The sequence below is a fragment of the Ipomoea nil genome, unplaced genomic scaffold (assembly GCF_001879475.1).
Source record: "Ipomoea nil cultivar Tokyo-kokei standard unplaced genomic scaffold, Asagao_1.1 scaffold0900, whole genome shotgun sequence".
Classification (NCBI taxonomy): Eukaryota; Viridiplantae; Streptophyta; class Magnoliopsida; order Solanales; family Convolvulaceae; genus Ipomoea; species Ipomoea nil.
In genome coordinates, this window is record NW_017617328.1 from 2258354 (window position 1) to 2329317 (window position 70964).

At 38.1% G+C, this 70964-nt stretch overlaps 5 protein-coding genes and 1 long non-coding RNA gene across 6 annotated transcripts; 2 read left to right on the plus strand and 4 right to left on the minus strand.

The window, feature by feature from the left end:
* Nucleotides 1-5256: 5256 nt before the first annotated feature.
* Nucleotides 5257-5622, plus strand: LOC109179376. Its single transcript, XM_019328872.1, has one exon. It carries the CDS (start codon nucleotides 5257-5259, stop codon nucleotides 5620-5622), a length of 366 nt encoding a protein of 121 aa, XP_019184417.1.
* Nucleotides 5623-5657: 35 nt separating this feature from the next.
* Nucleotides 5658-6227, plus strand: LOC109179377 (uncharacterized mitochondrial protein AtMg00810-like). The gene has a single exon (XM_019328873.1). It carries the CDS (start codon nucleotides 5658-5660, stop codon nucleotides 6225-6227), a length of 570 nt encoding a protein of 189 aa, XP_019184418.1.
* A 10985-nt stretch (nucleotides 6228-17212) lies between these two features.
* On the minus strand, nucleotides 17213-20376 carry LOC109179378. The gene is made up of 7 exons (XM_019328874.1): nucleotides 20235-20376; nucleotides 19717-19802; nucleotides 18743-18971; nucleotides 18567-18653; nucleotides 18368-18439; nucleotides 17890-17982; nucleotides 17213-17315 (listed from the first exon to the last, which is right to left on the minus strand). Exons 2-7 carry the CDS (start codon nucleotides 19799-19801, stop codon nucleotides 17213-17215), a joined length of 669 nt encoding a protein of 222 aa, XP_019184419.1. The 5' UTR covers nucleotide 19802; nucleotides 20235-20376.
* Nucleotides 20377-22308: 1932 nt separating this feature from the next.
* LOC109179437 (wall-associated receptor kinase 2-like) lies at nucleotides 22309-27726 on the minus strand. The gene is made up of 4 exons (XM_019328940.1): nucleotides 26902-27726; nucleotides 26628-26738; nucleotides 23988-24197; nucleotides 22309-23800 (listed from the first exon to the last, which is right to left on the minus strand). The coding sequence occupies exons 1-4, from the start codon at nucleotides 27707-27709 to the stop codon at nucleotides 22593-22595; spliced, it is 2337 nt and encodes a 778-aa protein (XP_019184485.1). The 5' UTR covers nucleotides 27710-27726; the 3' UTR covers nucleotides 22309-22592.
* Nucleotides 27727-37514: 9788 nt separating this feature from the next.
* Nucleotides 37515-38524, minus strand: LOC109179440. Its single transcript, XR_002053901.1, has 4 exons — nucleotides 38477-38524; nucleotides 38288-38374; nucleotides 38089-38160; nucleotides 37515-37730 (listed from the first exon to the last, which is right to left on the minus strand). It is a non-coding gene; the product is annotated as an uncharacterized LOC109179440 (long non-coding RNA).
* Nucleotides 38525-41626: 3102 nt separating this feature from the next.
* LOC109179436 (wall-associated receptor kinase 2-like) lies at nucleotides 41627-49005 on the minus strand. The gene is made up of 4 exons (XM_019328939.1): nucleotides 48161-49005; nucleotides 46872-46982; nucleotides 43280-43489; nucleotides 41627-43111 (listed from the first exon to the last, which is right to left on the minus strand). Exons 1-4 carry the CDS (start codon nucleotides 48966-48968, stop codon nucleotides 41904-41906), a joined length of 2337 nt encoding a protein of 778 aa, XP_019184484.1. The 5' UTR covers nucleotides 48969-49005; the 3' UTR covers nucleotides 41627-41903.
* Nucleotides 49006-70964: the final 21959 nt, after the last annotated feature.

Consider the following 70964-nt stretch of genomic DNA (forward strand, 5'->3'; position numbering starts at 1 on the left):
GTGTCCTTCATTTATGAGTGGCTTTCAAGATGCACAACTTGCAATAATAATATCGTTTATAACACGACACAATTCAAGCATTAATGTGCTTTATTTGAAAATTATATTCCTTTAGTTCAGTTAGTTGGATTACAATATTGCCCACGACTTATTTCGTTGACAATAGAAATGTGTCATTTGGGGTCAATATGCATGGGATAAGTCACTCAAAAGACCCCATTATTTATTTATTTTTTTAATAGAAATTTTCAGTAGACAAATCTGTCAAATCATAATTGGCCAACTCAATGTAAATGGACTTGAAACTATATAACTATCAACCCTACTTATATACTAACTAGGCTAGAGTTGTTATGGTTTTTTCAATTTTATTTATATAAATATCGGTATAAATTTATATTGTACGTAGAAGGGTGCACTCATTTTCTTACAATTTTTTTTGTACTTTTGTGAATGTCGGTAGTAATTTTCTAACGTTAGAATAATAGCTAAACTAATATCTTAAAAAAAGTCTATGAGCTGTAAATATAATACTTCACAACAACAACAACGTTGGTCAACGTCATCTGAATATCTGATGATCTTTAACAATTATTACGCTAATTTTGCATGGTATATATACCAATAATATTATTTAGTCTCCGCCAAGTGCACAGCGCGTTAGATAAAGATCGACAAGACATGTTATGCTAATTAATTGGACTAATCGGACACAATTTAAAATGGAAAAGAGAATTTTTTTAATGAGAAAAATTAATCATCACTGTACGAGAAATCAAGAATATGCATTGAATAAATTTCACTTTTTACTTGTAAATCGCACAAAAATAAATAAATCACATTAAGAAGATCTTGTGCAACAAGTTCGACTGAGACAATGTTCGAAAAAAAAATCATACTTTTAATCTCTGAGAATTAAGGTGGACAAAAATGATTACATCAATCTATTAATTATAAGGGGTGAGATGGTAAATTGATGTCACACTTAATTATATATTAGGGTGACAATGACTTTGTGGTCTAGCGGCATGAAGTGGTTCTTTCCCAATTTGGAGGTCATGGTTCGATTCTTAGTGGGAGCAGTATTGGCTCTTTGTGCTTCGGTGATGTGAGGCTATTTGTACATGTTCTATGTGTTGGGTTTAAGTTCATGAAAATGTTGCTTTAATTGCATATTCCATTGTTGTCTTGTTAAGAATTGGTTTTACCCTTGTTTTGTGGTAGGAACAAGTGTACTTAGATTTTGATGATATCAATCTTGCTAGGATCATAGACCCCTCTTTTTATTTTCTTCATCTTGGATCTTTCGTGTTAAACGAAAGAACTAGCAACTCACCATGTGATTCGTAATGTGCAATACATCTACACGAATCTTAGTTGTATTTAGTACAATAAGTCTACGAGAAGAAATGAAGAAGAAGAGAAGACCGAGAGAACAACATAGACCGAAAGATGGAAGGGTCTAGCTCTCGTGTAAATATCAAATGATAAGGAAAATCATTTGATCAATAGAGATAACGAAAGATAAAGAGAATCTTTCGTCTGACAATGCCGAGACCATTAATTCTAAGTCAAACTTAAATAGACAACTTTAATACACGATCAAGAAGAATATTGTCTATGTCTTGCAGCTGGCAATCATCCTAGACAAAAGGAGTCCTAGGAATGATATACACCAAAACCAAGGAGCATTAAATGATTGGTACTTCATGTAAGTGAAAAAGGAAAAAAAGTCATGTTGTTTTTTGCCACCAACGACTACACAGTACAGCCGCAATAAATGCTCCATGCCCAGTGGACAATGCACGCTGGTTAATAGGTTTGAAATTTCATCTCCCTCCAACGGATGAATTTCTCATCACCTATAAATACCTCTCTTCACCACTAAAGAAGGGGCTGGTTGTTTAACTAATTTTATCCTAAGAGAAGCTCTTCAAACAAGTTCATCCAAAAAGCTTTTCTAAAACCAGTGTAACACCCCTAAAAACATGCTATAAAAAGCCTTAAAACATGCAGATAACAGAACTAAACAAATAACACAGCGGAAGTCTTAATGATAGATAGATAAGTAAAGTCTGAAACACAGGGTGTTATGCCACGTTCACCGTAAGGATGAACGCACAGGCAATATCTGCAATGTTTACAACTAGTCCCATAAGTTCAAAGTTCTAAGACTAAACAGGCTCACAGGTCATAACAAGAGAGGGGAAAACTATGCTAGCAAGCACTAGACCGCGCACTCACTTAGACATCACCTGAAAGAACACAATAAAACATGGGACGACGCCCGGTCAGCGAATAATGCTGGTAACCCACCAATACTTGTGAAATAACATACATAAGTAAGATATAAGTTGTAAAGCCATTTTCGAAACGGAATACATACATATATATATATATATATATATATATATATATATATATATATATATAAGTGTAAAACCAAGAGTAATAGCCAACATAAGACTCAACACTCTCAACAATAACATGGGAACACATCCCAAGACCACAAGGAACAACATGACTCACAAGAAGAGTCAAGGCATGATCTATCATCACACAATAGATCAAAACCCGACATGCACAACGCAAAGGAATAAGGCTCACCCAACAGCAACACATGCCTTTGTGACTACACACGTCACAAGAGAAGAACTCACAACAATGGCTACACGAGCCCTCGTAAGTCGTAACATCACCCGTCACGAGTTGATATGCCTTCCTTATGCCCGGTTCCAACCTTATGGCTACCCCCAACCTTATTTCTTCTTCCATCCATTACCTCCAGGACCCCTGTACAACCAAGTCCAACCTTATCCCTCCGAGGACCGTCGTCCCCATCTGCCAACGACCGCCAACGAGACCACCAATTTCATAGTACACGAGGGTACCGTACACACACATGGCAACACATGCCCTGGATAACACATGTTATCCCAGAAATAATCACGTGAACCTTACACAAAGGCCACAAACTCCATAATGACGTCACGGCCACCACGAGGACCGCTGCAATACCTTGGTGACTAGTGTCCCATACCACTAATCGTGCAATCCAGGTAAAGCCACACACACATCACACCTCAACGGGAATCAATCAATGGATCACAACGAAGGTATGAAACATACTCAATCAAGGAATGGGTCACAACCCAACAACAATGATGAATAACACAAGTTATCATCAACCAATCGGAAGGTACAAACAACACACACGCTAGCATTTAAACACCGAACTAGCATGCTCATCAAACGGGTAAACAAAAGGTAGTTCCGAAGAACACACAAGACTCATCACGGTTCAACGAAACACAATGTTGAACACTTGGCACGATTCAAGACACCAAAGACGTACACGGATACCTACCACATTGTTCTAGACATACGAAACATCAAGAAGACACTCAAATAGTTCCACAAAAGATCATCGGGAAGTCAAAAGACCAAATACCGAGTCAAAAGAATCACGGGGAACAAATCCGATCCCCAACATCATCATAACACGTACCCGCAGGTAGGCCCATGGGTAGGCCTCTACCCGCGGGTACAGGCTGCCCACATAGTGTACCCCGCGGGTGGGCGGCGGGTTGGATCCCTACCCGCCGTTCCGCCCGCGGGTACACCCCTGTACCACAACAAAACACTTCGCGGATTTTCATCTCCAAACTCAAATTCAAGTCCAAAACATGCCAAGATCACCCAATACAACAAAATGACTTGAATCATAGGAAATGCCAAGCAATGACACAAAAGAACCCTAAACACAAGCTCTAGATATGCATTTTCACAAGACAATGCATAAACACTCACATTTCATAACAAAAACACAAGTAGAATCCAAGAAATCACATATAGGTAAGCAAAATAGATTTTGTAGAGCATGGGTTACCTCTTGTAGACTAAAGACTTCACTTTACACCTTAATAAGCTCTTCTCAAGGCTCACCTTCCAAACCCACTTCAAGAACAAACCAAAAGATCATAAAGATCCTACCTTTAAGAAAAGACACCTAATATGAAACCAAAAACACAAGATGAACTTAGATCTTACCCTCCTAGATGCCCAAATATAAGAAAGGTTGAATCTTGGAAGCAACTCTTGAAGTCTTGGCAAGGCTCCAACTTGGCTTGGAAGAAAAGCTACTCACATTTTTAGAGAAAAGGTAGAGCTAGATTTTTAGAAAGTGTAAGGGATAGAATGAAGATGGTCTACTAGGTTAGGTTACAATACTAACACCATGTGAAAGGTCAAGAATGCCCTTACTAACATTAGGAAGTGTAAGGGACAAGGGAACTCCCTTCAAAGCTCAAGGTACAACTTTGACTTTGGGGTTGACTAGTCAATTACTAGTCCCCAAGTATTAAATTTTCAGGATTTAGGAATTAATTCACCAATTGAAATAGGATTAATTACTCAATTAATCCATTAATTGAATTTGGATTTTGGGGTGTCACAACCAGTGTCTATGATTGTGAAGTTTTCAAAGAAGCTCATCCAGATCATTCTCTTCACAATCCTCATAGAAGTCTTGCATCTTTACAAGAAGATTCATCCGATCATCAAGTCAAGACTTCAAGCTGTTGGAGAAACACATCAATTCCATCCAACACTCAACTCTGAAGAAGAAGTTGATAGAGGCGGAGTAAACTCTAGGAGTTGAAAAACCTTTCAAGTAGTTGTCCGGCTTAGTGATCAAGGAAGCTAGCTTGAGTAGTTTAATTTGTACTAGGAGTGATAATGCAAACCCTTTCACAAGTTTTGAAAGAAGAGTGGAGTAGGCTTTGTTAATAGCCGAACCACTATAAAAATACCTCTCTCCATCTCTCTTTGCTTTCGTATAACTATCTATCTGGCATTGCATGCACATTGACCATACCTTAAACTTTCATAACGAAATCGTGCAAAGTTCATCTTAAAACGTAGATACAATTTCCGATGTGCATAACCCTGAAAGGAGTTAATCTGAAAAATCGATTAGAGTGTATTCAACCCCCCTCCCCCCCCCCCTTTTCTAAACTCACTTTCGACCCTACCGGGACCAACAAGTGGTATCAGAGTGGTTACCTTGAACGGTAAATGTTTTGTTTTTACTGCCTAGTAGATCCCTTTTTGAAAATCCCTATAGAAAATTATCATTTTTCAACTTTGCACATATTTTTCTTGAAAGAAAAATGAAAAAAAAAAAAAAAAGATCATGTTAATCGCTCTAGGCCTCTTGCCTTTAATCTCTCTAAGTTTGAAAACTGGAAAGTCAGGATGCAGGCACACCTCTCGGCTATCCACGATGAGATGTGGGATGTTATAGAGGATGGACCCATTGTGATAATGACTGTGAACACACAAGCATCCGATCAGGGAGCATATCCTGAAGTAATGATCCCGAAACCTAAATCTCAACTTTCACCTGAAGAAAGGACGAGAACAAATCTCGACAACGTTGCACAAGACATCCTCTACAAATATTTAGACGACTCGTTGTTTCCAAAAGTGCGCAAATGCAAAACTGCAAAGGAGATTTGGGATACTCTCATGAGCTTAGGAGAGGGAGATGAGCAGGAGAACGACAACAATCTCAAAATGGCCATGAAGAAGTTCGAAGACTTCAAAATGCTACCAAGTTGAGTATTGCCTTGCAAAGTATGGGATTCAAGTAGTCCATGCCTGATAATTCACTGTTCATAAGAGGTAAAGGAAGTTTATTTGTTGCTTTACTAGTCTATGTTGATGACATAGAAGTAACCCGTTCTGATCTAGCCATTATAGAAGAAGTTAAGAAGCAGTTCAATACAAACTTTCAGATAAAGGACTTAGGGCCTTTGAAATATTTTCTTAGTTTTGAAATAGCTAGACAAAAGAAAGGGATTGGCATTTGTCAAAGAAAATATGGCATTGAATTTCTCAAAGATACAGGCTTTACAGATTCAGACAACACTCAGTACAGGAAGACAGTTGGAAAATTGCTATATCTAACTATAACTAGACCAGACATCAGCTTTGCTACTCAACAACTGTCACAATTTCTTGATAAGCCTACTAATTTGCATCTACAAGCTGCTCAAAGAGTACTAAGGTACATAAAGGCAGCTCCTGGACATGGTTTATTCTTCCCTTCCTCATCTGATTTGCTGCTGAAAGCTTTCTCTGACTCATATTGGGGAGCTTGCATTGACACAAGAAAGTCTGTTACTGGTTTTTGCATTTTTTTGGGGAATGCTCTTATATCATAGAAGTTGATAAGTGCATAATTGTTCATATTTATACCACATGTCTACCCCATATTTAGCCTTTTTTTGCTTATGCAGTGTCACAATCTTGTTCAAAATGATATTTATTTTGCTCATTTGATCCATTATGCACAATTCATTATCTTTGAGTATAAATGAAGGATTTTAGATCATTTTGGATGTATTTGGAGTCAAGGGGAGCCAAGGTGAAGCCAAAGAGTGATGTTTTCAATGGTGTTGATCATATGGACAAATTAAACCAATGCAAAAGTGGAACAAGTGTCAACAAGCTGAAATTCTCGCATGGATAGGCCACTGTTCTATTTTCGAGCCATATCTCAGTCTAGAAGTATCCAAATTAAGTTAATCTTGTTCCATTGGAAAGACAACTCAAAGGGCTACAACTCCTATTCAAACATCAAAGCCTAAAAAGGAAGCCAAAGTGGTCAAAATCATGCTTGAAGTTGAAATTCTGAACTTACAGATTTCGATCAAAACTGACCACTGTTCGGTAATTTGACCATATCTCAAACTAGGAATGTCCAAACGAAGTTATTCTTCCACAATTGGAAATAACACTCGAAGGGCTAACTCTTTCACGAAGACATCAAAGCCTAATTCTGAATAAAAAAGGGTCAAAATCAGCCTACAAAACGGAGTTTTGTTGCAGAGTAGAGCTCGACGCGTCGAGATTGGGCAGAAAGTCGTGATTTTCTTACTGTAAATGTTCGACCCATTGAAACCCTCCTTCTCTGCTCTATTTTAACTGAGTTTTGACTCATTTTTTGATGGCTTTGAACCCCATTCGAACCCTAACTATTTTCTACTCTTTCCTTTCTTATTTTAGTGTTAGATTAGGTATAGATTTAGGTTCTTTATCATATTTCAAGCTTGTATTGAAGGATCTACACTTGGATTTCAAAATTCTTCCACCATTTCAATAGATAATCTTCTTTTCCCCTTTTATCTCTTTATTTTGCAATGTTTATGCTTTTCACTTGTGCTTTTGTGTTTTTTATGCTATTTAATCATGAATAGTTAGTTTATGGACTTGAGTTAGGGTTGTATTTCATATCTTGATGCTTAGTTTGTGATTATTGTAAAAAAAAGGGGAAGAACACTACCTAGGGTTCATGTGTTTATGAAGGTGTTGTGTTTATATCTTGTTAATGTTTGATGTACACATTCATTATCTTGTTTTTGGAGGATTCCTTGCCTCAACGAGAGTTGGGTGATGAATCCAAGCCACCCATTGCATAGACCCGATTTCTTCCTACGAAAATAGGGGAAATTGGGGGCATTAGATGTTTTGTGTGCTTGATTCACCACGAAATTGAAGTTTGATTTTGATGAGCATAGTTTCTTAAACTTTGAAGTGGTGAAGGTGAGCTTAAGAGAATTTATTGATGGCTACCACTTGAAGTGCTTTTTGGAAGAAAAGGTCGATGGAAAGAAGGGGATCTTCATTCTCAAATCCTTTGATGGTTTACTTGAGAGGTTGAGTCGAGCCAGCGACGTTAAACATAGCGCTTCATGGGAGGCACCCCATGTTATCTTTAAAACTTTGCTTGGATGGCTCATGTGCATAATGTTTGGTAAATTGTCTTTCCTTGCTTGAAGTTGTGATTACTCCCTCTTTGTTGGTTGGTGGTTTGTTTTGGTGGAACTTGTTTCAATTCAACTTGTGATTGATGAGCCAAGGGGTAATACATGATTAATCTATTCTCTTGCCAATAGCCTTGTTAACCACTTAATAATTGAATAAATTCTTGATCTAGTGTGTTATGCATTGCTAGTGAAGGCTTATGTGAGATTCCGATCATGGTTGTTTTGCTAGAACTTGCCTCATTACCCCCTAAGTGAAATCTAAGATTTGCATGTTTAGAAATGATTTAGGCCATTTTTGTTTAGCTCGAGCCTTTCAAGCCTACCCTTTACACATGTGTTTACCACTAGTTGTCCCCGTTGATCCTTTTGTGTTTGTTTAATAAGTGCTAAGCTGTAACACCCCGTGTTACGACCCCTAAACCCAATTAATCATTTAATCAATTATCCAAAGAAAGAATTAAATTACAATAATTAATTTGGAAATGGCCCACCATAGTCCGTGGGCCCGCACCTCTAAAACCCAACCCCTAGCCCTAAAAGGAATAGAATTAGCAAGCCTATAGTATTTAGATCCTAATTAGGAATCCTAGGTATATAAATAGGGGACATAAGAGACACCTAGAACCCTCACCACAATAATCCCTCACCACACAAGAAGTTCCAAGAATTCCCTTAGGAGAAATCAAGAAAGAAGAAAACTTAAAGAAAGACCCTTCATAGCCAAGGAATTAATTAAGGCTAAGAGGTAACCCATGTCTCAACAAAACCTATTTTCTTAGCTATGATCCCTCTTTTAGGCATCCTCATATATTCTTGCGTCTTGATGAATTGTTATGATATTGATGATGAGATCTTAATAATTGGTGATATGGTTTTATCTTGATAATCTTGATGATGATAAGAGTTTCTTGATGATTGTGTGATATTCTTGAGGAATTCGGATTCTTGATGATTATGTGATATTCTTGATGAATTGTATTGATTTCTGGATATTAAACGATAGGTTACGTTCTTGATGATTTAATTGTGATTAGAGCCCTAGGATGTAACGTGAAACTCGTATGATGTTATTCTTAATATTTTGGGTGGGAATTCGCATGTTTGGGGTGTTAATTATGTTTAGAAAGCATGATAGGATATGTGCCATATGTTTCCCGCTTTTGATCCGTTAACTGCCTACGTGTTGTCATCAATTGCGTTTAAAAGTGTCTAAGCATGGTTTCGGGTTCCACAAAGATTCCTGGGGCGTTATTGGTGAAAAAGAGTCAGTGGGGGGTAGGGGACCCGCCACCTACCCGCGGCCAGGATGGACGTCACCGGCAGCGGGCAGGCGACTGCCCGCCGGGCACCCGCTACCCGGAAATTTGCCACCGGCGGGTGACCCTTCACCCACCGGCTACCCGCTGGAAATTACCCCAACTCGGGATCCCGGCTTCCCCGTTTGTTGTTCCCCCGACCCTCGTGGTGTCCCAACGGACTCCGTCTATCGTGCCTATGTCTAGTTTGATGTTCGGGTACCATTCGTAGGTGGAATAAGTCTTATATATTGCATGCTAGTTGAATTGGTATCCCGTTGGCCTAGGTGTAAGAAGTATGAACCCCTTAGGAATATTCTTAGTATGTGGATGATCACGCATAGGTTTCGTTATACGATTTCTCCCCCTTCCCAATGTGTCAATATGGGTTGCATGTACTTGTTATGTGTTATGTGTGCATGATACCCCAATTCGGTTGCGATCGAATTGGTTATTCCTGAGCTGCGGTTCAGAAGCTGGCTGCGGTCAGATTTACACTCTCGGGCTGCGGTCCACCGTTTGGTTGCGATCAAACGTTTTACATGAGCTGCGGTTCATATTCCTGGCTGCGGTCAGTTGACTACTCTTGGGCTGCGGTCCACTGTTTGGTTGCGATCAAACATTATGATGAGCTGCGGTTCATTGGTCGGTTGCGATCGACCCCTCCGTGTTGCGATACGGGGCAGGGTGCTGCCGGGCCGTGTCAGAGCTATATGCGCTGACCCTCATGTATGGGCATGCGATTGGTCCTGTGGCGCCATCAAAGTGTGCTATGTGATGAGATATGGATGGTTTGATGAGATGATTGTTATGAAAACGTGACCATAAGATACATGCTAGTAAACTGTATATGCTTGATTATGACTACTGGCTGTGCTTATCTCTATCTGTCGAATCTGTTCCCTACACTTGTGAATTGCGCATGCTTGATTATGACTGTTGGTTGTGCTTACCCCTATCTGTCGAGTCTATTCCCTGTTTTGAAAGCTAGAGTCTCCCAGGATATATCTTCATGCTTCAAAATGGTTTTCATATATCTATGTACATATCTATATGTATTGTATTTCAACGCGTTGGAGTGGGTTACCAACATCTCTCGCTGAACAGATATATTTGGCTTTCAGGCACAGAGGAGTAGACACTGGAGCGCGCTAGGATCTTGGAGCGTAGAAGTAGATAGTTTCCCTTTCGGCCTGCGTGCCATGTTTATGCATTTACATTGTTGAGGATATTAGTTAGTTAGCATGTGCACCTGAGTTCTCTAGCTCAGGTGTGGCATAACACCCTGTACTATTTATATTATGTTTTGGGATTTAATGAGAACTTACCTCTATTATATAAGCTTCAAAAGTTTAAAAATTTTGGGGTGTTACATAAGCACTTGTATATTCATTGTGATTGTTTTTCCTTGTGTTAACCCTAATCATTTAACCCTTAACCCCTAGCCAAAATGTTTCCCTCCACCCTTGAGAGAATAGAGAATTTATTCTTTTTTTTTTTCTTGGAAGAAATCTTTATTGGAGCTTGTTTTGTAAGCAATCCTCTTGATAATTTTGCCTAAGTGTGGGGGTCTTGATTCATTGAATAAGTTGGTTGGTTGATTTGAAAAGAAATGAAAAAAATGATGTTGAGAAAATTAAAAAAAAAAGTGTTGAAAAAGAGATGAAAAGAGAAAAATGAAAAGAAAAGGAAGAAGAATAAAAGTTTGAAGATTGACTCTAGTTTGTGTTGAAAGTTGCACTCAATCCCCACTACTTTAAAGTTTTGTTTTGTGTTCCATTGTAAATTGCTCCTTAGTTTATAGATGTCATATCTCTTCTAGTTCCTATTGTGAATAAATGTGAAATTCTCTCCTTTGTTTATTTTCCATACCCCTTCATTGTTAGACATTCACCCTTAGCCCCATTACAAGCCTAATAAAGACCTACTTGATCTTAGCATGCATTCTTAGAGTTGATCTAGTGTGAGTATGAAGGGCAAGCCTATGGAATCTCATTCAAAGCAAAGTTTTGCATAATCTCAACTTAGCATTTGTACACACTTGATCATCACACACTTAAATAATTTTGGTACTTGGTTATTGGCTTGAGAATTGAACTTGTGTGGAAGGCTAAAATGATTCTTGAAACAAGTTGTGTTGTAGCAAGTTGGGTTGTGGTTTGATAGGTTGTGCAAAGTGGGAGTATGATCAATTTCATTGCTAGGTTGGTGATTTATCTCTTGTTTTTGCTTGAGGACAAGCAAAGGTTTAAGTGTGGGGAAGTTGATAAGTGTATAATTGTTCATATTTATACCACATGTCTACCCCATATTTAGCCTTGTTTTGCTTATGAAGTGTCACAATGTTGTTCAAAATGATCTTTATTTTGCTCATTTGATCCATTATGCACAATTCATTATCTTTGAGTAGAAATGAAGGATTTTAGATCATGTTGGATGCATTTGGAGTCAAGGGGAGCCAAGGTGAAGCTAAAGAGATGGATACAACACTTCCAAAGGAGCCAAAGAGTGATGTTTTCAGTGGTGTTGATCATATGGACAAATTAAACCAAGGCAAAAGTGGAACAACTGTCAACAAGCTGAAATTCTCGCATGGATTGGCCACTGTTTTGTTTTCGAGCCATATCTCGGTCTAGAAATATCCAAATTAAGTTATTATTGTTCCATTGAAAAGACAACTCAAAGGGCTACAACTCCTATTCAAACATCAAATCCTAAAAAGGAAGCCAAAGTGGTCAAAATCATGCTTGAAGTTGAAATTATGAACTTACAGATTTCGACCAAAACTGACCACTGTTCGGTAATTTGTCCATATCTCAATATAGGAATGTCCAAACAAAGTGATTCTTGCACCATTTGAAAGAAGACTCGAAGGGCTACAACTTTCATGAAGACATCAAAGCCTAATTCCGAAGAAAAAAGGTTCACAATCAGCCTACAAAAGCGAGTTCTGTTGCAGAGTAGAGCTCGACGCGTCGAGATTGGACAGAAAGTCGTGATTTTCTTACTGTAAATGTTCGACGCGTCAAGAAAATTCTCGACGCGTCGAAACCCTCCGTCTCTGCTCTATTTTAACTGAGTTTTGACTCATTTTTTGATGGTTTTGAACCCCATTCGAACCCTAACTATTTTCTACTCTTTCCTTTCATATTTTAGTGTTAGATTAGGTATAGATTTAGGTTTTCTTTATCATATTTCAAGCTTGTATTGAAGGATCTACACTTGGATTTCAAGATTCTACCATCATTTCAATAGAGGAATAAGGGTCAAATAGGCCACTGAACTGCACACGAAAATGCAATTAGGCCACTGAACCTAAAAAACCTACAATTAGGTCCCTAAACTAACCAATTTCATTCAATTTGTCCATTTTTCAAGTTTCTCAAGTTACTAACAGGTTAACCCTTCACCTAGAATGCATATGTGGCATTTTTTTTAAATAATGTATTTTTAAATTAGTTTTTTAATATTTAATAAATAAAAACTAAAATAATTTATTTTTAAATTATTTTTTTTAATGTTTAATAAATTAAAACTAAAATAATTTGTTTTTTTTTTTATAAATAAAATATCGTACAGGGGCTTAGATTTTATTTTCAAAAAAAAATGTTATTGTAGTTTTTATTTATTAAGCATTAAAAAACTAATTTAAAAATAAATTATTTTAGTTTTTATTTATTAAATATTAAAAAATTAATTTAAAAATATTTTTTTTAAATACCACATATGCATCCTAGGTGGAGGGGTAACCTGTTAGCAACTTGAGAAACCTGAAAATTGGACAAATTGAATGAAATTGGTTAGTTTAGGGACCCAATTGTAGGTTTTTTAGGTTCAGTGGCCTAATTGCATTCTCGTGTGCAGTTCAGTGGCCTATTTGACCCTTATTCCTTTCAATAGATAATCTTCTTTTCTCCTTTTATCTCTTTATCTTGCAATGTTTATGCTTTACCCTCTTGTTTTTATGTTCTTTATGCTATTTAATCATGAGTAGTTAGTTTATGGACTTGAGTTAGGGTTGTATTATCTATCTTGATGCTTGATTTATGATTATTGCAAAAATGGGAAGAACACTAACCTAGGGTTCTTGAGTTTATGAAGGATTTGTGTTTGTATATTGTCAATGTTTGGTGTACAACATTCATTAGCATGTTTTGGAGGATTCTTGGTCTCAATGAGAGTTGGGTTAAGATTCCAAGTCACTCCTTGCATAAACCCGATTTTTCCTATGAAATTAGGGGAAATTGGGGGTTTTAGATGCTTTGTGCTCTTGAAGAACTTGGAGTTTATTCACCACGAGAGTGGGACAATTCCTTGTTAATTTGCTCACGTGAGTGACTTATATAGACTAGGATTCCTACGTGCATCCCCTCTATTCCTTGGTTGTGTGATTTTCCCCAATCCTTAGGTTGTGCTATGCATCTAGAAGATAATGCTCCCTAGCTTGAGTCCTATTTCTTTATTTCGTGTTTACATCTTGTTCATATGTGTTCATGTTATTTTGTTTAGTTACCGTAGTCTTAATTTCATCATGATTTGCTTAGCTTCTTGTTGGTTTCCTTATGCTAGTGCCTAGTTTATTGCGATTGCGTATTGCGTGCCATATCCCCTAATCCCCTGAGGACGACATAACACACCCGAGCTCACATCTTATTTTTGCTACATCAGAAATCTAAGAAGAAACCCACTGTCTCCAAATCATCTTCAGAGGCAGAATATAGAGCTTTGGCAACTACAACATGTGAAATTCAATGGTTAAGCTTCTTGTTAGCAGAGTTGGGAGTTAATCATTATGCACCAGTAGCAGTATACTGTGACAGCAAGTCTGCTATTGCTATTGCAGATAATCTTGTATTCCATGAACGCACCAAATATATAGAACTCGACTGTCACTTGGTCAGGGAGAAGCTCAGCAATGGACTCATCAAACTGCTCCACATTTCCTCCTCAAATCAGCTAGCAGACACCTTTACTAAAACTCATTGTCCTAGTTCTTTTTTTGGTTATATATCCAAGCTTGGATTGTTAGATTTGTACAATCCAGCTTGAGAGGGACTTTCAGGAAGTATAGGATGGTAACCCGTGGCAACATCCTACACTCCATGGTTGTTAATTCTGTTCACTTCTTTTCCCTCCCAATGCTGATGTATTAAACCCTTTCTGTTCTAGTCTGTTGAGCTTAATGAAACAATTCAGACTTTTCCTCTTCTGTTCTTCTTGTTTACCCCTTTTTTTGGTTCTTCAAGCTGCTTCGTGACATACAAATCCACGAACTAAATGGTTGGAAGAAAAAATGATAATAAAAAATTACTATTTTGCCCCTCTAATTTAACATCAATTTCACGAAAAAATTAACAGAGGACTAGTAGTAGTAACTTTAGAGAAATTAGAGGACTTATTGTGGTAGGCTTATAAGTTGAGGACCAAAGCTGGTTGAGTATATATCGTCTCGCCTGTCTATCAAGTTGGGAAATTTTTTATATATACTTTGACGTGTACATGCTATGAGAAAATATAAATTCCATATAACTAACTCATTATTTTAGTCACTACACCAATATTTGAATTAGGGGTGAAAATAGACCGGGCCAAACTCTAGAAAAATAGGCTTGGGCCTGCTATAGAAATCTTAGGCTTGAGCCTGAGCCTAGGCCTATGCATGGATTTTTTTTTAGGCTCAAGCCGTAGTCGACAATTGGCATGACCTGGCCTAAAAAAGCATTTTTTTAAAGGCTATTGAATATGTAAGCCATTACAAAGGCTTCATACTTTGAGCCTATTTAAAGCCAATCGTTATACTGTGCACCAGGGCGCAGATAGCAATGTGCGCCCCGCGCCTCCCAAAATGATTTCGTTTTGTTAAGTTGTGTGAGGAATTAACGCGAAGAAAATGTATGTGTATTTAGTTATAAAATTATGTGTTTTCAGGTATAAAATTCTGTGTTTTTAGGTATAAAATTCTGTACATTCGAAATTGGGGATTTTTATCCTTTTAAAAAAGATTATGTGTTTTTACGTATAAAATTCTGTGTTTTCTTTTATATAATTTTGTACATTCGAAACATGGGAATTTTCGGTTATAAAATTTTATGTTTTTAGGTATAAAATTCTGTGTTTTCAGGTATAAAATTATGTGTTTTCTATTATATAATTCTGTACATTCGAAACATGGGGATTTTCAGTTATAAAATTCTGTGTTTTCAGGTATAAAATTCAGTGTTTTCAGGTATAAAATTATGTGTTTTCTATTATACAATTCTGTACATTCGAAACATGATTTTTTTAAGGAGTTAACAGTAGACACGCGAAAAGGAAATAAAACGACGTCGTTTTGGGCAGAGCGCATAATGCATTGTGCGCCCTGGTGCACAGTATAATTTTCCATTTAAAGCCTACGTTTAAAAAAAAAATTAAAAATATGTCCAAGTACCTAACACAAATATACACTAATACAAATATACAATTATACAAAGCTAATACATGAGAAGTATATCACTAAAAATCTATGATTATTAGTCACATGATAATTAGTCAATAACTACATAACTGATAAGCCTTGAATTAGCCCATAATTATGCTTCGTTTTATTAATTTCTGAGCGAATGCTAGGTGATTGTGCAAGAAGGAAACGTATTTCAGGTGTTTATGGCTTGAGGAAGGAAATGTAGATTGGGGCATACATGAACTTAAAATGAGGACGAATCAAGATGATATTAAGGCCAAGTGATTCAAAGATGGAATGACAAAATCATAGCAAGGATCAACGGAGCATCGGTGCGAAAGAGAAGCAAAACGTGACACTGCTGTTCTACACTTCTGTTATGCCCGTCACGGTGGAGGTCACGGCGTGACCCCAATCGTGACGAGCATACATCATTTCTGAAGTTGGGGTGTCACACTGGCAGTCACGCCGTGACAGCCAGCGTGATCCCAACCTTCCGCAGGTATTACTGTTGGTCACGGTTAAGGTCACACCGTGACCCTGACCGTGACCAGCAGAGACCTGCGAGGCTTAGGTCTGGTCACGATGAAGGTCACGCCGTGACCTCCATCGTAACCAGGCATTCTGGAAGCAGTTTATTTGGCGCAATTGCAATAGTATAAATAGGAATAGGCGTTATTTTTAAGTTATCAGGTAGTTTTCTAAGTCTTCTTTTTAGGTTCTCTCCACAAATCCATTCTAGAACATCTATTCATTGTAAATCCATCAACTCTTAAGATTTAGTGAAGAATTATCACTTGTAACTACAACTTCTACTTCAATTTTAGATTTACCTTTTACAAATTGAATCAAGTAAGGTTTTAATTCTTATTCTCCTATTTTATAAACTACTTCTGTACTTGAATTCAGTGCATATTATTTCAATTGCTTTTAGTTTTTCGATTTCACTATATTGAATTGCTTTGTATGAATGCCATCATGAATTGAATTGCCAAATCTAGGTTTTGCTATGCCTCTAGAATGAATGTGATTGTGAATTTGGAGAATTGTATGGACTCTTGTTTGGTTAGGGCCCTACTATGCAAGAGGTCATTGGATTTGGTGCTTCACCTATGAGAATAGGGATTTACCATAGCCAAATCTATCACATTTCTAACTTACTCTTGAGAAAGGAGAGTTGGAAGGAAATGAGCACACAAGATGTTTGATTAATTGTCTCACCTAGTCTAATTGCTATGAGAATGGGATTAGAACCTTGGTGAGAGTCCAATGTCCACGAGAGTGGCATTGACATTGACTTAACTTCCTTGCATTCATTGTTGAACATTGTTTAGCCTAGAATCTTAAAACATTAAGAATCATTCGTACATTGCTATTTGATCTAAGTCCTCTCTTTTATCCTTGTCTATTACTTAATCATTTATTTGTTTTATAATTGTCTCTATGCAAACAATCGTTTCCTTTTGGTTAGTTTTCAAACACTCAATGATCTCGTGTTTAATCCATCTTTACTCAATTCCCTTAATAGTCATTCCTAGAGGACGACACTCACTAAAACAACACAAGTTTAAAACATATTATAAAACCGAAAGTCCACAATACAAAAATCTAACATAAGTTTAATCCAATGTCTTGAAAACTCATTAATAGTAAGGGCATCCCCAAAAGGGGATTGTTGTTGGATTTTCGAACAGTAAAAACTTGATGAGGGGATCTTTAACAAATGTGGAGGATAACTTCTTTCTCCTGCAAGAGGGAAAGTTTTGTCAGAAAAAGCAAAATAAAAAATTAAGCCCCTGTCAAATCAGCTTCTTCCTCTTAAACTTCGCGTCAGTGCCTATTGCCTTGGCTAAAGTGAAATTCATTTTATTTCATTTTATCCTTTTTTATTTTGCTTTTAGGCCAGCTTTTTTTTTTTTTTTTTTTTTTTTTTTTTCATGTTGAATTTTATTATTAATTTTCTATATAATTTAAAAAAAAATTGTAAACATTTATAATTTTAATTTATTTTAATTTTAATATGTATAATTTAAATATAATAAAAATAATAATTGTAATAATAATTTTTATAATGATAATAAATAAAGAAATAATTAAAATATAGTATGATAAAATGGTGGGTCCACTAAAAGTTTTGAAAAAACTTAAAACTAATGGGAAGATGAGGTTTTGTGATTGAGTGAGATAATGGATGATGAGGTGGATGCTGGGACCCACAAAAATCTGGAGTAAAATCCACAACTATTGAGGATGCCCTAACCACAATATAATCATAATAATATCATAAAAATATAATATAATATAAAATGAAATAAGTTACATCTCCAACTTAGGCTCCAGCTTAATCTCCAACTTAGGTTCCAGCTTTATCTCCTCTTTAGGCTCCAGCTTAATCTCATCTTTCAGAATCCTCCTACACAATGAAAAAAATAAATTGAGAATGAATAACTAGTCCAATCAAGTTCAAGTTCTCATAAATCATAACATTTTTGTTAACTTGTTCAGAAATAGATTCAATTGCATAGTTAGTTGTTATCCTTTATAATCTCATATATATTTAACTATCAATAGCAAAACATAAACAAAATAATCTCATAAATATTTAACTATCAACATTTAACAATCAATAGCAAAACATAAACAAAGTAACATCTACCGATTACTCTAGATATTAATATAATATTTGAGAGAAGAAGATATTAAGATAATATAACAAATTAACATTTTTAACAGTAGACAGTTTAAACATACACTGTATCAAAAATTCAGACTATCAATGTATACTGTATACCACTAACCTGTTGTCACCGCTCGTGGGATGTTGGAGTCGTCGCGGTCGGCTGCATTGCTGCATCCTGTGGCTTGCGCGTCTGCGTGGATAGAACATCAGAATAGGCAAATAGATAATATAACAAATTAACATTTTTAACAGTATACAGTTTAAACATACACAGTATCAGAAATTCAGACTATCAGTGTATACTGTATACCACTAACCTGTTGTCACCGCTCGTGCTGTCACCGCTCGTGGGATGTTGGAGTCGTCGCGGTCGGCTGCATTGCTGCGTCCTGCGGCTTGCGCGTCTGCGTGGATAGAACATCAGAATAGGCGAATAGGAAATTAGAGGTTACAATTTGGAATTTTAGAGGGCTCAAAAGTTTTGAAATAATACCTTGATAGTCTTATATGAGTACCACCTGGACACCGGAAACAATGCGCCAGGTCTTCATCACAATCAATGCGTGTAGTTCTGCCTTGCCAATCTCTACATGTAATCTTCAAACCATTACGTTCTAAATCTATCCCTCGCCTTAAAATGTTATCTTTCAAACAGTCCAGTGAGGGACTGTCCATTTCAAATGCGAACGTTCTTCTTTGGTAATGCAAAAATATTACCCAATCTGTTTAGAGTAAAATTGTAATTTAGTTAAAATTAGAAATAGTATAATAGATTCAATACATTAAATTAAAATCAATGGAATATACATCTAAATAGATACTATTTTTATATGAATTGCATTACTTACACTTCATATTATTTGCTAATCATGGTCTGAAATGCATGACTTATTCTAATACAGTAATACTGAATGTTCAAATCAGAAAGCAAGGTAATCATGCTATCTAACCAATGTCATCATTATAAAAACTCTAGAGTGATCTAGGGGGCGTTTGGTAAATTGGGTTAGTGAGCTTAACTAGTTGATAGCATGCATTAGTTGAATGTAGAAAGATGTTTGGTACATTGGCAAAAAAGTTATTCAAAAAAGCTACTTTGAGTAGCTTTATTATAAATTTTAGCCTTTTGGAACAATAATTAAACTGTTACAAAACACTAATTAATCAAACATTTAATTATATCGATTGTTTAATCAAGCCAAACAACTAATAGTGGTCAAATAAGCCAAAATAGACTAATAGACTAAGGCCCTGTTTGTTAAAATGGCTGTGTTAGCTGATAGCTGTTAACTGTGAACTGATTGTGTTAATTAGAAGGTATAAATAGTTGATAACATTAGCTAATAGACAATAGGCCATTTTTTTTTACCAAACATGGCCTAAGTATTTTATCAATATGCCATGTTTATACTGAAGATATATGCATTCGTTGCACAGCATAACTATTGAAGAATTACTGAGTAGTACCTGTTATAGGAGGAAAAGCCCAGTTGAGGGGTTTCTCATCTACAAAGAGTCCAGGAGGAATATTCGGGATGTTTGTTGTGTCCATTCTGTGAAGTGAGATTGCAAAAGAGAGATGTCAAAACTTTTATTTGATAAAAGAGTGACAAGCAAGATTGATATGGTATATATGTTGTGTTATGTGAAAACTTATAAAGTATCAATTAACATTAATGTCAATTACATAAAGTATCATTATAAATTACTATCGATAATATATAATGATATCATGTATGACCGGTACTGTTATTAATTGGTTGGTATTGTATCTTTTTTCCATGATTCTAGTCCCCCCTTACATGAATTTTTTGGCCCCGCCACGGTTTATACGAGCATAACAGAAAGTAGGTATAATTGTATATATACAATATATAAATAAACAGCAGCATTTTGAAACAATACCTAAATGATCCTTTGCAAATTGAGCATACAAATATAAACCAATAAGCATACAAATATTAAATATACAGTATAAAAAATACCTGTCGCTGGTTCACGTTAGATCGTGATCTGAGAGTAGAGGCGGAGGCCGAAAGGCGAGAGATCGTGATCTGAGAGTAGAGGCGGAGGCCGAAAGGCGAGAGATCGTGATCTGTGGAGGCAACTCCTAGGTTAGATAATACTCCGTAGATTACTTTTCTTTCCAACTGCTCAGTAATAGATTGTTTATATATATTGAGATAAGGGTAAAATAAAACTTTGTAAAATTGTAGAGGTGGCCAAAGTCCAAGCCTTGGCCGGTGCCGTGTCGGGCCTGGGCCTAGACTAGCACGGTCTGGGATCAGTCCTGAATTATTTAGGCCAGTCTCGTGCCGAGCTTACCTCGAGCCTGGGCCCGTGCCTCTCGTGTGTCGATTATACTTAAAAAAAATATTTGACCCACTTATATTTAATTGAGGGCACTTCAACTTTTTAATTTAATAATGTTAATATATATATATATATATATATATATATATATATATATACACATTAAGATTCATATATATCATCATTAATATTTTAGATGAATCAAAACTCACATATTTGTAATTATGCTAGCGTATGGGTGAACCATAACCGTCACTGTAATAACCGTAACGAAAGAACCGTCCGTACGGTTCCGGTAAGGTTTGTAAAATTTCGGAACCAGACGGTTCCGGTTCCAAACTGTGAATTTAAAAAAAAAAAAAAAAAAAAAAAAACAAGTAGCCACGGCTATAGAGATTCAAACTTCAATTCTTGTTAAAGAATTGAAGTTTGAATATTTCAAAATGGAATTATAAATTTGTTATAAATAAATAATAAATAAATAATAATAATAATAATGATAGCATCGAGCTAATGTCTAAAGGATAAGTATTTAACTATTTATAGAGTTGGAAATAAGATTATAAATAATACTTTTACAAGATAAGCATTACTAAGCAAGTTAGATAGATTGGCTTGTCATTTTTACATAGCTTTCAACATTACTTGAGGACACATGTTTGATCATCACCTTCATGAATTATCCATTTTCTTTGAAATGAGTTAAATCATTGTATTGAACATTAATGGGCTATTTTGGTTCACGGAATATGCCTGGAATGACATAGCATTCCCAGTAATAGGCTTATTCCTCTATTTGGTAACCACTTGTATTCCCAGGAACATTGTTCCCGGGAATGACCTATTCCCCTTGCAAGGGGAATAGTGATTTCTGGGCCCCCCCTGGTATTAGGCTATTCTTGAGTTCTCGAAAATAGCCTAAAGTTTCTATTTCCTATTTTATCCCCCAATTAAATTTATTTCCTATTTCACCACCATCGCTACCGCCGTCGTCGCCACCACCAGTACCACTACCCTAGCATCGTCATCGTCGTCGTCGCCGCCGCCACCAGCACCACCACCGCCTACCACCAACACAACCGTCGTTTCCGCCGCCACCATCACCCCACCACCGCTGCCGCCACCACCATCACCGCCGTCGCCGCCACCACCACCGTCGCCGCCACCACCACCACCACCACCGCTTTCTTTGGTGGCCTGCGTGCCTCCTTTGCACTCTTGGAGGTTTTGGCCAACCAATAGATTTAGTTTGACGAGACGTAGGCGTGAAGCGTTGCGGCTGTGTTGGCACTATTGCATCGTTGCATTGTGGTGCAGAGTCGCGGCATTGCAACTTTGTGGTGGTGCGGCATGGTGGCGCACTAGTACATGGTGGCATGTAGGTGCAACTATTCTCCTGGAAATAGCTGGTATGCTGCTGGTTTTTATGAAAATTGGTGCGACGCCGATAGGGGAATCTACGCCTCCATTTCAGCACTCCTATTATTATTTATTTTTCTTCATTTATTATTCCTTTGATCTGGCTTATTAGTTGGGCTTGGGTCCATTATTTTATTCTTTGATTCTTTAGGTTTGGCCTGTTAGGGCTTAAGTCCATCCTTTATTTTAGTTTTTTTTTTTTTTTAGTATAAACCCAATTTCTAGGGCTGAGTATGTGTTATGGTCATATTTGGACCATCACTTGTAAGACATTTTAATTCATTTGCTTAATAAAGTTTTGTTTAAAAAAAAAATAAAAAAAATATAGAGTTCAATATTATTTTAATTTATATCACAAGGAAAAAATAGAAACAAAACATTATATTTGTTCACAAAAGATGAATCCCCAACGCCAATGTCTCCCACGTCCCGACCTGACAGACTATTTGGGAGAATGAAAATCATGGTATGCTTAGTATGCACATAAAAGGAGTCCCCTTCACTTTGAGAAGTTTCTCCCACACTGTCGCTTGTGAGACTCGATTCCGAATCATTATTCTTAAATTTCATTCTAGTGACCAATTGAGCTGCCCATGCGCGTACCGTTGCAATTATCTTGCAGTGGTCATTGGTAACTCCATATGATGTTTTAAGCTATCATATTCACTTGTTGTTATACTAAAAGTGGCATCAATATATCCAGAGGGGATTGGCAGTGGCTCAGTAAATAGAGCATGTGATTTTATGGAAGTGTCTGAATTATTATTAACCCATGAATGTTTTGCTGCTCTCCTCAATCCACTTAGCTCCACTGCAACTTCCTTCATAGTTGGCTTTTCCTCCCCCTTCACATTTAAACACCTTCTTGCAAGTAAGGCAACCTCTTGTAACTCTTCAGTGTTTCCCTCACAAACAATGTTGTCATCAAGAATCTTGAACAATTGATTGATTTTCAATGATGAAATGAAATGCTCATACAGACTCCTCTCTTCCACCGGACCATCGTAAAGTACTGCCCTCCTACCGGTTAACAATTCCATCAAGACAACTCCAAAACTATAAACATCACTCTTTTCTGTTAATTCGTGGGTCTGCATGTATTCTGGATCGAGATAACCAAATGTTCCTTGCACCATAGTTATCAATTGAGTTTGGTCTTGTAGAACTAACCTCGATGCTCCGAAATCAGATACTTTGGCAATGTACTCATTATCCAGGAGAATATTTGCGGGTTTAACATCTCTGTGGATTATAGGAGGAAAAGCTGCAGAATGCAAATAAGATAGCACCTCAGCGGTTTCAGTAGCTATTCTTAAGCGGATCGGCCAAACTAATGTGGATGCCTTGTCTTTGTCATTTAGATGGTCAGATAATGTTCCATTGTTTATGAATTCATAAACGAGTAACGGAACTTCTATTTCTAAACAACAACCAAAGAGTTTGACTATGTTTCTGTGATTGATTTGGGAAAGCACAATAACCTCATTGATGAACTGCTCGACTTGGGTTGGGTCCAACATTTTGGGTTTCTTAACGGCTACCATTCGACCATCAAGAAGGTGTCCTTTATAAACAACTCCAAAACCTCCTTGACCAATGATTCTAGTTTGGTCATAGTTGTTGGTCGCCTTTTTAAGCTCCTGGGCAGTGAAAATTCTTGTTGTGCCGGAAGACGTAGTGCCTTGAGCAATCTTTTGCTTCAAAATCAATCCTCCATTTTCTCTAAAGAATTTCTCTCTGATGTGTGTTGATTTCCTCTTTCGATATCCCAAGTATAGACAAAACCCACTTATCAACAGCACAGTGCACAAAGCAATACCTGCATGCCATGCATATATGCAGTAATGACAATGACAAAATAATGGAAACCAACCCTAAATAGCTACCAAAAATGAAAGCGAAGGATAATAGAAATGAGCCCGCGCGAGCTTAACTCACTGATTTAGTAGGCATTATTTAAGAGAAAATGAAATGATAATAGAAACAAGCTCAGGGCATTGGTTTACCAATAACATGTTCAATAATCATCCGTTTAGAAGACGAAGTGCACCCTTTCCCATTATCTTTGCAATCATCCTTAGGTAATTGGCAGACCGATTCGCCCTTCCCATCGCCATGGTAACCTTCCTTGCAATGGCACTCATAACTACCTTCAATATTTGAGCAAATTGAGTTTATGAAGCAGTTGTTCTGTCTATTTACACATTCATCAATATCTGCAAAAGCCAATTAAAATGATTAGAAAATCACTAACTTCTGTTGGGCGACGGCTCGCAAAGCCGAGTTTAGCACTTTTTCAACGTAGCGCTGACTATTACACAAGTATAAGGAAAATAAAATTGCACATTCGCAGCAAGTTATAACTTGTAGTATAGTAGTAAGCGCTTGATATTGATAATTGGTATGTATTAGCAGGGCTGTCCCATTAAAAATAGGAGCCCTGTCTATTTATAGAGACATAATCCCATATGACTCTATAACTGAAGTAATTGAATCTAAATCTATTTGAACTTTATCTTATTATATTCTATAACAAAAATAAAAATATAATAAAAAATTTTGTCCAAATATAATACATAAAAATTCAACAACAAAAATACAATACAAAATTTTATTTAAAAATGACATTTTTAGTGCATATTTAAATAAAAAATTATTTATCAAATTTTATTTTCAATTACAATTAAGACTAATCTATGCATGGATTCTAAAAACATATTTATCAAGTAAAAAATAATGACTTTATATATATGTATGTGTATATATATATATATATATATATATATATATATATATAATTTTAAAATTTAGCCCTCAAAAATTGGTGGGGTCTTGTGATGTTGCCGTGGCTAGACATGGCCAGGGCCGGCCCTGGTATTAGAGCAAGTCACAGGAATCCTATTGAAAGCATGCTATGCAGTTGAAGTTGACAGGTATGTGAGAGAAGATAGTTGGGCAGCAGTACCCAACATCTTACCATCAAGAAATGTGAAGCTAAATTAAAGTTACACCTTCCGTTACTAATTATTTCGTATAATTTTTGACGTAGCGGTAAATGCTTAATTCTGTCAAGTTCCAATCAATTTTTCCGATCACCTTAAAAGTGAATAGAGATTTAAGATATTTATCAACTCCACCTATCAAATGTGGTTGGTAACTTGGTACTTTTAACCGACTTTGAAGGGTGGTCAACTTTAGTAAAAATCGTAATTTTTGTCCACTTTGTTTGTAAAATTTTGACCGTCAATCTGAAATTTTAATTTTTAATTTGTAAAATAATATACTTATCCTTTGTATAAAATAAGAAGAGAATTTAAAATAGAAATGGAGACAAGAAGAGAAGAAAGTGAGAGGTGGATGAAGGTGAAGAATTTTATTTTATTTATTTACAAAATTGTTTGGGTGAGAGCTACATATATTGTTATGTAGGATTAAAGATATATTTTTATGACACTAAATAATCTGCATAGGCAAAGTAATTATTAGAAATTTAGATCCCTCAAAAGAAAATGTAATTTTCTACTTCTTTTTTTCTTTTTTCTTTTTTTTTTTTTTAAAAAACAAAAAAAATTGTAAAGGTCAAAATACAACTTATAATAAGAACGGAAGATTAAGAATACGGTTAACTAGGGGTTAAAACTTAAAACGGTAAGACAAAACTAATTTAGATTGCCTATAATTGACAAGCTCAAACTAAGAAGATCAATACATAGTTTTAAGCCTCTAACGAAGAGTCGAACTTACAATTTTATGTTAATCAAATTAAACTAATTATTTGATCAACTTAAGTAGGAGTTGAACGAATTTATTCCTACTTTTGAACCACAAGGTTGGTCGAAAAGATACCTTGATCAAGTTGCGGGACATATGCAAGTGGTTGTGGGACAATGGGGATTAATGTATGCACTCTAATAATTATTATTGTTACATTATTTTTGCACGGTACATATAACATTTATTGCTACATCGTGCATGTATGACTTCATTGACTTGTTAAGTTTCCGCCAAGTACCACAAGGTTTTTTTTTTTTTTTTTTTTTTTTTTTTTTTTAATATTATTGACTCTATTACAAGGTAATATATGTTCTATACTTTCACTATCTGTTGTAACCCAATGAGTGCTTAACGAGTTTAGACCTCGTCACCGAGATTCGAGAGTTAAGACCCCACCACCGGGGTTTGATCCTGTGACCTTCTCCCAAGGGGAACCACAAAGGTGTCATCTGAGCATAAAGTGGTTGACTGAAATTGTGTTTTTACTCATAAAAATAATGAGGTAATACCTTCAATGGTCCTCCGAGTATTAGCGATTTACCAGTTGTTGTCATCTGAGTTTTAAATGACCTCCAATGGTCCTCTATGTTTAAAAAAAATAACCACCCGTGGTCCTTTTAGGACGTCTCGTGGTCATTTTGAACTCCAGAGTTTTTTTTAAATTAGGAGCACGAGTGGTTATTTTTTAAAACATGGAGGACCATTGGAAGTTATTTAAAACTCGGATAATCACAACTGGTAAAAAATCGCTAATACTCGGAGGACCATTGAAGGTATTAACTCCAAAAATAATTAATTATTAAGATTCATGTGGTAGTAGTTTGGAGTGCAGACAACATATATATGGTGATCGAGTTGCATATATACTATACCTTGGCAACCTGGAGAGAGATAAGGATTGCCTTCATAACCCACCTTACAGCCGCAACGATACCCCTCCTTACTGTTGGCACTAACATTGACGGAAACACATATGGTATTACCTGTAGTGAATGAAAAAGTAGATAAATTGAATTTATTTATATAAAATATATCTGAATTTAAATTTTATTGAAAAATAATTCCAATAAGCAAAAGAAAGAAGACACGAAGCAACCACTTAAGTGACTTAACATATCATTTTGCTAAAAAATTTCCAATTATTACCTTGACATATGGCATTGCACGTCTGATCCGGGAGGATCCAATCAAGAACCACCGGTAGCTTATTCACATCCCATTTTCCGGCAAGCATTGTGGCGGCGGAAAAGTTGAACTCCTCTTTCTGCACCACGAAGGCGTAGATGCAGTGCTTATCGGGATAGGAATCCGTGGTGGTGTCCAGTAAAACGCGAGCGTCCCTCGCCACATTACTAATTCCGATTTCACAACACCCATCTCCGCCGCATGTCCCGTTCTTGACATCTTTCATTCTGCCGCCAGAGGAGGTAATACAACCTTCGACTTTGTTTGACCCAACATCGTCCACCTCCTCCTCGTCGTCATCGGCGAGATAGTTTTCTGTAACTACAGCAAAGGCATTGCAACCGACAGCAACGAATTTGTTGGCGGTCTGGTTGACGTAGAAATTGGCCGGAGTGGGCTCTGATTTAAGCTCGAAAACTGGTATATCCGTCCTCGGGGTATAACACTTTCGAGCTATGCCCTTCTTCACATTCAACTGCCCTTCAAGTGATATATCCCTAACCTCCACGGCGCTGTTTGTTATAAATGGCTTTGGAGGATGAAGGGAGGTGTCGCAAGTGATGGAGAAGTTTGAGTTTAGGGCACATTTTTTTGTCAAACCAAAGGGAAATGGGATGCTTACGTTCCCGCAATGATCACTGCAGTTGGGTTTGGCTATGGAGGAAGAAGAATTGTTAGTGTTTGATGTGGCGGCGGCGGTAGGAGAAAAAGAACCTAGTACTACTGCCGACGACAACACAAGTAGTAGTAGTACAAGGAAGCAGCTCATGTTGTTGGACGGACTATACACTTAACAAATTATGCTTGGTTTGTGTTGGATATGCACGTAACTTCGATTCCACCTACTATATATAAGGAAAAACTAATGTGACATGGGGCCAATGATTAATGTGTAAATAAGAGGCAAGAGAGACAATATTGTGTAGGTTTGTGAGAATGATTACCAAGTCTCTTTCGCGAACTTGACCTGTATCATTTAATGGGCCGGGTTCTACCGGGTCTTTCTAGAAGTTTCCAGTTCGTACCCGGTGGGCCCAGAGGCCGTGGCCTGCGATGGGCTTCCGGCCTAGCAGGCCGGGTCACAGACGCCCGGCCCTAGTCTAGGGCAGACGCGCCGCTTGCAGGCTAGCCCTAGGCCTGAACCGTCGCCCCGCCTTTTGAGGCATTAAATGCGGCGTCTCTTCACATCTTGTCACCTCCGCTTCTTCCAACGAGAAGGTGGCACGTGGCCGTCTTTTCGAATTCCTCCCCCTTTAAATAGCCACTCCGTCTCTCTTTCCATCCTCTTCTCCAGTCTTTCCTTTCAACCTCAACTCGAGCTTCTCCGGCCATTCTTCATTTCCTCCGATCTCTCATCTAACTTAGGTAATGGCTTCTTCTTCGCACTCTTCTTCTTCCCGTCGTTACTCGGTCGACAACCCAGCGGCGACTTCCCCATCTTCTTCTTCTCCTCCCCGTCGTATGGAACTCCCGGCGGACGTTCCATCGACGTCTTCTCTTCCTTCGACCCCTTCTTCTTCGGGGGCGGTTACTCCGATGAGCCTCGCTCCTCTAACGACGGTGGCGGCTCTGCCGGCGGCACCGGACAGCCGCGAGGCAAGTTCGATTCAATCGTCCGTCCTTCCGGGCCACCATCCGTCGTTACTGCGGCGGATCTGGAAATGGCCCAATTTCTTCTTCGGCCTTTGGCCGTAGTCCTCGCTCCAGAAGGCCGGCAAATTTAAGACCCACCCGAGGGTTGCGTGGGCATTCATTTGCACTCGGTCGCCTTTGGCTTCCGAGTTCCTCCGTGTCCTTTCCTCTCCCTTTTTTATCGTCATTACAACGTAGTTCCGGGCTAACTGGTGCCCAATTCTCACCGACTCCTCACCTGCTTCATAAACCTCTGCCATTGGTGGTTATGTGAGCCGGATTTAGACCTGTTCCGGTATCTTTTTACCGTGAACAAGGTCGGCTCACACTCGCCGGGTTTTGTCCAAGTTGCCGCTCGTCCGGGCGACAGCTTTTTGAGGGGTTGTCCGACTACCTTAAGGACTGGAAACTCCTCTATTTCTTCGTCCGACCTGCTTTCTCCTCCTTCACCTTTCCGACCCTGTGGCCGGCCGCTCTATTCAAGCCTTGCTCTCGGCGTGCCTTCTTCACTAACGATGCGGTCCAGGGCGGCGAGTTCTTGAAGAGCTTTGGACCGTACTCCGTCAAGTACTGGTCCAGAGTCCGGGCCATGGCCAAGCGTGGCTTGCTGCCGAAGGGTGCGGCCTCCGTAGGTAGTTTTCATTGCCTCTCTTTTCCCACTTCTTTTTACTCTGTTTCATTCCGACTCGGAATACTTATGACTTTCTTTTCTTTCGCAGGTCCGTACGACTCCGACTCCACCAGTTCCGACGAGGCTGCTGTGCCGACTCCGGAGATGGCGGACAGAGCTGAAAAGATGAGGCGTCGGCTGACCCAGCGCGCTTCCAGCACGGCTACTGCCTCTTCCTCCCAACCGTCACCAGCTCCAAGGTCGGCGCCTCCACCACCACACAACGTGGTTGACTTGACGCCGTCGCCCGTCGTGTCGCCGACTCGACAGCCGCCCCCTCCTCCAACTGAGAGTCCGAGCTCTAAACGGCCGGCCGAGCAGACGGACACGCCGGCTCCGAAGAAGATCCGGTTGAGCCACGAGGTGGACGAGGATGCCCAGATCTGGCAAGGCAACTCCTCTGTCCGCAAATGGGCTGCAAACGTCCTTCTTCCTAAGGATGTGGCGACGACCAGCGCCCTGGGAGACGAGTGCATCGTTGAGGCCTCGCTACGCCAGTCGTATCGCATAAGTGTTTCCGACTCGCCTCTTTTTTCCGTTCTCTTTCTTAAATTTTCTGACTTCCCGTCGCCTTGCAGAATCTCACTTTCCAAATGGAGATGAGCCGGCGACTAAGGGAGTATAAGACCGGGCTGAAGTCTATGGCCGTTCGGGTGCACCAAACTGAGGAGGCCTTCTTGGAGGAGCAAGCTAAGCACGCCAAGGCGGTGGAAGTGCATAACTCCGAGATGTTAAGGGTCACCCGTTAGTGGGAGGAGGAGCGAGACAAAGTGGTGACCATCGCCGCGACCTCGGTGGAGGACTACAAGAAGTCGGCGGCCTTCGAGGCGGACGTGAAGGCGGCGATAGAGGCCCGGCAGAAGGAGATCGCCAAAGAGTGGCTGGCGACGCCGGAAGGTGACGACTTCCTTCTGGATCTGGGCAAGCACGACTATCGCCTTGGCTTCCGCGAGGCGCAGACAGAAATCCACTCCGCCCTGTTGGTCCGCGACTCCTCTTTTACCCCTGAGAGCTGGGGCCTCAAGCCGGTGATAGACGTTCTCCCGGCAGCTGAAGGTCCGGCGGCGGCTGCTGATCCGGTGGCTCTCCCTGCGGCGGCTCCTCCCAATCTTACTGAGTCCTCCCCTCAGGCAGAGGACCCTTCTTCTGTTCCTCCAGCTGGACCAACGGCAGGGGCACACGTTGAAGGGGTCGATGTCGACACCCCCTCTACAGTAGTTTAGGGCTATTCTTTTAGGATAGCCCCTTTTGTAAAGGCTGAACTCCTTCTCGGGCCTTTTTTAATTTTAATAAAATTCCCTCTTTCTCTTTCCTTTTGCGTTGTCTCGGGCTCGATTAATTTCTTTAGGGTTCTGGAGGCGATTGATTTCTTTCCTTTTGCGTTGTCATCGGGGCCTTCAAACTCTGAGAGGCGACTTAGGCTCGACGCCCTGTTGACTCTTTATACATTCGCCGAGTCCCTCAGTCGAGGCGACCTCTTGGGTTTCTTCTCTTTTAGAAACGTTTTAGGGCCAGGGCCTTATAGTTTCTTTTTATACTCGCCGAGTCCCTCAGTCGAGGCGACTCCTTTTAGCTTTTTCACGGAAACGATTAAGGGTCTGGGCCCTTGTTCTCTAACTTTTCTCGCCGAGGCGACCCCTTAGGCTTTATCTTTCTCAGAAACATTTTAGGGTCAGTGCCCTATTGTTTCTTTATATACTCACCGAGTCCCTCAGTCGAGGCGAATCCTCTTGGCTTTTTCACGGAAACGACTAAGGGTCTGGGCCCTTTTCCCTAACTTTTCTCGCCGAGTCCCTCAGTCGAGGCGACCTCTTAGGCTTCTTCTCTCTTTGAAACGCTTTAGGGTCAGTGCCCTATAGTTTCTTTGTATACTCGCCGAGTCCCTCAGTCGAGGCGACTCCTCATGGCTTTTTCACGGAAACGACTAAGGGTCTGGGCCCTTTTCCCTAACTTTTCTCGCCAAGTCCCTCAGTCGAGGCGACCTCTTAGGCTTCTTCTCTCTTTGAAACGCTTTAGGGTCAGTGCCCTATAGTTTCTTTGTATACTCGCCGAGTCCCTCAGTCGAGGCGACTCCTCATGGCTTTTTCACGGAAACGACTAAGGGTCTGGGCCCTTGTTTCCTAACTTTTCTCGCCGAGTCCCTCAGTCGAGCCGACTCCTTAGGCTTTTTCTTTCTCAGAAACGTTTTGGGGTCAGTGCCCCATTGTTTCTTTATATACTCGTCGAGTCCCTCAGTCGAGGCGACTCCTCCTGGCTTTTTCACGGAAACGACTACGGGTCTGGACCCTTGTTTCCTAACTTTTCTCGCCGAGTCCCTCAGTCGAGGCGACTCCTTAGGCTTTTTCTTTCTCAGAAACGTTTTGGGGTCAGTGCCCCATTGTTTCTTTATATACTCGCCGAGTCCCTCAGTCGAGGCGACTCCTCTTGGCTTTTTCACGGAAACGACTAAGGGTCTGGGCCCTTGTTCCCTAACTTTTCTCGCCGAGTCCCTCAGTCGAGGCGACTCCTTAGGCTTTTTCTTTCTCAGAAACGTTTTGGGGTCGGTGCCCCATTGTTTCTTTATATACTCGCCGAGTCCCTCAGTCGAGGCGACTCCTCTTGGCTTTTTCACGGAAACGACTAAGGGTCTGGGCCCTTGTTCCCTAACTTTTCTCGTCGAGTCCCTCAGTCGAGGCGACTCCTTAGGCTTTTTCTTTCTCATAAACCTTTTGGGGTCGGTGCCCCATTGTTTCTTTATATACTCGCCGAGTCCCTCAGTCGAGGCGACTCCTCTTGGCTTTTTCACGGAAACGACTAAGGGTCTGGGTCCTTTTTCCCTAACTTTTCTCGCCGAGTCCGGGCGGTAGTTAACAGTAATTCGTATTCTTTTATTCAAGTTGTTCAAGACCCTCGAGCCTATACATGGCCTAACCCTTTCTACTGATAGAACTTCTTCAAGTGGATGACGTTCCAGATCCGGTCTACGGGCCTGCCTTCCAGAGTTTCGAGCTTATAGGTTCCGGTCTGGACCACCGCGGCAATGCGAAAAGGGTCCTTCCCACTTTACCGCGAACTTGCCACCTTCCGTGGGCTGGCTTGCTTGTCGGTCTCGTAATACGAGATCACCAACTTGGAAGGTTCGTGGGCGAATCTTTCGATCGCGATATCTCTTTACCGCTCGTTGATACTCGACCATCCGAGCACTCGCGGCTTCCCTCCTTTCTTCTAGGAAATTTTTCTCAATCCGAAGACTTTCTTCATTCTCCGTGTCGGAATAAGTGCGGACCCGGTGAGTGAGCTCGACTACTTCAATTGGGACCTTAGCTTCGAAGCCGTACGCGAGGGAGAATGGGCTCTCTCCGGTTGCTCGCCGCTGCGTAGTGCGATAAGCCCATAGGACTCGGTCAAGCTCATCCGCCCAATTTCCTCCGATATCTTCCAATTTCTTTCGGATTCCATCCACTATGGTCCGATTCACATTTTCGACTTGCCCATTGGCCTGTAGGTACGCCACGGATACCTTGGTATGGCGGATATCGTGTCGGCAGCAGAAGTCAGCAAACGCCTGTCAGTCGAACTGTCGCCCATTATCGTTGACAATATGTTCGGGCAAGCCGAAGCGGCAAATCACCTTCTTCCATAGGAAGCGTCGGCATTGGTACTCGGTGATAGTGGCCAACGGTTCAGCCTCAACCCACTTGGTGAAGTAGTCTATAGCTACGACACAAAATTTCAGGCCCCCAGGAGCTGTTGGTAACGGCCCCAACAAGTCGATTCCCCACTTAGCAAATGGAATAGCCGTGGTGACCGGCGTGTAGAAGGTAGCCGGCCGAGTGTCCTTTCTGGCGAACGCATGACAAACGCCACACTTGGATATCCATTCAATGCAGTCTCGCATCATGGTCGGCCAATAATACCCTTGGACGACCAACTTTCGGGCGAGCGTGTGGGCGCCCTGGTGTGCGGCGCATATGCCTCTATGAGCCTCGTCCATTATTTTTTCGGCCTCGGGCCTGAGCAAGCATTTCAACAGAGGACCCCCCGAACAACTATTTGTATAGCTGCCCATCAATGATTTCGAAAGAGGGGGTTTTTCGTCGAACCTTAGCGGCGACTCCCGGATCTTCCGGCAATTCGCCTGTTTCCTTGAATCGCCGGATGTCCTCTATCCAGAACATCTCGGGGTTCTTCTCTCGGTTCCATTCCTCGCCGGTCACCTGCTGGACTTCTACTATTGTTTCCTCGATACTTGGTCGCTCTAACTCCTCCTTTTGGCAGATCTTCACAAGATGATCCGGTACTCCCTCCAAGGCAATTTTAGACAATATGTCGGCTTCCACGTTGTCTGCCCGTGAGATGTATTCTATTTTGTAAGCTTCGAATTTCTTTAACATCTCGACCGCTCGCTCTTTATATAAAGTCATCCGTGTATTCTTAGCCTCACATGTGCCTGAGATTTGCCCGACTACCAATCTGGAGTCGGTCTTGATTCTCAATCGCTCCACTCCTAAGGCCTTGGCGAGGCGAAGACCATTTAGCACAACTTCATATTCGGCCTCATTGTTAGATGTCGGAAACAAGTAGCTTAAGGCATAGTATAGCCGGAACCCCTCCGGGGAAATGAGCATAACTCCGCCCCCGCAGTATTGTCGACTCGACGCTTCGTTCGCATGCATTTCCCACCACTCGCCTAAACTGTCTTTCGTGGTGTGTTCCTTTTCTTCTTCGCTCGCCGTGCACTCGACCAAGAAGTCGGCCAAGGCTTGACCTTTTATGAAGGGCCGGGGCTGGTACTCAATCCCATACTGGGTTAGTTCCATGGCCCATTTCACTAGTCGGCCGGACGACGAGGGGTTTCGCAGGACGCTCCCAAGCGGTTGGTCAATCAGCACTCGGACGGTGTGGGCTTGGAAGTGAGGTGCTATCTTTCGCACGGTGATCACCAACGCGTATACAATCTTCTCCAGGGCGGCATACCGCGACTCAGCGGCCTTCAGGGAGCGGCTTACGTAATAAACCGGGTGCTGGACGCGCTCTTCTTCTCGGACTAGCACCGAACTCACCGCCTTAGAGGAGGCGGCTAAGTATAAGAATAAGGGCTCGCCCGCCTAGGGAGTAGACAATACCGGGGGTGTTGAGAGATATTGTTTCAACTCTTCGAACGACTGTTGATACTCGGTGGTCCAAGCAAATCCCTCCTTTTTCTTCATGGCCTCGAAGAAGGGCATCGTCTTATCCGCCGCTTTGCTCAGGAAGCGGCTAAGGGCGGCCAGTCGACCAGTCAATCGTTGCTGGTCTTTGATGGAGCTGGGAGGTTGCATGTCGACAATGGCCTGCACCTTCTCCGGGTTAGGCTCAATACCTCGCTTGGTGACCATATAGCCCAAGAACTTTCCACCTTGCATGGCGAAAGCACACTTTTTGGGATTCAACCGGAGATTATATCTCATCATTACTTTAAAACAGTCGGCCAGATCTTCCGCGTATTTGTCCTCCTCTGGGCTCTTGACGAGCATGTCGTCGACGTACGCGGCCATTGATTTTCCCAATAAGTGCTGGAATAGTCGAGCTACCATTCGCGTATATGTAGCCCCGACATTCTTAAGCCGAAAGGGCATGACTCGGTAGCAGTAGACTCCGTCCGGTGTTAGGAACGCGATTTTTTTTTTCGTCTGCCGAGTGCATAAAGATCTGATGGTACCCCCTGCAGGCGTCCATGAAGCTCAACAAGGCTGACCCGGTGGTCTCATCAACCAATTGGTCAATCCGCGGTAATGGAAACGGGTCCTTAGGGCAGGCCTTATTAAGGTCGGTATAATCGACGCACATTCGCCACGCCGGGGGCTTCGGTACAAGAACCACATTCGCCAACTACTCCGGGTATTTAACCTCTCGGACATGTCCGGCTGCTAACAGCGTGCTTATCTCCTTTTTTACGAATTCTCTCCGATCATTGGCCAGGTACCGCTTCTTTTGTACGACTGGTCGACGCCCGGGATCTACGGCGAGTCGGTGCGATATAATGGATCGATCAGGCCAATCGTAAGCCGTGCACCAGGGCGCAGATAGCAATGTGCATCCTGCGCCTCCCAAAATGACGTCGTTTTGTTAAGTTGTGTGAGGAATTAACGCCACGAAAATGTATGTGTATTCAGTTATAAAATTATGTGTTTTCAGGTATAAAATTCTGTGTTTTTAGCTATAAAATTCTGTACATTCGAAATAGGGGATTTTTATCCTTTTAAAAAAGATTCTGTGTTTTCTTTTATATAAATTTGTACATTCGAAACATGGGAATTTTCGGTTATAAAATTTTGTGTTTTTAGTTATAAAATTCTGTGTTTCAGGTATAAAATTATGTGTTTTCTTTTATATAATTCTTTACATTCGAAACATGGGGATTTTCAGTTATAAAAATTCAGTGTTTTCAGGTATAAAATTCAGTGTTTTCAGGTATAAAATTATGTGTTTTCTATTATACAATTATATACATTCGAAAAATGATTTTTTTAAGGAGTTAACAGTAGACACGCGAAAAGAAAATAAAACGACCTCGTTTTGGGCTAGGGCGCATAATGCATTGTGCGCCCTGGTGCACGGTATAATTTTCCATTTAAAGCCTACGTTTAAAAAAAAATTAAAAATATGTCCAAGTACCTAACACAAATATACACTAATACAAATATACAATTATACAAAGCTAATACATAAGAAGTATATCACTAAAAATCTATGATTATTAGTCATATGATAATCAGTCAATAACTACATAACTGATATGCCTTGAATTAGCCCATAATTATGCTTCGTTTGTACTAATTTTTGAGCGAATGCTAGGTGATTGTGCAAGAAGGAAACGTATTTCAGGTGTTTATGGCTTGAGGAAAGGAAATATAGATTGGGGCATACATGAACTTAAAATGAAGACAAATCAAGATGATATTAAGGCCAAGTGGTTCAAAGATGGAAGGACAAAATCATAGCAAGGATTAACAGAGCATCGATGCGAAAGAGAAGCAAAACGTGACACTATTGTTCTACACTTCTGTTCTGCTCGTCACGGTGGAGGTCATGGTGTGACCCCAATCGTGACGAGCATACATCATTTCTGAAGTTGGGGTGTCACGCTGGCAGTCACGCCATGACAGCCAGCGTGACCCCAACCTTCCGCAGGTATTAGTGTTGGTCATTGGTTAAGGTCACACCGTGACCAGCAGAGACCTGCGAGGCTTAGGCCTGGTCACGATGAGGGTCACGCCGTGACCTTCATCGTAACCAGGCATTCTGGAAGCGGTTTATTTGGCGCAATTGCAATAGTATAAATATGAATAGGCGTTATTTTTAAGTTATCAGGTAGTTTTCTAAGTCTTCTTTTTAGGTTCTCTCCACAAATCCATTCTAGAACGTCTATTCATTGTAAATCCATCAAGTCTTGGAAGATTTAGTTATGAATTATCACTTGTAACTACAACTTCTACTTCAATTTTAGATTTACCTTTTACAAATTGAATCAAGTAAGGTTTTAATTCTTATTCTCCTATTTTATAAACTACTTCTGTACTTGAATTCAGTGCATATTATTTCAATTGCTTTTACTTTTTCGATTTCACTATATTGAATTGCTTTGTATGAATGCCAACATGAATTGAATTGCCAAATCTAGGTTTTGCTATGCCTCTAGAATGAATGTGATTGTGCATTTGGAGAATTGTATGGACTCTTGTTTGGTTAGGGCCCTATCACCTATCACATTTCTAACTTACTCTTGAGAAATGGGAGTTGGAAGGAAATGAGCACACAAGATGTTTAATTAATTGTCTCACCTAGTCTAATTGCTATGAGAATGAGATTAGAACCTTGGTGAGAGTCTAATGTCCACGAGAGTGGCAATGACATTGACTTAACTTCCTTGCATTCATTGTTGAACATTGTTTAGTCTAGAATATTAGAACATTAAGAAACATTCGTACATTGCTATTTGATCTAATTTAAGTCCTCTCTTTTATCCTTGTCTATTACTTAATCATTTATTTGTTTTATAATTGTCTCTATACAAACAATCGTTTCCTTTTGGTTAGTTTTCAAACACTCAATGATCTCGTGTTTAATCCATCTCTACTCAATTCCCTTATAGTCATTCCTAGAGGACAACACTCACTAAAACATCACCACTAAAACCAACTTTCAATAACCAAGCTCATAATACAAAATCGAACAACACAAGTTTAATAACTACAAGTCCACAATACAATTATATATAATTTCAACACAAGTTTAAAACATATTATAAAACCGAAAGTCCACAATACAAAAATCCAAAAGTTTAATCCAATGTCTTGAAAACTCATTAATAGCAACCACAATATAAACATAATAATATCATAAAAATATAATAATATAAAATGAAATAAGTTACAGCTCCAACTCAGGCTCCAGCTTAATCTCCAACTTAGGTTCCAGCTTTATCTCCTCTTTAGGCTCCAGCTTAATCTCATCTTTCAGAATCCTCCTACACAATGAAAAAAATAAAGTTCGAGTTCTCATAAATCATAACATTTTTGTTAACTTGTTCAGAAATAGATTCAATTGCATGGTTAGTTGTTATCCTATCTAATCTCATATATATTTAACGATCAATAGCAAAACATAAACAAAATAATCTTATACATATTTAACTATCAACATTTAACAATCAATAGCAAAACGTAAACAAAGTAACATCTACCGACTACTCTAGATATTAATATAATATTTGGGAGAAGAAGATATTAAGATAATATAACAAATTAACATTTTTAACAGTAGACAGTTTAAACATACACAGTATCAAAAATTCAGACTATCAATGTATACTGTATACCACTAACCTGTTGTCACCGCTCGTGGGATGTTGGAGTCGTCGCGGTCGGCTGCATTGCTGCATCCTGCGGCTTGCGCGTCTGCGTGGATAGAACATCAGAATAGGCGAATAGATAATATAACAAATTAACATTTTTAACAGTAGACAGTTTAAACATACACAGTATCAGAAATTCAGACTATCCGTGTATACTGTATACCACTAACCTGTTGTCACCGCTCGTGCTGTCACCGCTCGTGGGATGTTGGAGTCGTCGCGGTCGGCTGCATTGCTGCGTCCTGCGGCTTGCGCGTCTGCGTGGATAGAACATCAGAATAGGCGAATAGGAAATTAGAGTAGGAAATTAGAGGTTACAATTTGGAATTTTAGAGGGCTCAAAAGTTTTGAAATAATACCTTGATAGTCTTATATGAGTATCACCTGAACACCGGAAACAATGCGCCAGGTCTTGTTGATAGCATGCATTAGTTGATTGTAGAAAGATGTTTGGTACATTGGCAAAAAAGTTATTCAAAAAAGCTACTTTGAGTAGCTTTATTATAAATTTTAGCCTTTTGGAACAATAATTAAACTGTTACAAAACACTAATTAATCAAACATTTAATTATATCGATTGTTTAATCAAGCCAAACAGTTAATAGTGGTCAAATAAGTCAAAATTGGCTAATAGACTAAGGACCTGTATGTTAAAATGGCTGTTAGCTGATAGCTGTTAACTGTGAACTGATTGTGTTAATTAGAAGGTATAAATAGTTGATAACATTAGCTAATTGACAATAGGCCATTTTTTTTTACCAAACATGGCCTAAGTATTTTACCAATATGCCATGTTTATACTGAAGATATATGCATTCGTTGCATATAACTATTGAAGAATTACTGAGTAGTACCTGTTATAGGAGGAAAAGCCCAGTTGAGGGGTTTCTCATCTACATAGAGTCCAGGAGGAATATTCGGGATGTTTGTTGTGTCCATTCTGTGAAGTGAGATTCCAAAAGAGAGATGTCAAAACTTTTATTTGATAAAAGAGTGACAAGCAAGATTGATATTGTATATATGTTGTGTTATGTGAAAAATTATAAAGTATCAATTAACATCAATGTCAATTACATAGAGTATCATTATAAATTACTATCGATAATATATAATGATATCATGTATGACCGGTACTGTTATTAATTGGTCGGTATTGTATCTTTTTTCCATGATCCTAGTCCCCCTTACATGAATTTTCTGGCCCCGCCACGGTTTATACGAGCATAACAGAAAGTAGGTATAATTGTATATATACAATATATAAATAAACAGCAGCATTTTGAAACAATACCTAAATGATCCTTTGCAAATTGAGCATACAAATATAAACCAATAAGCATACAAATATTAAATATACAGTATAAACAGTATAAATATGTATAAAATAGTATAAAAATACCTGTCGCTGGTTCACGTTAGATCGTGATCTGAGAGTAGAGGCGGAGGCCGAAAGGCGAGAGATCGTGAAATAAGGGTCAAATAAAACTCCGTAGATTACTTTTCTTTCCAACTGCTCAGTAATAGATTGTTTATATATATTGAGATAAGGGTCAAATAAAACTTTGTAAAATTGTAGAGGTGGCCAAAGTCCAAGCCTTGGCCAGTGCCGTGTCGGGCCTGGGCCTAGACTAGTACGGTCTGGGATCAGTCCTGAATTATTTAGGCCAGTCTCGTGCCAAGCTTACCTCGAGCCTGGGCCCGTGCCTCTCGTGTGTCGATTATACTTAAAAAAAATATTTGACCCACTTATATTTAATTGAGGGCACTTCAACTTTTTAATTCAATAATGCTAATATATATATATATATATATATATATATATATATATATATATATATATATATATATATACACATTAAGATTCATATATATCATCATTAATATTTTAGATGAATCAAAACTCACATATTTGTAATTATGCTAGCGCAGGGGTGAACCATAACCGTCACTGTAATAACCGTAACGAAAGAACCGTCCGTACGGTTCCGGTAAGGTTTGTAAAATTTCGGAACCAGACGGTTCCGGTTCCAAACTGTGAATTAAAACAAAAAAAAAAAAAAAAAAAAAAAAAAAAACAAGTAGCCAGAGCTAAAGAGATTCAAACTTCAATTCTTGTTAAAGAATTGAAGTTTGAATATTTCAAAAAGGAATTATAAATTTGTTATAAATAAATAATAATAATAATAATGATAGCATCGAGCTAATGTCTAAAGGATAAGTATTTAACTATTTATAGAGTTGGAAATAAGATTATAAATAATACTTTTACAAGATAAGCATTACTAAGCAAGTTAGATAGATTGGCTTGTCATTTTTACATAGCTTCCAACACTACTTGAGGACAGATGTTTGATCATCACCTTCATGAATTATCCAATTTCTTTGAAATGAGTTAAATCATTGTATTGAACATTAATGGGCTATTTTGGTTCACGGAATAAGCCTGGAATGACGTAGCATTCCAGTAATAGGCTTATTCCTCTATTTGGTAACCACTTGTATTCCCAGGAACATTGTTCCCGGGAATGACCTATTCCCCTTGCAAAGGGAATAGTGATTCCTGGGGGCCCCCTGGTATTAGGCTATTCCTGAGTTCTCGGAAATAGCCTAAAGTTTCTATTTCCTAATTTATCCCCCAATTAAATTTATTTCCTATTTCACCACCATCGCCACCGCCGTCGTCGCCACCACCAATACCACTACCATAGCACCGTCATCGTCGTCGTCGCCGCCGCCACCAGCACCACCACCCTAGCTGCACCACCGCTACCGCCCACCACCAACACAACCGCCGTTGCCGCCGCCACCATCACCCCACCACCGCTGCCGCCACCACCACCACCGCCGTCGCCGCCACCACCACCATCGCCACCACCGCCGTCGCCGCCACCACCACCACCACCACCGCTCTCTTTGGTGGCCTGCGTGCCATTTTTTGGGCCTGCGTGCCTCCTTTGCACTCTTGGAGGTTTTGGCCAACCAATAGATTTAGTTTGACGAGACGTGGGCGTGAAGCGTTGCGGCCGTGTTGGCACTATTGCATCGTTGCATTGTGGTGCAAAGTCGCGGTATTGCAACTTTGTGGTGGTGCGGCATGGTGGCGCACTAGTACATGGTGGCATGTAGGTGCAACTATTCTCCTGGAAATAGCTGGTATGCTGCTGGTTTTTGCGAAAATTGGTGCGACGCCGATAGGGGATTCTACGCCTCCATTTCAGCACCCCTATTATTTATTTATTTTTTTTCATTTATTATTCCTTTGATCTGGCTTATTAGTTGGGCTTGGATCCATTATTTTATTCTTTGATTCTTTATGTCTGGCCTGTTAGGGCTTAAGTCCATCCTTTATTTTAGTGTTTTTTTTTATTTATTTTTTATTTTTTTAGTATAAACCCAATTTCTAGGGCTGAGTATGTGTTATGGTCATATTTGGACCATCACTTGTAAGACATTTTAATTCATTTGCTTAATAAAGTTTTGTTTTTTAAAAAAAATAAAAAAAAAATATAGAGTTCAATATTATTTTAATTTATATCACAAGGAAAAAATAGAAACAAAACATTATATTTGTTCACAAAAGATGAATCCCCAACGCCAATGTCTCCCACGTCCCGACACTATTTGGGAGAATGAAAATCATGGTATGCTTACTATGCACAAAAAAGGTGTCCCCTTCACTTTGAGAATTTTCTCCTACACTGTCGCTTGTGAGACTCGATTCCGAATCATTATTCTTAAATTTGATTCTAGTGACCAATTGAGCTACCCATGCGCGTACCGTTGCAATTATCTTGCAGTGGTCATTGGTAACTCCATATGATGTTTTAAGCTATCATATTCACTTGTTGTTATACTAAAAGTGGCATCAATATATCCAGAGGGGATTGGCAGTGGCTCAGTAAATAGAGCATGTGATTTTATGGAAGTGTCTGAATTATTATTAACCCATGAATGTTTTGCTGCTCTCCTCAATCCACTTAGCTCCACTGCAACTTCCTTCATAGTTGGCCTTTCCTCCCCCTTCACATTTAAACACCTTCTTGCAAGTAAGGCAACCTCTTGTAACTCTTCAGTGTTTCCCTCACAAACAATGTTGTCATCAAGAATCTTGAACAATTGATTGATTTTCAATGATGAAATGAAATGCTCATATAGACTCCTCTCTTCCACCGGACCATCGTAAAGTACTGCCCTCCTACCGGTTAACAATTCCATCAGGACAACTCCAAAACTATAAACATCACTCTTTTCTGTTAATTCGTGGGTCTGCATGTATTCTGGATCGAGATAACCAAATGTTCCTTGCACCATAGTTATCAATTGAGTTTGGTCTTGTAGAACTAACCTCGATGCTCCGAAATCAGATACTTTGGCAATGTACTCATTATCCAGGAGAATATTTGCGGGTTTAACATCTCTGTGGATTATAGGAGGAAAAGCTGCAGAATGCAAATAAGATAGCACCTCAGCTGTTTCAGTAGCTATTCTTAAGCGGATCGGCCAAACTAATGTGGATGCCTTGTCTTTGTCATTTAGATGGTCAGATAATGTTCCATTGTTTATGAATTCATAAACGAGTAACGGAACTTCTGTTTCTAAACAACAACCAAAGAGTTTGACTATGTTTCTGTGATTGATTTGGGAAAGCACAATAACCTCATTGATGAACTGCTCGACTCGGGTTGGGTCCAACATTTTGGGTTTCTTAACGGCTATGGTTCGACCATCATGAAGGTGTCCTTTATAAACAACCCCAAAACCTCCTTGACCAATGATTCTAGTTTGGTCATAGTTGTTGGTCGCTTTTCTAAGCTCCTGGATAGTGAAAATTCTTGTTGTGCCGGAAGACGTAGTGCCTTGAGCAATCTTTTGCTTCAAAATCAATCCTCCATTTTCTCTAAAGAATTTCTCTCTGATGTGTGTTGATTTCCTCCTTCGATATCCCAAGTATAGACAAAACCCACTTATCAACAGCACAGTGCACAAAGCAATACCTGCATGCCATGCATATATGCAGTAATGACAATGACAAAATAATGGAAACCAACCCTAAATAGCTACCAAAAATGAAAGCAAAGGATAATAGAAATGAGCCCGTACGAAGCAGTATTTAGGAGAAGAATGAAATGATAAGAGAAACGAGCTAAAGGGCATTGGTTTACCAATAACATGTTCAATAATCATCCGTTTAGAAGAAGAAGTGCACCCTTTCCCATTATTTTTGCAATCATCCATAGGTAATTGGCAGCCCGATTCCCCCTTCCCATTGCCATGGTAACCTTCCTTGCAATGGCACTCATAACTACCTTCAATGTTTGAGCAAATAGAGTTTATGGAGCAGTTGTTCTGTCCATTTACACATTCATCAATATCTGCAAAAGCCAATTAAAATGATTAGAAAATCACTAACTTCTGTTGGGCGACGACTCGTAGAGCCGAGTTTTGCACTTTCTCATCGAAACGTAGCGCTGACTATTACACAAGTATAAGAAAAATAAAATTGCACATTCGCAGCAAGCTATAACTTTATTTTAGCATAACGGTAAGCGCTTGATATTGATAATTGGTATTACTGTATTAGAGCAAGTCACAGGAATCCCATTGAAAGCATGCTATGCAGTTGAAGCTGATAGGTGGTGAGAGAAGATAGTTGGGCAGCAGAGCCCAACATCTTACCATCAGGGCATCAGGAAACGTGGAACTAAATTAAGTTGCACCTTTGTTACTAATTACTCCGTATAATTTTTGACGTAACATTAAGTGCTTAATTATGTCAAATTCCAATCAATTTTTCTGATCACCTTAAAAGTGAATAGAGATTTAAGATATTACCCGTACGAGCTTAACTCAATGGTTTAGTGGGCAGTATTTGGGACAAGAGACCAAGGTTCGAACTTCGACGGCGGCAGTGTCGGAATTATGTCCAAAGTGGTCAGATTCCTTGTGCGCAACGACATTTGGCACTGTCTACTAAACTATTGAATCACCGTAATTTACATCCTCCTACATGTTCTGTCTGGTTGAGGATTTAACATTTGGGACAAGAGATTTAAGATATTTATCAACTCCCACCTATCAAAGGTGGTTGGTAACTTGGAACTTTTGACCGACTTGGAAGGGTGGTCAACTTTAGTAAAAATCGTAATTTTTGTCCACTTTGTTTGTAAAATTTTGTCCGTCAATCTGAAATTTTAATTTTTAATTTGTAAAATAATTTACTTATACTTTGTATAAAAGAAGAAGAGAATTTAAAATAGAAATGGAGACAAGAAGAGAAGAAAGTGAGAGGAGGAGAAAGCTAAGGTAAAGAATTTTATTTTATTTATTTACAAAATTGTTTGGGTGAGAGCTGCATAAATTGTTATGTAGGATTAAAGATAGATTTTTATGATACAAATAATCTGCATAGGCAAATTAAGTATTAGAACACTCAAAAGAAAATGTAATTTTCTAATTTTTTTTAAAAAAAAAAACTTGTAAAGATCAAAATACAACTTATAATAAGGTCAGTTGGAAGAGCTAAACGAAGTAGCTAGATGTGAAGAACGAAAGATCAAGAATACAGTTAACTAGGGGTGAAAACTTAAAGCAGTAAGATAAATTAATTTAGATTGCTTATAACTGACAATATCAAACTAAGAAGGTTAATATATAGCTCTAATTGTTTGATTAACTTAATTAGGTGTTGACCCAATTTAAACCTACTTATCAACCAAAAGGTTGGTCGAAAAGATACCCTGATCAAGTTGGGGGACATATGCAAGTGGTTGTGGGACAACGGGGATTAATGTATGTACTCTAATAATTATTATTGTTACATTATTTTTTCATGGTACATATAACATTTATTGCTACATCGTGCATGTATGACTTGTTAAGTCTCCGCCAAGTACCACAAGGCATTGGATAGACAAATTGCATACAATTGAGTCAATTCTGCCCCAATTGAGGGGCGAACTCGTGACCTTTCATATGAAAAAGTCTTTTTGCACCACTAGATCAGAAAGTTATTGGCCACAAATTTTTAAGAAAAGAAATTGTGTTTTTACTCCTTACAAAAATAATTATTCCATTTATCTCATTTTATTTACCCTACTAACTTTTTTTTTTTTTTGAAAGTTACTGGCTCTATTACATTGTAGTATCTGTTCATATACTTTCTCAACCTACTGAAACACAAAGAACCAATAACGCCTCCACTGAGGCTCGAACTAACCCTACTAACTTAATATTTTGAAAAATTGAATTAAAAATAATTTTAAATAACATCAGTCAAGTCTCGTTAACCAAACCATACATAGAAAATAATAAATTCAAATAACATCAGTCAAGCCTCGTTAACCGAACCATACACATAAAATGGAATACTTACTAACTTAATATTTTGAAAAATTAAATTAAAAATAACTTCAGTCAAGCCTTGTTAACCGAACCATACACATAAAACAATAAATTCAAATAACTTCAGTCAAATCTCATAAACCGAACCATACATATAAAATGGAACGATTTTTTTAATACTACTGACTCCCTATTGAAGCACACCAATTTTTCCACTTGACTGTAAACCTGTAACCTCTCGACCACAAAGTCTCCGGCAATAGGGTAGTGACTTAACAATTTTGATTTAAATATTTGAAACAGACACTATTGATGTTATTTGAATTGTATATAATATATATATAACTACCTCATGTCTTCATATTAATACTTATTTCAATTGCTCATTTTAGAAAAATCTATCCGATCTGAAATAATGAGAGAAAAGAATTGTGGTAATAGTTTCGTAATTTTCTACGACTTTAAAGTGTACTATGTGGTGTTACTAAGAGGGCGTTTGGTTCACTTTAATTTCGTTGTAGTTAAATTTCAATTCAATGAATGTCTCAATTATATTGTTTGGTTGGAGGGAATTGCAATTCTACAGAATTGCAACTCCCTCCTTTTGTTGAATTGCAATTCATGGGATACTCCGGCCCCATGAATTGCAATTTAATGAATTTGAGAAAGGAAAAACAAATGAAATGACACTACTACCCTTAGTTGTTATTACTAGTATTATTATACAAGGGTATTTTAGTCTTTATACAACTTCTTTGCTTCCCAACTACAAAATTCTATTTCTCCCTACCAAACAATGTAATTTGAATTCCTATTTTATTCATACTTTATTCTTTTCCCATTGAATTACAATCCTTTTCCCCCCTAATTCCTTCCTTCCAACCAAACACCTCGTAAATACACTTTCACATGAATGTTAAAAGTGCACTTAGCAACACTACATAGTGCATATTTTTTACACAAACATTAAAATGCACTTTGTAACATTACATGATGCACTTTGCAAAGTTACAGAGTTCACTTTCACATCATAACACTGTGCGGGCATGCATTTGGTTTACAGAATATGGGAGTGTTGAGTAGTGCAGAGTGAACTGTATAGTCTTACAAAGTGCATTTTAAAGTTTGAGTTATTTATCAAAATGTGATCCCGTAGTTTTTCTTTTTGCTCTCGAACCAGTATATATATCTAACTAGATGGACATCTAACCTTCGTTCGTAGTTTTTCTTTTGGGAACAAGTTCTCATAGATATTATTCCCTCAAGTATATATGTTGCACAAAAAAATATTAAAGATTAGTGTTTTCACTTTTCAAAAACGCTTCCCACAAATTCACGATAATTTCACAAAACATAAGTGCAGATCAGACAATCAACACATATAATGACATAAATGGTGCCATATATGCATACCTTGGCAACCTGGAGAGAGATAAGGATTGCCTTCATAACCCTCCTTACAACCGCAACGATACCCCTCCTTACTGTTGGCGGTAACATTGATGGAAACACATATGGTATTACCTGTAGGGAACGAATAAGTAGATAAATTGAATTTATTTATATAAAATATAACTGAATTTAAATTTTATAGAAAATAATTCCAACAAGCAAAAGAAAGAAGACAGGAAAAATCCTGTCTAAAATCAGCATCCCAAATCTACCCAACTCAAAGGCTTTGGAAAGTTAGATTATATTCTGGCATTCATGTATGTGAACCCACCTAAAAGGGAATTGTATACATACTATATTGAGACTTTGGCCATCATTGATAAAATAATTAGCTTATAAGTCAATTTTGATTTATTTGACCACTATTAGCTATTTGACTTGGTTAAACAATCAATATGAATGTTTGATTAATTAGCTTTTTGTAACAATTAATTGTTCCAGAATGTTAAAATTCAAAAAGCTACTCATCAAAGTAGCTTTTTTTAGAAAGTATTTTGTATGTAATCAGCGAACAGCTAACAACTAATTTACCAAATACTTTTTCTACAATCAATTAATATTATCAACTAATCAAACTCACTAACACAATCAGCTAACAATCATTTACCAAACACTTTTGCTCAATTTTAGTTTGGCATATTCTTTTGGCTTGCTTAATTTGTGTATAGGTGGTTGTGACTGGATTCTTTTCCTTCTGGTTGTGTACTCTATTTATTTTGCTTTCTTGCTATGAATAAATGTCTAGATTACAACTTCTACATGATATTAGAGCTAATTCTCTAGCAAAATTATTTTTTCCAGGTCCTGTTTATCCTCTCAATTCCCACTACACCTCAAACAACTATTCTACAACTCTATGCCCCAACCCGCTCCCTGTTTAAACTTATCTCGTCCAATTTGAAAAAAGCAAGTTGAGTCCACACTCGTTGGACTTGACCTTGTGGTTTACGTTAATAACATTGTCGTTGCTTCGGCAAAATATTCCGATGACGCACAAAGAGTCGCAAGTCCATCTACTATACACAACTTGGTGCAAACCCATTTCCAATTCTAATTTGGAACGAGGCTACTTTCAAGCCTTTCCATATCTATTTTCGGTCACTGATTCTCGTACAATATATTAATTTTTTCATCTCACTTTGAAGAACCAATCTACTTTGACTCAACCCAAATTAAAAATGAATGCACATATATTTGTACCACCCAAAATAACCACCTAAAATATCATGCTAAAAATTCCCAATTATTACCTTGACATGTGCCATTGCACGTCTGATCCGGGATGATCCAGTCAAGAACCACCGGTAGCTTATTCACATCCCATTTTCGGGCAAGCATTGTGGCGGAAAAGTTGAACTCCTCTTTCTGCACCACGAAGGCGTAGATGCAGTGACTATCGGGATAGGAATCCGTGGTGGTGTTCAGTAAAACGCGAGCGTCCCTCGCCACATTACTAATTCCGATTTCGCAACACCCAACTCCGCCGCATGTCCCGTTCTTGACATCTTTCATTCTGCCGCCACAGGAGGTAATACAACTTTCTACTTTGTTTGACCCAACATCGTCCATCTCCTCGTAATCGTCGTCGTCGTCGAGATAGTTTTCTGTTACAACAGCGAAAGCATTGCAGCCGACAGCAACGAATTTGTTGGCGGTCTGGTTGACGTAGAAATTGGCCGGAGTGGGCTCTGATTTAAGCTCGAAAACTGGTATATCCGTCATCCGGGTATAACACTTTCGAGCTATGCCCTTCTTCACATTCAACTGCCCTTCAAGTGATATATCCCTAACCTCCACGGCGCTATTTGTTATAAATGGCTTTGGAGGATGATAGGAGGTGTTACAAGTGATGGAGAAGTTTGAGTTTAGAGCACATTCTTCTCCTAAACCAAAGGGAAATGGGATCATTACGTTCCCGCAATGATCACTGCAGTTGGGTTTGGCTATGGAGGAAGAAGAATTGTTAGTGTTTGATGTGGCGGCGGCGGTAGGAGAAAAAGAACCTAGTACTACTGCCGACGACAACACAAGTAGTAGTAGTACAAGGAAGCAGCTCATGTTGTTGGACGGACTATACAGTTAACAAATTATGCTTGGTTTGTGTTGGATATGCAAGTAACTTCGTTTCCACCTACTATATATAAGGAAACACTAATGTGACATGGGGCCAATGATTAGTGTGTAAATGAGAGGCTAGAGAGACAATATTGTGTAGATTTGTGAGAATGGGGAAAAATGTGTAAAGTATTGTCATTACCTTCTTTAAAGTAGGGATTTTCACAAACAATCTAATTCAATTACTTTTTTATTACACCAAAACCCCCACTTCATATTTATTACTTCAACACCAATAACATTATTTATTGTACGTCCAGAGTCAATAGTACTAATAAAGTCTCAGATGGCACCGGGCTCTCCTGGACTCTTTATGTTGCAATAATTAAAAAGTATAGAATAGATACTACCTTCTAATAGAGTCTAATACTTAAAAAAATATTATTTATTGTCCAACCCCTAACTACTTCTCTCTCCTTTTTTTTTTTTTCTTCAGATTTTCTACTTCATTCTTCATACATCCTCTCACCATTCTTTATAAATTCTCTCATCTTTTTTCACCTTTTACCATCAATAATATTGTTTTTCCAATATCTAGTTCCAACCTCGTAATATATTTTCCTTTCCCAAATAATTGAAGCTTCAGCAAGAATCGATAATGAATTGAAAAATTCAAGATGGGCGACAACCGGTGAATGACGGCAGAAATTGGTGTAGTTGTTTTTCGGTGAACCTATGAAAAAATAGTAATATTATTGTAGTTTTGTCATCACCAAAATAATTAATTTAATTTTGTCAATGTATTATTAATTATTTAATTAGTATTTGTTTTAATGCATTTAATTAGTATTTAGTTTTTAGTTAAAATAAAATACCGTAAAGGGAATTATAACACACATGGAAAGTAAGCATGCAATAATTGCATAACATGAACGTGAAATCCAAAAAAAAAAAAAACATAATACAAATACAAATAATATATATTTTTCTATATTGATTAGAATGTTAATTATTATTATTATTATTATTATTATTATTATTATTATTATTATTATTATTATTATTATTATTATTATGGTAATTATTCTTAAAGTCGGTAATGGTATTATTATTATTGTTGTTGTTGCAACATGTTCATCGTCGTTGGTGTCTTCGTCATCTACGAAGTAACGTGATGACACAGTTCCAAAACAAGAGACTGAAGTCGTTGGTTTGGGAGACATGTAGTTCTATGAAACAAAGAGACTTCGACTTGGCAATAAAGACTATACAAGAGATGTTTCCAAATGCATATCATGCTTGGCAGAAATCTCATGGAAATACTTGGCATTGCCTCATGACAGTGGACACATGTTTGGCATTTTGACAATCAATAGTTCTGAATCTTTAATTTCCAAATGCATATCATGCGGGGTTGTCGAATGTTCCCTATCACTATTGTCTCCCGATTGACTTTCCACAAATTTGTATGTTCCACAAATTAATGCAACAAGCTGGATTGCATTAGCCAATTCAACTAATGTTGATAAGGAGATGTTCGCTCGGGAATGATACAAGTATAATGCAATCATTCGCTTATATAACAACCAAAGAGGGATATATGAGGTAGCACTTGAATCAACTTCTAGTTCTCTGGGTCAGACACGCTATGTTAAGGTAAATTTGACTGACCTGACATGTACCTGCAATTGTTGTGTTGTAGATGGCTTACCTTGCGCGCATGTCATTGCCGGATGCCATTATAGAGGGATTGTCCCTGATTCCTTTGTGCCACAAGTCTTCTCGTTAGAGTATTACATAATGAGTTATGCAAGAGACTTGAATCCATTCTCGATTGACGAAGTTCAGCTGACTGTAACGCTCACGTGCCTACCACCCTCATGTGCCACCCGGAAAGCTCATCGAGGTTAACAACGTAGAAGTTGATTTCCTAATGAAATGGACTTTGGTAGTCACCGTCGTTGATGACGATATGTCCTCTATATAATCCATTGCTCCTTTGTTAGTACGAGGAAGCTCATATTGTTTTGGAATGATAACAAATGATTGGGTTTGTGTTGGAGGTGTGTAGCTTCGTTTCTGGCTACTATATCTAAATCTAAATACAAAATAAGTGTGAATGATGGTTATACCCTTTATATATGTCCGATTTTTTATTACATTTTTTTTATACATTATGCTATAAAAGTTGTACTATACAATATTTTGGACAAACATACCCCTACCATTATAACTTCAGTTATCTTTTCCACTATTGTTACCATGCACATGCATCCATCGATCATATATTTTCTTATCTTCTTGAATAATAATAATAATTTATACACATTATATATTATTTGAGTTATATATTAGTTAATTTCTAAATTATAAATATTAAATTTATTAAAATGTTTTAGATTATTATTATTATTCACAATAATTTAAATATCTAAAATCTAAATAAATCTATATATGTAAGAATGGGCTACCCTCATATTATGGGAATAATAATATAATTAAAGAAGTAAATGAAATTCAAATTAGTCACTCAACTATACGCGAAAAGTCAGTGTGTAATATTTTGCATGTTGTTTGGTGTCTAATTTGAACATTTTTCATATAAAGAAAATGCCCATGCAAGGTTAGTTCGTTAGTCAGCTGGTTTGACTGATAACTATAATGTCTTACTTTAGCGACAATGTAGAGGTTCTTATGGCAGACTTTGACCGATCAAGGAGATTAAGACCACTTGTGCGCATTAGGGGTGGGCGTCGGTTCGGTTCGGGTGATACTCTAATTTTATTTCGGATATTTGAAAGTTTCGTGTGATGTTTTTGACACCCGATATACGAACCAAATTTAATTCAGATATGTTCGGTTCGGGTGAAATTATATCGGGTTAATTTGGATATACCCAAAATATTGTTTTATCAATTTTGAATATTTTTTTAATGATTTTATTATTTTATTATTTATATTTTTTTCCATATACTATCAAACTAAATAAAAATAAGACAAATACTAATAATTAACCAATAGAGCCAAGTACGTTGTACTTAGATGGAATGTAGGGTCATGAGATCAAGTCTCAGTGGAGGCGTTGTTGAACCTTTATGCTTCATTAGGTTGAGAAAGTATGTTTGAATAGATACTACAATCTAATGACTTTCAAAAAAAAAAAAAAGATACTACAATCTAATGGAGTTAGTAGCATTCAAAAACAAAACTAATAGACTTTTAAAAATTAATATATTATTAATTATGAAATACATTTAAAACTAAATATATAAATTATATTATTATATTTATAATAAAATTTCGGTTAGTTTGAGTTTCAGGTCGGGTGTGGATAAATTTTTAGCACCCAATATCTTAACCGAATTTATATTCGAATATACCAAAATTTAAAATATCCAAACCGATAACTATTTGGGTTCACCCAAAATTTAAAATTCAATTCCGGTTTCGGGTGTTAGTTCGGATAATCCGAATTACGCACACCCCTACTGCGCATAGTGTACACCCATAGACAGACATGATAACTTGCAATTTATCTTTTCTACCGACTCTTAGGTAGGAGGTCTCAGAATTTAGAATTAGTCTGGTAAAAGCTAGAAACATAATGTATAAAAAATAATAATATAAAGAAAAGACCAAGTCCAATGGGAATATATACATGCATGTATTGAGAGACTTTTCAATGACTCTTGTTGAAGGCTAATTGATTTCAACAACTAACATTTCATACACATTAGTTTTTCTTCATTTATGAGTGGCTTTTAAGATGCACAACTTGCAATGATAATATCTTTTATAACACGGCACAAGCATTAATGTGCCTTATTTGAAAATTCCTCTAATTCAGTTTGTTGGTTGCGATATTGCCCACGGGCCACGACTTACTTCGTTGACCATAGAAATGAGTCATTTGGAGTCAATATGGGATAAGTCACTCAAGCTAGACCTCTCTCTCCATAAAAGTTCCTAGTAGACAAAAGTGTAATTAACCAACACAATTCTGGACCCCAGGGCCGGCTCTGGGGCATGGGTAGGCTGGGCCCCTACCCAGGACTCATCTTTCAAGGGGCCCATAGACTATAAGATATATTAATATATTATATATTATATATATAACTAGCATTTTGTATACGTGATGCGTGGAAATTCATGGCTAATATTAAAACATTGATAAATATAAATAATTAAATTATAATTTGAATTATATATACACAAATAATATATGTATTTTATACACACACATATATGATTTACCATTCATAGAAATTTAATTAAAATATAATTAACAACTAAATTAATTATATAACAATTTTATAAAATGATAATTAAAGAGTAGGAAAAAGATATGATAGATATGATGAGAACTCAGAGATTCAAATTCAATTCACAATCCGATAGAATTACACGAGATTATATCTCAGTCTACTTCTAACTACTCCTATCTAATAGGATACAGACAGTAGACTTATTCTAACCATAGAAAACTAACATAGGTTATATAAATTAGGAATAAGGGTCAAATAGACCATTGAACTGCACACAATAATGCAATTAGGCCATTGAACCTGAAAAAACAACAATTAGGCCATTAAACTAACAAATTTCTTTCAATTAGTCTAATTTACAGGTTTTGCAGGTTAGTAACAGGTCACCCAAAAAATTTAAAATATTATTTAAAAATAATAAATTAAAATATATTTTAAAAAAAAACGTTTCTTCGTCTCCGGCCATGGAGATGAAGAAAGTTTCTTCCTTTTTTTTAAAAACTATTTTAATATACTTTAATTTATTATTTTTAAATAATAATTTTTTTAAAAACTATTTTAAATTTTTTTGGTGACCTGTTACTAACCTGTAAATTAGGCTAATTGAAAGAAATTGGTTAGTTTAGTGGCTTGATTGTTGTTTTTTTAGGTTCAGTGGCCTAATTGCATTATTGTGTGCAGTTCGATGGCCTATTTGACCCTTATTCCTATAAATTAAATACAATTAATAATAATAACATTCACACACCCCCTCAAGCACACGGTGTGAGAGACACAACGTTGAGCTTGTCTCGCAGAGCTGTAAACCTGGGTCCGGGTAGTGGCTTGGTGAAGACATCAGCTAGCTGATCTTTAGTCGAGACAAAGTTGACCACAAAGTCCCCGCTGGCCACCTTGTCACGGACAAAATGATAATCTATTTCGACATGCTTCGTTCTGGCGTGAAAAACTGGATTAGCACACAGATATGTTGCGCCTAAATTGTCACACCAAAGAGTAGACGGCTGCCCTGTGTGTAGACCTAGCTCACGGAGAAGCGAGACAACCCAAGTGACTTCAGCTAGGGCTTTATATTCGGCTTTGGTCGAAGAATGAGCCACTGTCCGTTGCTTTCTGGATAACCATGAGACGAGATTAGTCCCAAGAAACACTGCATAACCACTCGTACTCTTCCTGTCAATAGGACAGCCAGCCCAGTCTGAGTCGGAGTAGGCATGTATGGCAGTAGTCGGGGAGGAACTGAGACGAAGTCCATAATCCAAAGTGCCCTTGATATAACGTAACACCCGCTTCACCATAGCCCAGTGCTCAACGGTTGGGGTATGCATAAACTGGCACAACCGATTTACCGCGTATGAAAGATCAGGACTGGTAATGGTGAGGTACTGCAAAGCCCCTACAATCCGACGGTATTGTGTGGGATTATCGAACAGCTCATCTGATGGAGTGACAGACTGTGTTGTGGATGCAGGTGTTGTGAGTTGCTTGCAGTCAACCATACCAGCTCGGTTCAACAGATCAGACATATAACGTCGCTGAGACAAAACCATACCACCATGTGCATCGACGGTCTCGATGCCTAGGAAGAAGCTGAGCTTGCCAAGATCCCTGATCTTGAACGCAGTCGCAAGTCGGCATAATAAAGAGTTGACCAGTGTCGCGCTACTCCCCATCATGATGATGTCATCAACATACACAAGGAGAAAAACCTGAGACCCATCCATGCTGTAGTAAAATAGAGAAACATCTGTTTTCGACGCACTGAACCCCGCGGTAAGTAAAAAGTCATGGAGTCTTTTAAACCACGCCCGGGGGGCCTGTTTCAGTCTGTAGAGAGACCGTTGCAAGTGACAGACGTGATCGGGATGAGCCGGGTCCTCATACCCAGGCGGTTGCTTCATGTAGACAGTCTCGGCTAGATGGCCATTTAAAAAGGCGTTGTGCACATCTAGCTGGCGTAGCGTCCATTTGTTGGTGATGGCCAACGAAAAAAGAAGCCTTACAGTTGTGGGTTTGACTACTGGACTGTAGGTGTCGAAGAAGTCTTCTCCTGCGACCTGATTAAACCCTTTTGCCACAAGGCGAGCCTTGTACCGTTCTATAGAGCCATCTGCGGTACGTTTGGTACGGAATACCCACTTACACCCGATTATGTTCATAGTAGGATCAGGTGGGACCAAGCGCCAGGTATTGTTATGCAGTAAGGCATTAAACTCCTGGTCCATCGCATCCCGCCACTACGGGTGTCCAACTGCTTGGGAGTAACAAGTTGGATCAGTAGTGATTGCAGTCAGGGCGTGGAATTCTTCATTAGCCCCGTGTGTCATGCGGCGGAGACGCATACCATGTTCCCGCTCTTGCGGTTGTGTCCGTCCCCGAGCCCGACCCCGCCCCCGAGTAGCCGGGACAGCGGGCTCAATGGCCAATGGCGGTATTTCTTGAGCTATTGGCTGGGGATCGGCGTCATGTGGTGTAGAGCAGTCGGGACTGACTGCTTGCTCAATGTGAACAGGTATGACGAGACTGGCTGCCCATGGCACGGGCTGTGATGGAACTGCTTGAGGTGATGTACCTGTGGCAAAGGGAAAAGTAGACTCGTCAAACCGCACATGGTGACAGATATAAGTCTTCCCACTAGTTAAGTCCATGCATCTATATCCTCGGAAGGAGGGAGGATACCCCAGGAAGACACAAGGTGTTGAACGGAACTCTATTTTATGTCGGTTGTAAGGCCTTAGATGTGGGTAACATAAGCACCCGAAGACTCGAAGAAATTGATACGGGGGTAACTTTTTGTATAATCGGTAATATGGACTTTCAAAGTGTAAGGCTGAGGAAGGTAGATAATTTATTAGGCATGCGGCTGTTTCAAAGGCATGATCCCAGTAGTGTTGTGGGACAGCCGCTTGGGCGAGAAGAGCCAAGCCCGTTTCGACAATGTGTCGGTTATGGCGCTCAACCCTCCCGTTTTGTTCATGTGTGTAGGCACACGATTGGCGATGATTAATCCCAAGTGTTTGAAACGTGGTGTGCAGTTTGCGGTACTCACCCCCTAGATCCGACTGTATAGACTTGATAGAGCGCGAGAATTGTCGCTCTACCAACACACGAAACAGATCAAACATTTTATAAATTTCTGATTTTACCCTTGATGGATAAAACCAGCAATAGCGCGAATGATCGTCAACAAACAAAAGGAAATAGCGGTAACCACTAGACGACACAACTGGTGCTGGGCCCCAGATGTCTGTATACACCAAATCTAGTACATTTTTGCTGGACTCACTTATCCTATCTAATTGAAAGCGAGAGGACTTGCCGAGATGACAAGCCTTACAGGACCCGAAACTATTATTATTATGATGAAAAACTGAACAATGCTGTAATATTTTATTTTGCACTAGACTATGTGGATGACCAAGTCTGGCATGCCAAGTTGTGGGAGTTGCCCGGGAACTGACGAACGCAAATTGACTCTGAGACACAGGTAGCTTGTATAAACCGCCAGAAGTCGGGCCTTTAAGAAGTTCCACCTTGGTTTTGGAATCCTTCACAATAAAATAGCTGTCATGAAATTCAAAAAACACACTATTTTCTTTAGCGAATTTCTGAACAGACAATAAAGGGACAGTTAATTTCGGGACATGTAATACATCATATAGGAATAATTGTTTGGAAACAGTGGGGATTGATGCATGGCCAACGTGTGAGATAACTAAACCTGTACCGTTTCCCACCCGGAGCGTATCCGGACCAGTGTACTCTTCCGCGGCTGTCATCATGCCGGCATCAGGAGTGGCATGAGCCGTGGCACCCGTGTCAGGATACCACGTTTCGGCCGGTACGGATGTGCCCGAGGACTCGCCGGACACTGCAACATTGGCCTGCGCGGGTGGTTGAGTCGTGTACCGTTTATAACAGTAAACTGCAGTATGACCCTGGGCCCTGCAAATTTGACATTTCGGTACCCCGCGTTGATTTCGGCCTCCCCTCTGATTTCGGCCACCTCTGCCACCACGCCACTGAGACTGCCGACCACCACTGCCATCTGCACTGTTCGGAACAAAGCCTCCGGTCTGGTGGCGTCCTCTGCGACCTCGGCCAGAATAAAAAGCAGCAGGTGCAGCACTGCCGGCCTCTGGGAAATCGTCCGCCAAGATGAAATCGGCGGCCTGAAGGTGATCAGCAAGGTGGGGGAGCGACACAGGCGCATGAGCAGTGAGGGAAGCCGCATACGCACGATACTCAGGCCTTAGACCACGCAGAACATATAAATTTTGTTCGGCCATGGATAGGGGCTGCCCGGCTTGCGCGAGTGCTTCTACCAGAAGTTCGGCACGTCCGAGATAATCGCCCGGGGTGGAATTGCCTTGCCGGAGTGCTTGAAATTGACCCAGCAAACTCAAACAACGAGCTTGCGTGTTGGAGCCAAGGGCGGTGCAGATTGATCGCCAGACATCCGCGGCGGTATCCCGGCCAACCGCGAGATGTAAAACCTCGTCCGACATCGAGGATATCAACAAAGAAAGGATCGATTGATCCTGGAGAGTCCACGTCTTGTGCGCCGGATTGGGGACCGTAGTCGTGGTCGTGGTGCCAGTGCCGGAATTGCCGGACACGGTGGTGAGGGTGGCGGGCGGGCACGGATTGGTTCCATCAACAAAACCAATCAAATCTTGACCTCGAAGGAATGGTAACAGCTGAGTTCTCCAAAATAAAAAATTCCTAGAGGTTAGCTTCATAGATATAAAATGGTGAGCTCCGGCGAGGGGGTTTGAATTCGCCGAAGATGGCATGCCGGCAGCCGAGGGAGTACGGTCGGATGAGTTAGACGACATGGGTACGGTCGGGAGGGGGAAGCGTTTTGGGTGGTGGAGGATCGTGTTTAGGCTGATACCAGATGAGAACTCAGAGATTCAAATTCAATTCACAATCCGATAGAATTACACGAGAGTATATCTCAGTCTACTTCTAACTACTCCTATCTAATAGGATACAGACAGTAGACTTATTCTAACCATAGAAAACTAACATAGGTTATATAAATTAAATACAATTAATAATAATAACATTCACAGATATAAGTGCATGGTAATAATGATGGAGTCATTGTGATAACGCAAAATTTAATTTTCTAAATTCTGTTTTAAGAAATTACAAAATAGCCATTTTTCACTCTTCCAAAATTTTTATGATGAAAATGGTGTTTGAATTAATTATTTTGAGCTACGTTTTAAATAAATTCAACACCAGGACTTATTCTATTTCTAAAATCCTAAATTCTCGGGTACATTGCGTGCCAAGTTTTGACCCAAAAGTCAATCCAAGTGAAACCGGAAGAAATCTGAGAAACATAAACCAAGTGGTCATCTAGAAATTATTTTGGGAAAAATCTATTTTAACCTCCAAACTATTTAAAACTATCCTTCTAGGTTTTGGTCCATGTTGCATGGTGGACCACAAGCTTCCAATGCCTTGTCTGATGCTTTTGAAGAAATAACCAAAAGACCATTTTTGCCCTCCACCAATCATGAGAGAATCTCCTAGGGTTTTGCACCCTATAAAACCCACACTATTCCCTCATTGATTCCCTGATCTCACTTCTTGCCTCTCTCAATCTTTGTCTGCTAGAAAGAAGGAGCATTCACAGTAAGTTCCATCCTTCATCATTCATCTCCTCTCTTTGTTTTAGTGTCTTCTTTGCCTCCATTCTCTGAGTTTTCTTAGCCTTAGATTATTGTTGTTGTTTGGGGTGTTTAGGTGGTGAAGGAAGTGGTGGAAATTGAATGGAGAGGATGCTGAGATCCACACAAGGAAGAAGAACAAGAAGAGGTATAACCTATGGACTCCCATCTAGTTTTATTTGACTCTGTGAAGTCTAGTTTGATGGTGTAACTGCTTAGAAATGCTAGATTATTGTCGTTGTTGAGCTAGTATTGAGTTATTGTTGATCTATAAGTGATTTATTGAGGTTTGGAGATGTGTTTTGTTGCTCTGAGTTGTGTTCAGATGAAGAAGGAAACCTCTGGTGCTGTCTGTGCACCAGGTTGTGTCACGAAACTAGCCAATGGTCCTAGGCAAGGACCGCCGGCTAGTCCCGTGGAGAGCCGGCCCTTGGGCACGGTTCTCAGCTAGAACCGTTGCCCAAGGCCGCCGCTTGTCGGAGCCAAGTGGCTGGGCTCCTCAAGCCCCGCCACCAAGCTCCGCCAGGCCAAAAAGATGTTTGGCCGGGCTCTCTGTGCCTCAGCTACGTGTCAATCGTACCAGGACTGGTGGGCCCTTGAGGCTCGGACACTCGGGTTCGATGCGACACACTTGTAGAACTTGATTTCGTTGAATTTGGAGTTGAAATGCTTGTTTTTTAGAAGTGTGATGATATTTATTATTGTTGTGTTCTGTAAATGGTTTACAGTGATGAGAATTTGAAGTGTTTGAGCTTAGCTATTTGAATGAGAAACATGATCATTATTTGATTGTTGGATTGAGAAGCATGATCATTATTTGATAAGTTTTTCTTGAATAGCATTGCCTAAGTATTTGTATTGAATTATTGAGAAGCCTTTCCAAGAATGTGAGAGTTTGACATGTACAGAGCATGATTTCTAGTTTATAGTAAATGAGTTTATGAAGTATATTTTGAGTTTAAAGAGCATGATCGATCAATACTTACTAAGTGTTTGCTAAGAAGATTTGCTAAGTAATTGAGTTATGAACATGAGTTAGTACTTTGTTTGCCTAATTCACAGTGAAAGAGAAATTGAGTTATTCTTTACAGTAAAATAGCATGTTTAGCATTTCTTGATTTAAAGTGCATCATTGGCTCTAAGTAAGCCTAAGTATTCTTTCCAAAACCTATATCTATTTTGGAAAATCATCATCTAGTTGCATTGAGATGTTGCAGGATAATTTGATTTCCAATTTGTGAGAAAAGAGAAGTTGTTGAGAAACTATGTGCATGAGATTGCATAAATAGATTTGTTGCATAAGAAAGAAGTGTATGAGTTGTAACTATATGTATCTAGTGTGAGTAATCCGAGGTTTTGGAGGCCCGTTTGGACTATGTCCTTTCGGAAGAAAAGAGAAAGAAAGAAAGTTGAGAAAGAAACGGACATTGCGATCCGATGTGAAGTAACGAGGTCGATATTCTCGAGTTACTAGGTTGGATACTACCCGCCGGGCTTGGAATCCCAGTCAGGGGGTGTGCACACTGACAAGTACGATACCTGATTCCACAGAGTTAGAGAAAATAACCAAGAGAGTGATTCTGTGGGCGAGATGAGTATTAGGCCGGCTAAATGCCGAGCCCAGATAGGCCCGTTCACATTATGGTGAAGTTCCTACCTCGCCCACGAGTAAAAGTAAAGAAATAAAGAAAGAAAGAAAGCGAGTCAAGAGACTCAAGTGAAAGAAGAGAAAAGCGAGTCATTGTGACTCAATAGAAACCTCCACTGAAAAAGTGTTCCTTGTTACAAAAGAAAGAGTGTATATGTATATCTATCTATACTTATGCTAAAGCATCATGTTCATCTTATTGCATAATTATGTGAGTTGCATGTTTTGCATGAAAGTATGAGAAGAAGCATGACTTTATATTGTCATTTATTGATTATCTTGATAGCATGAGATTTCTTGTTAAAGTTTAAGTATATCTTTATCCATCAGTTTGAGCATGAGTAGTGTTTTTCGCCATGATAAGTTATATTTGTGAAAGCTTGAGATTGTTGATTAATTAAATGTTTGAGAAAGCATGCCTATTTAATGATTAGGTTGCAAGTATCTAAAACTTATTGTTGAGTATGTTTAAGTGTAGTTTAAAGTGATTAAGATTACTTGGTCTAAGTGTACGTGGCAAATGTTTTCCAAAAGTATATTCTATAGTACTTTACAAGGTTGAGTGGCGTTATACTTAGCATTCGTGCTAACAGGTTGTTTTCTATTTGCTTGTTTGTTAACCCCTTTCAGGTGGGCCCAGTTCTTGAGCGCGATCGAGTTAGACTAGCTTAGCTTAGAGTGTTAGTTGTAGTCTAAACTCTTTATAGTTATGTTTGTTAAGACTTGTATGTTAGTTCTGGTTAGATGATGTTTTTGATGGTGTTGGACATCGGGGTTTTACTGCCCAAGATTTGGTTGTAGTTGTTAAACTTGACTCTAGTAGAACTTTTCCTTGCCTGTGCAATCACCGTGTGTGGTGATTGTGGCGGTGACACCTCTTATGGTTTGAACTCTAAGTTCTTAATACTATCTTATTACTGTTTAGTATCATTTTTAAGTTAAAGTTTTGTAATTAAGGTTTAAGAAAAGTGGGGTGTTACAGTCATCAATGTTGAATTAAAAAGTAACGGTGTTATAACGGTGTAAGGGTAGTTTCGTCTAACAAGAATATAGTAGGGACATTTTGTCTAATAACATTAAAGTGTACACCATTTAAAGTAAAATGTATACCTTTATTAGCATATAAAAAGAGGGACATAAATCAAGGATATAACATTCATTGAGACTTATTATGTTTTTAGATTAGATATATAGCTCAAATGAATACTGCAACACAATTTCAATCCAATCTTTCAATTCCTTCACACTTGAACATTTGTAATATCAGCTGCTTTTTGGCATAACTCCATAAAACTCTTCTTACAGAAATAATAAAGATAAAAGTTTCATTCTCTCAATGGGTGGAAGGGAAATATTTGGCTAAGGGCTAAGGGTTATAATAATTGGGTAAAGCAAAGAAAAATAATCACAATGAGGGGATAAGTGCTTAGCACTTATTTAAACAAACAAAAGGCACAATGGGGACACGAATGATAAAAATACATATATGGACAGGTTTAAAGGCTATGGCTAAACAAAAATGGCCTAAATCACTTCAAAACATGCAAAACTATGACATCACTAAGGGAGTAATGAGGCAAGTTCTAGCAAATCACTTATGACCAGAATCTCACATAAGCCTTCACTAGCAATGCATAACACACAAGATCAAGAATTAATCCAATTATTAAGTGGTTAACAAAGCTATTGGCAAGGGAATAAATCAATTATGTGTTACACCTCAAATCATCCATCACAAATTGGGATGCAGCAAGCACCACTAAAACAAACCACAAACCAACAAGAAAGAGTAATTGCAATTTCATGCTAAGACAAGTAACATATTCACCAAAAATAGCATGAGTACATAATTTTTCTCCGTGCATCGCGCGGGTGAATTACTAGTTAAAATAATAATAAAGGTATCCGCGGCACCTGCTATAAAAGGTGCCTCATATATTATATTATTAAAATAATAAGAGAATGGCGGCACCCGCTATAGAAGGTGCGGCTAATATTTTATTATTAAAATCCTTTATATAATAAAGCTATATGGTTTGGGAAATAATTAATGTTACAATTAATGCCACAATGTGTATTTTTAAATTAATATTTTAATAATTTATCAGAGTATCATTCCGTATTCTAACGAATATCAATGCAAGATTATCAAATTTTTCATAATAAAAGTAAATATTTCAAGAATACATAACTATGAGATGTATGTGGCATAATTTTTCATAAAATTAACTAGTCCAGTAGCAGTTTTAGAGAGAAACATCCTCACTGGATAGTACCCAAGCATAATTTTTACAACACAAAACCTTATTAATTGGTGTAATCTATGCTTCCTCTTGTTGCCCCTCCAATTTTTTATTTAATCTAGTCTCATCCATGGTGTGCTTCACTACAATTTTAGTGCCTAAGCGCAGTGCACCTTCATAAACAGAAAAAAATCATCTTTTCTCAAAAAGACAATGATAATAGGCATAGTTTCTCATATGTATTGAATATATACTGTAAATTAGGTGTAACGTTTTATCAATGCCAATGCGTGATTCTAATTAATGACCAAAATTCATGTTAAATTTTATATTGTATTTTTTAATACACTAACATATTCGTAGTATATGTTTTCAATTATGTAAATTTTGATTGGGATAGGGTTCGAACCTAAGACCTTACTTATGAAAATCAAAGAGTAAGTTAAGAAAAATAAATAGTTAACGGAATATTCTGTTACTAAAATTTACATTGACAGAATACAGGGGTATTTAGAAAAAGTAAATGATATAATAGACGGTAAAATAGAAAAAATAATAAAAAATATTAATCAAAATAATATGAACCATTCATTTTAACAAACAATTACACCAACATTTTTTAGTTCCTGTTAAGGACCTATCTTTATTTTCTCTTATTAGGTTTGTAGATTAGAGATAAAAAAAATGTAATTAACCAACATAATTCTAATGTAGTTAATATAATTACTGCTTTTAATTAAATTAATTATCTTATTTCTATAATAATGTTTTTATAATACTTTGGGTTGACTGACCAGTTGAGGTTGTGACATGGGAGCTAAGTGGGTAGGGTCATAGAACATGATTCTTGTAAGGTCATAGGTTCAATTGTTGTCAACACTCTTTTCGTAGGGCTCATCGCATATAGTTTTTATAGTCAAATTAAATTTATCTCTCATAAGTAGTTTACAGACTATTACATAAAAATAAAATTTATTCGGTGCGCACCATCAAATAGTGATGACTAATTTCCCAATATTGTAATATAATACTACTCTAAGTTTGCATCATGTGATTAAGAAAGCCACGGAAATAAAATGTTTGGTAGAGCTTTTTGAATAATTTTTTAATTGCTTGATTAAAGAAAATTATATTAAAAGTTCAAATATACTTTTTAAAATTAATTTTGGAGTGTTAGTTTCTATTTGGCAAAGAAGTTTAAATTATTATTTGTTGTTTTAATCTCAAATAGGCCGGTAACGAAAAGAAATTTATGAGAATAACTTTTTAAACTAGATTTTTATGGTTGTTGTAATTTCGGTCTTCCTTAACTCAATTCCCTGGACTAATATAAATACGATTGTACGTCAAAGTAATACTGAGAAGATAGGAGAAAAGTGGAATGGAGAAAACTGTTAAAGCAAGTTTTTCATTAATAATTGGTCCTACTTCCCTGTTGGAAATTTATATAGTAATGGAGATTTATGTTTCAAATGAACTACCATGAAAGCTTAAATAATATTTGGAGTTGTAGAGTTGTAAATATTATTTTAGTTTGGTAGAAAGTTAATTAAAATACTGGGAGAAATTTATATAGCTAAATGCTTGTGATATATAGCTATATGCTTGGAATATATAGCTATATGCTTGAGTTTTATATAGCTATATGCTTGAAATATATAGCTATATGCTTGTGATATATAGCTATATGCTTGAGATATATAACTATATGCTTGAGAGTATTAATGCATGTTTGGATACTTTCATGCATAAGGTTTTATGCATTTTGAAGCTATATGCTTCAAAGTTACACTTAACATGCTTGGTATATGTAGTTGGATGCTTGAGATTATTGAACTACATATATGTATATTATTTATATTTATCCTTGGCATGATTTCATGCGTAAGGAATATATAAATATAAATATATAAATATATATATATATATATATATATATATATATATATATATATAATTTTGCATACAGTTACTGACTCAAATTAAATTTAATTATTTCAGGATATATCTTATCTTATGGAAGTTGAGTTTTAAATCACAGCAACTTCCATGTAACTTCTCCAAACAGATATATTTTTCATCTATAAATATTTTGGAGAAACATCTGAAAGGGACGTGCAATAAACTTGCATAAGACTGAGATATTTCACAGTTCTACAATTCAACACGAAATTCTCAAACAAAGCAACTTGAGAATTTCATTCATCTTCTTGTATCCCATAAAATTAAATCTTGAACCTTGTTGCTTTTATAGATGGAGATTTAAAGCTTATAGGAAAGTGATTACACGCCTGAAGATATCAAATGATTCAGTTTTTGTTCCTTGTTGTATTCTGTATTATTGTTGTATCTCAAATGTATTACAGATTACAAGCCCTTTCTCCAACAATCTATAATCTTTAAATTTTCTAAATCTGTGATCATGGTCTTGTCTTGAAAGTTTTGAAGACAAGATTCCAGGCGTGAACAGTTTCCAATCACGGAAATATTTTGGAATGAGAATTTCGAATTTGGTGGTAAGGATGACAGAAATCACTTTCTATTGTACAAGAAGGTTTTTCATGCGATTTTTGCCTGTTATTCATGGCATGCTGTGTACATGTTGTACATGTAGATTAAATTCATGTTATGCAAGTTTTGTTTTCATCTTCACTTAAAGTCATGGGGCATCAAGTGATGCCAAGATAATTAGTGAGATGTGTAAAATGATTTTATTTAAATAAATCATTTTGTTAGCCATGATTAATTGACATGAGAAGATGTGTACTTCCATAGAGTGGGTGTGTGGTTTCAGCGTGTCAAAGGCCGAAAGTGATGACCATTAAAGCAGATACAAGCTACAGGATGAGATCGGTACAATACTTTTTATTTGTCTCTGCCTCGGCATGAATGTAAGTTTTATTTTGTTTACTGGTTAAGTTCTGGCTTATGTCTAGAAGATATGCATGAGATTCTTTTGAATTTTGCATAGCCTGCTAAATACAAGGATATGTTTATGCATGTATATAAATATTTTTATATTTTGACTTTGTCTCGCTTGCATGCGTAGTGTACAAGATACATGTATAATATGTTGGATCTTGAGGTGCTATAAATCTGGCAATTTTGAATTAATTTGGTGTTATCAATTTTTTGTTTTCTTATGCATGGTTACAATGTTTAATGATTGTAAGTTGGAAATAATTTCAATGTCATGCATGGAATTATTGATTATTTAAAGCACACGGATGATTTTTATCCTTGTGAAAGCTTTTGAAATATTATGTTGTTAATATTTCTGATAAAGTCATAAATGCCTTTGAAATATTCTGTTATATTTCTTATGAAGGGATGTAGAAAGTTTTATGCATGAGATATGCATAATGAAATTCATAATATTTATGAATGCCTTTAACAAAAAGTTTCTCATATTGAGAATGTGTTAAAATTCTGAAAGGCAAAAAGTTTACTAGTTTATCTAATATGGCTGGCAGTTAGCAGTGAAAAGAAAGTTCAAATTTAAATCATGAATTATGATTTAAGTTGGTATGATTGTTCAGTCTAGAAGAAACATGAAAAGTTAAAAGCTTAAAATCAAAATGGTTTATTCTCCAAAGTTGATGTTCTCTGAATGGAGGAGGTTTATTCTCCAAAGTTGATGATGTCTCAAATGGAGGAGGTTAAATTTTTATTTTAAGAAGTCCTCACTGCTAATAAGTTCAACATGATGATTGAAATTCTTGGTTGTAGAATTTGCAGGATATAAATATTTATTGATTAGGAACCTATTAAGTGGGTTCCGGTTATAATCAATTAAATATTTTATTTCACCAGTTCATTAATAGAATATTAAAATTCTATCTATCATCATGTTCAGTTGGCTAAGTGGATGAGATTAAAAGGAATTTTGATATACTTGAGTAAAACCATAATTATGGTTTAGTATATTTAATAGAAATTTCCATCCTGAAAAGATATTTTAATGCCAGTTGAATGTGTAATCATGAAACTTGTTCCTCATTTAGTAAATGGATATTTCTGCTTGGAGGAGGTGTTGTTTTATGGGTTTCTAAAAGCAAAGTTGCTTTTTCAACTACGGCATCTGAATTTCTTGCATTGGCTTTGACATGCAAGAAGTTGATTGGCTAAGGAATTTAATTATTTAGATTCCGGTTTGGCCAAAACCGATGTCACCAGTTCAGTACATTATGACAGCGCTACTACACTGGCCTTATCATATAAACAAGTGTTTATAATGGCAAGTGAAGACACATGGGCTTGAGACTTAGCTATGTGGGAAATCCTAGGTAATAGTGTTGTAGCACTGGACTTGGTACAGTCCCGGTTTTAACGGATCCGTTTGCAAAATTCTTTGCAAGGGACATGGTTTTAAAGACATCGGAAGGGATATGGAAAGCCTAAATTATTTAATTGCAAGTGAAGGAAAGCTCAACTCACGTCTAAGTTATTACGTTAGACCTTGAGTTCAATGTAGATGAGTACTTCATTCTATGATTGCAAGCATCAAAAGTTATAATTAAAAATTATATCCCAAGGAAAAGTGATGCTTGGTTCTGCATTGTTGTAGGGATGATTTTTTACTCTTAACTGATCTTTTGAAAAAATGCAAGGTGCAGTGCATAATATAAAAGATTAGCCTCTGTGAGCATGAAGTGTGGTCGCTTCAAACAAGTTTGGGCTTTACATAGTACGTGCTCATTAATGGATACGGACACATAGCCATAATAGTGTCAAGTTACAGTGAGTTGTAATGACTGTAAAACTTGTGTGTGTTATATCTACGTTTCTTCAAAGAGACTGCGTGATTCAAGGTTCGTCCATCACTGCAATCCGAATTAATGTAACGCATATAACACTATGTGAACGTTCAATCTCTAAGACACTTTCATTTATGCATGAGTTTTGGATTTATCTTGGTAAAGTATAAATCTTTACTATATAAATGGAGGAGGAATGTTGGAAATTTATATAGTAATGGAGATTAATGTTTCAGATGAACTAGCATGAAAGCTTAAATAATATTTGGAGTTGTGGAGTTGTAAATATTATTTTAGTTTGGTAGAAAGTTAATTAAAATATTGGGAGAAATTTATATAGCTAAATGCTTGTGATATATAGCTATATGCTTGGAATATATAGCTATATGCTTGAGTTTTATATAGCTATATGCTTGAGATATATAGCTATATGCTTCAAAGTTACACTTAACATGCTTGGTATATGTAGCTGTATGCTTGAGATTATTGAACTACATATATGTATATTATTTATATTTATCCTTTGCATGGTTTCATGCGCAAGGAATATTTTAAATATATATATATATATATATATATATATATATATATATATATATATATATATATATATAATTTTGCATACAGTTACTGACTCAAAATAAATTTAATTATTTCTCCAGTGATTATATCATTCAGGATATATCTTATCTTATGGAAGTTGAGTTTTAAATCACAGCAACTTCCATGTAACTTCTCCAAACAGATATATTTTTCATCTATAAATATTTTGGAGAAACATCTGAAAGGGACGTGCAATAAACTTGCATAAGACTGAGATATTTCACAGTTCTACAATTCAACAGGAAATTCTCAAACAAAGCAACTTGAGAATTTCATTCATCTTCTTGTATCCCATAAGATTAAATCTTGAACCTTGTTGCTTTTATAGAGGGAGATTTAAAGCTTATAGGAAAGTGATGACACGCCTTAAGATATCAAATGATCTAGTTTTTGTTCTCTGTTGTATTCTGTATTATTGTTGTATCTCAAATGTATTACAGATTACAAGCCCTTTCTCCAACATTGGTCAGCCGGAGGCAGCATTGAAGGACGTCGCTTGGCTTGACCCTCAAGGCCTGGGATGATTCTAATAGGTCACGGGGGAACTCCTCGATCTCCTGGATGGTTGAGTTGAATGAGGAGACCGAGAAGGAGCCGATCTCGACCATGTCATCGTAATCTCTGGCTGAGATGTTCGACATGTCTTATCCTTGAGAGAAGCGAGACATTTTAAAATGGGAAAGTCAGATAGGCTAAAAATTAATAACAATTTAAAGTTGCATTAAAAATCGAAAAGCTCGGGAAGCACTTACACTGATTAGATATGGTTAAGTCGGGTGCATAGAGAAAGCGTCGAGAAAGTCCTTGCATGTCAAATAGCTTGGGAAACTCTAGATTCGAGAAGAATAGCAAGCGAAAAGTGGACTTGATGAGTACCGGGTCCCTTTATCGGGTTGAGCCGGATCCGAGCATAACCGACCTCTTCGCACGTTGACTCAAACTCGAGCTTAACCCAAGCATCACTCACACACAAACGTTAATCGTCAATACATCACCCAGGTCATCCGAGACCGGGCCTGATCATCCGACCTGAAATACTTAGAGACCCAAACCTAGCTCTTTCAGCCCGCGCCATGGGCCTAGGTCCGAAGAAGTTAGGAACAACATGACACGTGGAGGGATTAGCCACACCGCCGAACCGCCCCGACCTTACGCATGCGCTCCACTTGCCGCATTAAATGCTTTGTGGGGGATTTTTTGGCAATTTCTATATAGCTTTATTTAGTTCGGAAACCTCTGGCCTTACGCCGTGAACCGGACATAGTCCCTTAAAACCATAAGTAAACCAAACACAAGATCCCCGTATGATCTGACATTCATATTATTACGGATTCGTAGTAGTCGTCGTATTTACGACATCAAATGTAAATACGATTGTACGCCAATGTAATATAAAGAAGATAACATAAAAGTAGATCAGAGTGGAAAAAACTTACAGAACAAGCATTTCATTAATAACTATTCCTAAATATACAACTGAAAATAATCGTACATGTAAACATAAATATAGGGATCGGAGGAGTGGATAATGGTTATAAACTGAAATATTTATAACAATGGCTAGTTATGTATGACATTTCAACAATAATTAGACCAATCTCTATCTCTATCTATATTAAAGCAAAATAAAGGTTAGCAAAAACTTTCCGCCCAACAAGAACGGTGCCGTTTAAGGATAATAACTATTGTGTTGATATTTTGCGTAAAAGCTCGGTAAAAAAGGTGTCCTTTCACATCTCGATTACATTTACTGTTTAACATTTATTTCTCATTGATTGAAGCGATGAGCTATTATTTGGGAGACCCATCGTTTGGAGAAACGATGGTTAATCATTAATATTTTACAATGTATATTCAGCATATGTAACTGTATAAATAGCTTATATGGCAGAGTATTGGAGACGCTGAGGGAATCTGTGGAGTCGGAGCCAGGCTTTGTGGAGTGTTTGTCATATTAGAGAGCACAGAGCAACATAAGCACTCTGAGGCTGCAATTAAGGGAGAAGCAGGAGCTCTGGCAGGACTACAACTGAATAAGGGGATCTATTTGCGGATATAATAGCGGGTAAGCCTTCCACTTCTAATTTTGATTGAATAGCGAATGAATGTGTTAACTCATACTGCTCATAGTGTGCACCAATTGATTGTATAAATGAAATGGGAATGTAGGCGTACGTACTATTGACTGAATCTGCAAAACCTAGCAATAATAATTCATACCTGCAAACTGTTTGTGAAAATATCAAGGTGAATTCTACAAATAATTTGGTCAAGTAAGGGAAGATGCTACAATTAACAAAGAAGTTTTGTCGCAATGTGCTGCAAAAAGAAACACATTGCTACAAATAGAGGTAAATTCCAAATGCATACCTAATTTCAATCCTTAATTCAACTTATATGTTATACTTATTTCAATTATGGTTGTTACCTCTGTTGGTCCCGGTAGGGTCGAAGGGAGAGTCTAGGGGGGGGGGTGAATAGACTCAATTCATTTTCTCACGAAAATAGCTCCTTTCGGGCTTATTACACAACGGATATGTAATATAGGTTTTAGATTTCTTTGCACTGTTTGATCTTGTGGAGAACTTTTCGGTTAGGGCGAGTGAAATGCAATGCACGAAAGTAAACGCTGAAAAGTAAAGAGATAGGGACAAGAGATTTTTATAGTGGTTCGGCCAACTGTGCCTACTCCACTCTTCCTTCACAACTTGTGAAAGGTTTGCACTATCACTCCTTAGTACAAATTACACCAAGATAGCTTCCTTGAACACTAAGCCGGACAGCTACTTGAAGGTTTTT

Coding starts and splice junctions, on each gene's coding strand:
- LOC109179376 (XM_019328872.1), top strand. CDS start 5,257: ATGCAGGCACACCTCTCGGCTATCCACGATGAGATGTGGGATGTTATA.
- LOC109179377 (XM_019328873.1), top strand. CDS start 5,658: ATGCCTGATAATTCACTGTTCATAAGAGGTAAAGGAAGTTTATTTGTT.
- LOC109179378 (XM_019328874.1), bottom strand. CDS start 19,801: ATGGACACAACAAACATCCCGAATATTCCTCCTGGACTCTTTGTAGAT. Junction 18,972..19,716: donor GGCTTTTCCTCCTATAACAG/GTACTACTCAGT, acceptor TACTCTAAACAG/ATTGGGTAATATTTTTGCAT. Junction 18,654..18,742: donor ACTCATATAAGACTATCAAG/GTATTATTTCAA, acceptor CTATCCACGCAG/ACGCGCAAGCCGCAGGACGC.
- LOC109179437 (XM_019328940.1), bottom strand. CDS start 27,709: ATGAGCTGCTTCCTTGTACTACTACTACTTGTGTTGTCGTCGGCAGTA. Junction 26,739..26,901: donor GTGCAATGCCATATGTCAAG/GTAATAATTGGA, acceptor CATTCACTACAG/GTAATACCATATGTGTTTCC. Junction 23,801..23,987: donor GATTATTGAACATGTTATTG/GTAAACCAATGC, acceptor CATGGCATGCAG/GTATTGCTTTGTGCACTGTG.
- LOC109179436 (XM_019328939.1), bottom strand. CDS start 48,968: ATGAGCTGCTTCCTTGTACTACTACTACTTGTGTTGTCGTCGGCAGTA. Junction 46,983..48,160: donor GTGCAATGGCACATGTCAAG/GTAATAATTGGG, acceptor CGTTCCCTACAG/GTAATACCATATGTGTTTCC. Junction 43,490..46,871: donor TCTCTCTCCAGGTTGCCAAG/GTATGCATATAT, acceptor TGGCTTTTGCAG/ATATTGATGAATGTGTAAAT.